The sequence below is a fragment of the Triticum urartu genome, chromosome 3 (genome assembly GCF_003073215.2).
Source record: "Triticum urartu cultivar G1812 chromosome 3, Tu2.1, whole genome shotgun sequence".
Classification (NCBI taxonomy): Eukaryota; Viridiplantae; Streptophyta; class Magnoliopsida; order Poales; family Poaceae; genus Triticum; species Triticum urartu.
In genome coordinates this window covers 304,238,721-304,310,809 of record NC_053024.1, presented here as the reverse complement: position 1 = coordinate 304,310,809, position 72,089 = coordinate 304,238,721, and the positions used below count along the sequence as shown (strand labels likewise).

Sequence of the window (72,089 nt, the reverse complement as noted above, 5' to 3'; positions counted from 1 at the left end):
CTCAAACAAAAACTCAATATCTCTATCCGGTGGCATGCCTGGCAACTCTTCTGGAAATACATCAGGGTAATCCTTCACTACTGGTACTTCCTTCTGCACAACTCCTGTTAAGCAATTTACTTGAGTCCTTTTCGGCACATGCCGGGATACATACTTGATCCTTATCCCTTCTGGGGTGGTAAGCAAAATTGACTTACTGGCGCAATCAATGTTTCCTCCATACATCGACAGCCAATCCATACCTAGAATTACATCCAATCCTTGTGATTCCAAAATTATCAAATCCGAGGGAAACACATGCCTACCTATACTCAATGGCACTTGAAAACATCCCTTGCTAGCCATATACTCCGCTCCTGGTGAGCTTACTAACATAGGTGTTCTAAGAACTTTGGTGGGTAGGTTATACTTATCCACAAATCCTCTTGATATGTATGAATGCGATGCACCAGTATAAAAAAGAACGAGTGCAGTAAATGACTTAACCAAAAACTTACCGATTACTGCATCCGGCTGCTCTTCAACCTCCTCCACGTTAACGTAGTTCACCTGTCCCCTGTTGAAAGGGTTCGACTTCTTCCCAGAGCTTCCATTGCCATTTCCATTCTGGGATTCAGGACATTCATTGGCATAATGTCCGGTCTTTTGGCACTTAAAGCAAGTGACTTGGCTCAGGTCTCTCTTGGCTGGGGTTGATGGGTTGGTGCGGTTCTGGCCGTTGCTTCCTCCATTCCCATTACCATTCTTGGTGTCATTGTGATTGTGCGAGCTACCTCCTCCATGGGTATGCTGAAAATGTCCTCCCGGTCTAGGGGTAAAACATGGCTTCTACTGAGCTCCTGAATTATACTTCCCTTGTCCATACTTCCTCTTGCGGTTCTCAATCTGCTGCTGCTTCCCTTCAATCATGAGAGCACGATCTACCAACTCCTGGTAGTTGTTGAAAGTTGCTACCATCAACTGCATGCTCAACTCATCATTCAGTCCTTCCAGAAAATTCTCATGCTTAGCTGCATCCGTAGCTACGTCATCTGGGGCATAACGTGCTAACTTACTAAAGTCTTCCACATACTGGCCAATTGTCCGTCCCCCTTGGCGCAAATTGCGAAACTCTCACTTCTTCATGGCCATAGCTCCTGCTGAACCATGGGCAGTACGGAAAGCCTGCTAGAACTGGTCCCATGTGACAATGTCGACAGGGAAAGTGGCTGTGAAATTCTCCCACCATGATGTTGCGGGTCCTTCAAGCTGATGTGCGGAAAACTTCACCTTTTCTGCATCTGTGCATCCTGCCGTGGTTAACTCCCTTGCTGTCTTGCGGAGCCAATCATCTGCTACTATTGGCTCGGTGCTACTGAAAAACACCGGCGGATTCAGCCTAAGAAAATGGGCTAAGTGATCAACAGGTGGTGGTGGTGGTGGGTTGTTGTTGTTGTTCCCCTGATTCTGATTCTGAACTAGCAACTGCATCAATGTGTTCTACTGCTGGATCAACTGAGTGAGCTCGGGTGAGAAGGTAAATCCGGGGTCACGTCTTGGAGGCATCTGAGGGTTTAGAAAAGATGAGATTTAAGAATAGAGAGGGGTCTAGAGAGAAAACACTACCCATATGCACATGAGGCAAAAGCAAACAATTCACTTCATTCAATCAAACAAGGGCATACAATCGATCTAACTATCGCAAAAGTGCTCGGACTACTATATTTACATGGTGGACTACTACTATTGATGGGGTGGTCTACTAGAAATATTCTTCGGTTGCAGACTCCATGATATCTTCTACAGCTTCATCAACATAGTCATCATCGCTATCATCTGGATTCGAGTCGGTGTCGTCGATGATGATGTAGTCTTCCGGGCGAATCTCCTTGGGTTCTTCGTCTTCTTCTACTAGTGTAGGGCCTCCCATAAATATTTTGATCTTCATTGTTAGGTCGGCATTCTTGTCCACGAGTACTTCGATTTCCTCTTCATAATCTTCACGTGTGGCCTTGAGTTCTTCCTCCAGTTCCTTGATTCTAGTCCTTTCCTTCTTCAGATCTATCATGTCGGCGCACATCTGGTTCTCCTGACGTCGAATGTGCTGGTTTAACTCCTGGATAAAAGCTGCAATTGATCTATCCTTCCTGGTGGTGATCATCTCCCAGTGTTCATCTCGGCGCCCATAAATCTAGTAGATAGTATCCTTGAGATCATTGTGGTAAACTTCTCCAATGCGTCCCATGGCGATGTGAGCTGCCATGCTCTTTCCAAGATTCCAAGTTGGTGTATAAAAAGAAAACTCTATGGGCTCAGTGGCTGGCATGAACGTCCTTCCTGGAACTTGAACTTGAATCATCCAGCACTCTTCTTCAGGTAAAGTGGCGTTGTAGGTTCCGGTGAAGCTTGGTACTCCTATGTTCAGGTATCTAGTGACTTCCTTCAAGTGACGTCCAAAGGGTGTATCTTCATCCGGTTGCGTGAACTTGTTCCTTGCATCCGCCATCCTAAAAGAGTAGAAAATATGAAAGGTCAGAATGGGAAGAGAGTGAGTAGTGATCTAGGTCTTTAGCTTAGTGGTCATGTCCTACAGTCAGCGTGTGCTGTGATACCATCTTATAGTGACCAGACCTCAAACGGTCCAATCTCTATGCTCAGGTGTCATCCCTGGATCAGTAATGCTGACACCACACAGTACTTGAAGGATTTATAACAGAGTAGCAATCACACACTTATTACATCGAGTGTCTCAAAAGAGAACTTATTACAATAAATATGGCTTAAGGCCATCTAATAACGATAACAGGGGAAGGCTTGGAAGATAAGTGAGTCCATCAACTCCAATGGCATCACTAAGTATAGAACCACGACCTAAAGGCACATTAATCATCGTCTGAAAAGTCTGTAACATGAACGTTGTAGCCCGAAACGGGTCAGCACATGGAATATGCTGGCAATGTAACACATAGAGAGCAATGAAAGATATAGGCTATACTATATGCATATTTGGCTGGTGGAAAGCTCTATGGTTACAGTTTTGCGTAAAGCCAATTTTTCCCTACTGCAAAGGAATAAATTTTATTTAACTATCATGGTAGTTGTTAAACATTGAGAATGGTTGACAACATTCTCAATCCCAATTAAGCATCAACATTAAACAAAACCCAACAAAATTAATTAGAGTAACATGATGAGATTCACATGATAATCCAGGCACTAGATACTCAAGATGTCCATAATCGGGGACACGGCTAACCATGATTAGTTTATACACTCTGCAGAGGTTTTTGCACTTTTTCCCACAAGACTCGATCTCCTCCGTCGGAATTCTCGCACTACATGGTGTTTGATAAACGGATGACCGAGACATAGTCTTTCAGAAGCGCTAGCACCTTACAATCGGGTAGACGGTTACACCTACTTTCCCCTACATCTGCTAGTCTACCACTGTAAGAGTTCGCATGACTTACTCAACTATGCTAGAGCCCATAGTAGCTTGTGGCTGCACACGGAAGTTTCTAGCATGAATAATCTCATGATCCCTTTGAGCCTGGGTGGCGGTCCAAAAGAAAACAGGCAATCGCTGGAATACCCAGGTGCCTCAATCCACCCAGATGTGTATTTAAGTTGCCACCTTAGATAAACCATTAATTTAACAATCTCACATCTGTCATGGATACACTCACCCAATCCACGTCTACTAGCATAGCATGGCATAATAAGCAAACGTAGAAGTAACTCCCAAAGGTAGGAGGCGGCGACGCGAGGCGACGGCGGCGGCAGAGGCGGCGGGACGGAGTCGCTAGGGTTTGGGGTCTCAGCTGGGCCTCCCCCCGGCTTATAAGGCCGGCCAGGCCAAGTGTCCAGGTCGAACACGGCCCGATAGGTCGGTTCACGTTTTTTTAAATAGTTACACTCAGAAAAAAACAAAAGGAATACTAAACCGACTCCAAAAATCCCGAAATAAATTTTCCCCGGCCTCTAAAATCAAGCCGCACAGGATGAACATTTATTTGGGGCCTAAATGAAATTTTGAAAAATGCGCACTTTTCCTAAATTCAAATAAAATAGCAAATAAACCAAAATAAAATCTTATTTGATTTTATTATTAAATCCTCAATATTTCTTTATTTTGGGGAAGTCATTTTATTCCCTCTCTCATATTTTTGTAATAGAAATAATTGAAGATAAAATAAATAAAATCAAATGATCCTATTTTCAAAATTTGAGAAAACTCAAATATGAAAATAACGAAATCCCCAACTCTCTCCGAGGGTCCTTGAGTTGCGTGGAATTTCTAGGATCAACCAAAATGTAATAAAATATGATATGCAATGATGATCTATTGTATAACATTCCAAATTGAAAATTTGGGATGTTACATACTCACACTTCATCGGAGAGGCTATGGTGTTGATGTAGAAGCCCTCCGTGATCGATACCCCCTCCGGCGGAGCTCCGGAAAGGCCCCAAGATGGGATCTCATGGATACAAAAAGTTAGGGCGGTGGATTTAGGGTTTTGGCTCCGTATCTGGTAGTTTGGGGCTACGTAGGTATATATAGGAGGAAGGAGTACGTCGATGGAGCAACGTGGGCCCCATGAGGGTGGAGGGCGCGCCTGGGGGGTAGGCGCGCCCCCTACCTCGTGCCTTCCTTCTTGATTGCTTGCCATAGGTTCCAAGTCCTCTGGATCATGTTCGTTCCAAAAATCACGTTCCCGAAGGTTCCATTCCGTTTGGACTCCGTTTGATATTCTTTTTCTGCAAAACCCTAAAATAGGCAAAAAAAACAACAATTCTAGGCTGGGCCTCCGGTTAATAGGTTAGTCCCAAAAATAATATAAAAGTGTATAATAAAGCCCAATAATGTCCAAAACATGATATACTATAGCATGGAACAATAAAAAATTATAGATACGTTGGAGACATATCACTCAACTAGTATGACTCTAATATCAGCATCTCCATATCTCAAAACAATTATCAAGTATCAAACTTCTCATAGTATTCAACACACTCATTAGAAAACTTTATTATTAATCTTGTCGGCGTTCTGGGAACGGGGGTCCCCAGACTTGCCTGCCTGTGGCCTGCGGCGTGGCTCAAAGGGGGGCCTAGCACGGCCCATCTTCATCAACACAGACCCAAGACCCTCGCGAGGGGCCAAGCCTCGCGGGGCGGACGACACGGAGCTTCCTCAGGCACGGCCTCATCAGGCTAGCTCACGAGGAGGCGGAGAGATCAAGGCGGGGTACCTCACGAGGTGCCCGTGACGCAAGCCATGACGACCAAAGGCGCCAGGCGGGCGCCAGCCTGCGCAGTCCTCCTTTCCTCTTTGGTGCAAAGGGAGCAAGCGCAGCCACGGAGTACCGAGGCATCAGGCAAAGGTTGCCATTTCGGTGTAACAAGACCAAGACCAGGAGGACTGCAAGACGGAGGTCATCGTGGAGCCCAAGACGGCGTCACCACCAGAGCTTTGTGCAGGCGAAGACTACTTTTGTCAGGATAGCTGGTACTAGCTGTCCCCCTTCAAATTAGCCCGCCATTGTTGGCTCCCTTCCCGCTCGATATTTGGGAAGAGGACCAGGGCCTCTATAAATAGGACCAGCCACCCACAGGGTAGGAGGGAGAGGCGAAGGACGAAGAAGAGAAGATCGAAATTAGAGAGAGAGAAGGGTGACTGAACTCCTCCTAGCAGTTCGTCCCCCCCCCCAGCCAAGAACAGACCCTCGCGAGGCTGTTCTTCCTTGTATTGTTCATCATCATCAGCCCAAGAGGCCATCCACCACACCACACACTGGAGTAGGGTATTACACCACAATGATGGCCCGAACCAGTATAAACCCTGTGTCTCTTGTGTTGTTCTTTCCATAGCTTAGATCTTAGCGAGGCGGAGGGGTGCAGGTAGGTAGAGGCGAAATCTCCGCGCACCCCAGTGTTCGAACCTCAAGGGTCTGCCGGAACCCGAAATCCGACATTTGGCGCGCCAGGTAGGGGTGCGCCGGAATCCACCTTCTACCGCTTCATGCCCCGTCGCGTTGTCATCACCATGTCCGGCGACCAGGCGGGCAACCCAGATCCATGGGCGGCGTGGCCCGCCCGCGTAGAGCCGCTTGCCTCGGGCGACCCCAGTGCCCCAGGCAGCTCGCGGTCCGCAGGGCGCTGCGGGCCGCGGGCGACGCGGACAGGCTTCGACAGCTCTCACACCGCGGCAGGCGCGGTCGGCAGCAAGGGCCTCCAATCACGCCGCGACCACGACACCGTACACCCGCCGGGAGCAGGCGAACTCGAGGGCCGCGCTCACGGTGGCCCGAGAGCTGCTGCAGTGCAGGCTGCTGGAGGGCGGCCGTGACGTGCTGCTGGAGCGGGTGGCAGAGCTCCTGGGCTTCGCCACCTCGGGGGCTCACCCCTTCTGCACCCAGCTCCCATCTCAAGCCCAGGGCGGCCCGCGCGGGGGCCGCGCGCGCCCGCGGGCTCCAAGGCTACTCCAACGCCAGCGAAGCTGTCAGTACCGGACCGGCGGCGGCGCTGCCCCCGCTCCCGGTCCACGAAGAAGGAGGCGCGACGCGACCCACGGCCCCAGTGGACAGCCGCGCTACCACCCCACGGTGGGCGCGTCAAGCAGAGCTGCGTGGCACGCGGAGCACTACGGCGTGGCCTTCGGGATGACGGCGCCAGAAGAATACGTGCCCCTCATGATGGACCAAGGACACCCTTCACGAGGGCGAACAAGGCTCGCCCCTCAGCCCAAGCTGGGGAGACGAGGCGCCAGAAGCTGAGCCCTTCCAGGAGTCCCGGGACGGTCCCACTGGGCACGCTAGAGGCAACGATTATCGGGTACCGCTAATTCTTCAGGAGCAGGCATACGCTAACCATGGATCGCAGGAGGTGCAGGTCGCCACAGCGAGCAGCTGCCCCGCTCCCACAGTCTCCTACCCCTCGGGAGGAGGGCGCAGGGGGCTGCAAGAGAGGGGCCGAGATCCGACATCACCACCGCGGCGTTCGGAGCAAGGTGTTCTCAGGAGGTAAGCCCTCCGCTGGGGAGGTGCCTCAGGGCCTGCCCCTGGCGGAGGACCCATGGTCGTCGGGGGAACCGCTGGCGACCGCTCTACCCCATCGGCGGCGTCCTGGTTTCCGGTCGTCGTTGATGGCACTAGAGTGTGGCGCAAGGCGGGGCCCTCGTCTGGCGATATGAAGCAAGGCCGGTACCTGTGAGGAAGGCCCAGTGCCTGTGAAGCTCGCCGCCCCGTGACACTCTCACGTAATATTGAGTGGGGCTGTACACGCCCCGGAGTCTCAGGGGTGCCGGCCTCAGGCCCTGGGGCTCCCTCCCATGCCCAGTGGCAGCACTTAGCTCCGCGCTGGTGAGAAGACGTCCAAGACTAGATTAGGTGCCGGACGCGGCCTTTTGTCTGCTTTCATTGCTTTTCCCTTTGGTTGTCGCTTTCCCCCGCTGGATTCAAGTTGGATTCGAATTTGAGATTTGCGTGTGTTCGGGGAAGGGGTGCTTAGTCTCGTTCGAGCAATTTCTCGCGTTTTGGATACCACTTCGCCTCAGCTGCCTCCCCTCATGAGCCCCTCGCGAGCCGGGTCAGGCCTAGCTTGCGCGCAGCCCAAACTGCCGCCGCCGCGTCCTCTCAGGAGGGTGTTTTACTGCAGATCCTACGGATTCAATCAGGGAACACTCAGGACACCACAGCCTCCCACGGGCTACCTTAGGGCCAGCACGGGACAAAGGTAAACCAGTCGACCAGCGCGTCGCTTAAGCCAACCACTTGGCACGGGCGCAAGGGCAATGTAGCGTCTACTAATTCAATGAACACAAGTTTTACATAAGGGGCTCCCCTCCAAAATGCTCTCACCGCCATCAGGCCAAAACCTGAGTTCTATTCATGCAGGGTAAGGAAGTAGGAACGATGCACAATCAGTCGGATAAATCCCCCAATGCGTCCTCAGGAGCACCACCCGAGCCATTGCTGGCGTCGCTGAACTCGCCATCGCTGTCCGCGTCGCCACCAGCAGCGTCAGGGCCGTTCACCACACCGCCCTCGTCGGCAGCCACGATCATGCCGTCGTTGTCTGAAGCAAAGGCCCTGATAAGAGCATCCACATTGTCTTCCACCCAGTGCGCCAGATCGTCTCGGACGGCCTGGGCACTGGGGCGATGGCGGCGTCGAAATCGAAGTGGGGATCCATGTTCTGGAGATGGCTGAAGATGCGAGAAAAGGCGTGCCCGAGCAGGGCGCGGCTCCTCTCCTCCACCAACCTGTCAGCCCTGACCGACCGCGCCTCCAGCTGCGTCACCACGTCAGTGAAGAACTGAAGATTGCCGGCGTAGTTGACTGCGTGCGGCTCGCCAATAGCCGCCTCGCAGATGTTGCCCAAGGCTGCGTTGGCTCTCTCCCAGAGCGTGGTGAGCATGGGGTCGTGCTCATGCTCCAGGGTCCACCGCTGACGTATCTTGTCCGCATTCTGGCGCGCAACGACCTCAGCCTCCTCCACCCGCTGGCGGAGAAGGAGCACCTCGGCCTGGGAGGTGGTTAACTCACCTTGCGCCACCTCAAGGGCGGCCCAGAAAGCATCGGCCCGCCGCGTCTCCTCCTCCAGCTTGGCCCACAAGGCAGCAGTCCTGCCTTCAGCCTCGGCCCGGATCAACCCCAGCTTCTCTTCGAACTCGTGCTCGAGGTTCAAATGCGCCATCACCACCTGACGTCCGACCTCCTCCAGGACACGGGCTTCCTGTGCAGCGACATCATCCTCCGCCTGCGTCACCAAGCGCTCCCTCGTATCCAGACGCTCGTACTCGCGGGTACGTTCGGTGGCTTCCAGCGTCAGCGCCTCCTCACGCTTCTGGAGCTCTGCTGAGTCGCCAGAGGCCACCTTCATCGACGCGAGGGTTGCCTCGCGCAGCTCCACCTGCTCCTCCAGTGAGTGGCACCAGGCCAGGAGCTCCCGAGCCCGCTCCTCCGCCGCAGTTCGCCGCCAGTTAGCTTCCCGGGCCTCCTCGGTGGCCCAAGATCGGGCCTCCCAAGAGGCCACCAGCGACACATTGGCCTCTGCGTCGTCAAGATCGCGTTGACGACGCGCAAGGGCGATGGCACCCTCCAGCTCGCGCCTCTCTGCAGCCAGGCGCAGGCCCTCGGCCTCAAGGCGCGCGTCTTCATCAGCAAGCTCCTCACCAAGCAGGCTTACCGCGTCACCCGCCCTTCGAAGGAATCCTTGGTGGAGAGCGCGACGCTCCCGAGCGCGCTCGAGCACGTCTTCCACACCATCATCTGCCCCAAGCAAGCGTCGGGGGCCACGAATCAGCACTCCCCCTTCGGGCAGGGGACTGGGGGCTGGCACCCTCGCGACGGCCAGGCACGCCATGCCAGAAGCCCGACCTGGAGCCAGCCCATCCCCAGGTGAAGAGCGCAGGAAGCACCTCAGCCAATCGCAGTCCACGACCAGGCGAGAAGCCCACGGCAGGCTGGCTATGCCACGAGAAGGCCCGCGAAGGAGGATCGCGAGGTGCGCAGGGCCACGATGCGCCTCGGGATGGTTCGCCTCTCCGATCGCCCTCACCACAAGGGCTCTGCTGCTAGGAGCGCTTGAGGACGGTGGAGGGGGCGAAGCCAAGGGGGACGGCACCTCAGCCGTCTCCGCGAGCTCGGCTGGAAGGGGCCTGTGGAGCAAGGGTCAGTAAAAGCAACAGAAGGATCGGGAGCTGGGAAAGGAGAAGGCTTACTCATCAGTGGCGAAGTACTTCCTACGCTTCAGCAGGCGACAAGGGTAATCGTCGCCCAGGGCCTCCCTTCTCTTCCGGAGGGCCTTAAAGTCCATGCGGAAGCGGCCCAAGAGTTGGGCGCAGGGATCAACCTGCAACGAAGACGGAGCGTCAAGGCGATCTGCGTCAGAGGCGCCCGCCTGATGCGCGCTGCCAATCGCCTCGCCAAGAGAAGCAGCTGGAGCCTTAGGGGCCTCATTCACAGGCGCTGAGGGCAGCTTCTTGCCACCCTCAGCCTCAGCGGCACGGGCCCCAAGAGCTGCTCCCTCATGAGCATCGCCCTGCGCTGTCACCCCGCCGGGAGCCCCCTCGGCCTCTGGTGCCTCATGCCTCCCTGCTCCGCCGCTTGAGGAAGAGTCACCGTGGCCGACTAGAAGGGCAGTCGTCATCACTGGGTTCTCGCGAGGTCCCTGGAGGCCGGCGGGGCGCGACCCCCACTCATGAAAGATAGGCATCTGCTTCACAAAATCGCCCCTGCTCTGGCAGAGGTACAGCAAGGCCCCTCCCTGCTGGATGTTGCCAGGGTTGGGGTCCCTAGTCAGGGTCAAGAGCGCTGTCCTCAGCACTTCAGGCGTCAGGTCCTCTTCCTGGAGCCTCATACGATCATCGCGCCCGCTGAAGGCTCACATCCGGCGGGAGTGGCGTTGGAGAGGAGCAACGCGGCGTAGCAGGAACTCCTTCACCACCTTGGGCGCTGTCATGCCAAGCGACCTCAAGAACGCGAAGCGGTGCCAGACGAAGACGAGCCGGGGGCTCTCAAGCGTCTCCTGGCCCCAGCCCGAATTGGGGACAGCAGGCGAAGTTGGCTCCGATAGCAGGGGGCTGGGCACCCCTGCATCCACATCAGCCACCGCTCGCGGAACCCAGCCGCGGGCAGAGGGAGCTTGAAGTTAATCCCAGAGGTCGCTGTCTCAGACGCGGCAAGGAAGCTCACGCACGCCCAGCATTGGGTAGGGTCGACAAGGCGCAGCGAGAAGAAGTGGCGCAGCAAGGCAACCGAAGGAAGGATGCCCATCATAGCCTCGCAAACAAAGGCGAAGACCGAAAGGAGGGTGATGGATTCAGGACCCAGATGCATCATGTGGATCTGATAGTGGGAAAGCACGGCATTGAAGAAATCAGAAAAGGGAGGAACCAGACCCGCCCACAGGGCGTCATCGAAACACGGGACCTCGGTGACTATCCTGTCGATGGAGAAGTGGGACGCGGGCCAGGCCATCGTCCTCCCGCATTCGTTGAAGATAGTGGCCAGAGCCGAGCTGACCTTGCCCAAGCCCTCGGCGGGGGCCGCCAACGGCGGCGGGCAAGGCGGAGGCATGGGTTTCTTCCCTCTTCCCTTCTTCGTCGGAGCCATGGCGATGGGAAGGGGGGAGTTCGAGATTGGGTTGGGCGCCAGGCGGGCGCCAGCCCGCGCAGTGTACTCCTTTCCTCTTTGGTGCAAAGGGAGCAAGCGCAGCCGCGGAGTACCGAGGCATCAGGCAAAGGTTACCATTTCGGTGCAACAAGACCAAGACCAGGAGGACTGCAAGACGGAGGTCATCGTGGAGCCCAAGACGGCGTCACCACCAGAGCTTTGTGCAGGTGAAGACTACTTTTGTCAGGATAGCTGGTACTAGCTGTCCCCCTTCAAATTAGCCCGCCATTGTTGGCTCCCTTCCCGCTCGATATTTGGGAAGAGGACCAGGGCCTCTATAAATAGGACCAGCCACCCACAGGGTAGGAGGGAGAGGCGAAGGACGAAGAAGAGAAGATCGAAATCAGAGAGAGAGAAGGGTGACTGAACTCCTCCTAGCAGTTCGTCCCCCCCAGCCAAGAACAGACCCTCGCGTGGTTGTTCTTCCTTGTATTGTTCATCATCATCAGCCCAAGAGGCAATCCACCACACCACACACTGGAGTAGGGTATTACACCACAATGGTGGCCCGAACTAGTATAAACCCTGTGTCTCTTGTGTCGTTCTTCCCATAGCTTAGATCTTGGCGAGGCGGAGGGGTGCAGGTAGGTAGGAGGCGAAATCTTCGTGCGCACCCCAGTGTTCGAACCTCAAGGGTCTGCCGGAACCCGAAATCCGACAAATCTTGAATGCCTAACATAATTAAAGCAATTTACCATGCTGTTTTGTAGGACTCTCAAAATAATCTAAGTGAAGCATGAGAGAACAATGGTTTCTATAAAACAAATCCACCAACATGCTCTAAAAGATATAAGTGAAGCACTAGAGCAAAAACTATATAACTCAAAAGATATAAGTGAAGCACATAGAGTATTCTAACAATTTCCGAATCATGTGTGTCTCTCTCAAAAGGTGTGTACAGTAAGGATGATTGTGGAAAACTAACAAATAAAAAATCAAATAATACAAGATGCTCCAAGCAAAACATATATCATGTGGTAAATAAAAATATAGCTCCAAGTAAAGTTACCGATGGAAGTAAACGAAAGAGGGGATGCCTTCCGGGGCATCCCCAAGCTTTGGCTTTTAGGTGTCCTTAGATTATCTTCGGGGTGCCATGGGCATCCCCAAGCTTAGGCTCTTGCCACTCCTTGTTCCATAATTCATCAAATCTTTACCCAAAACTTGAAAACTTCACAACACAAAACTTAAAGTAGAAAATCTCGTGAGCTCCGTTAGCGAAAGAAAACAAAACACCACTTCAAGGTACTGTAATGAACTCATTATTTATTTATATTTGTGTTAAACCTACTGTATTCCAACTTCTCTATGGTTCATAAACTATTTTACTATCCATTGATTCATTAAAATAAGCAAACAACACACGAAAAACAGAATCTGTCAAAAAACAGAACAGTCTGTAGTAATCTGTATCTAACGCAAGATCTGTAACCCCAAAAATTCTAAAATAAATTTCTGGACGTGAGGAATTTATATATTAATCATCTGCAAAAAGAATTAACTAAATATCAATTTCCAAATAAAAATTACAGCAATTATCGTGAGCGCTAAAGTTTCTGTTTTTCACAGCAAGATTAAAAAGACTTTCCCCAAGCCTTCCCAACGGTTCTACTTGGCACAAACACTAATTAAACACAAAAACACAACCAAAACAGAGGATATATAAATTATTTATTACTAAACAGGAGCAAAAAGCAAGGAATAAAAATAAAATTGGGTTGCCTCCCAACAAGCGCTATCGTTTAACGCCCCTAGCTAGGCATAAAAGCGAAGATAGATCTAGGTATTGCCATCTATGGTAGGCAATCCATAAGTGGCTCTCATAATAGATTCATATGGTAATTTAATTTTATTTCTAGGGAAGTGTTCCATGCCTTTCCTTAACAGAAATTGGAATCTAATATTCCTTTCCTTCATATCAATAATTGCACCAATCGTTCTAAGGAGAGGTCTACCAAGAATAATAGGACATGAAGGATTGCAATCTATGTCAAGAACAATAAAATCTAGGGGCACATAATTCCTATTTGCAACAATAAGAACATCATTAATTCTTCCCATATGTTTCTTGATAGTGGAATCCGCAAGGTGCAAGTTTAAAGAGCAATCATCAAAATCACGGAAACCTAGCAAATCACACAAAGTCTTAGGAATCGTGGAAACACTAGCACCCAAATCACACAAAGCATATCACTCATGATATTTAATTTTAATTTTAATAGTATGTTCCCACTCATCATAAAGTTTTCCTGGGATAGAAACTTCCAACTCAAGTTTTTCTTCATAAGATTGCATCAAAGCATCAACGATATGTTTGGTAAAGGCTTTATTTTGACTATAAGCATGAGGAGAATTTAGCACGGATTGCAACAAGTAAATACAATCTATCCAAGAGCAATTATCATAATTAAATTCCTTGAAATCGAAAATAGTGGGTTCATCAATATTTAAAGTTTTGACTTCTTCAATCCCACTTTTAACAATTTTAGCATCAAGATCTAAAGACTCCGAATTTTTGGAACGCCTTCTAGGTAAAGGTGGATCATATTCAGTCCCATCATTATCAAGATTCATATTACAAAACAAAGATTTAATAGGGGATACATCAATAACTTTTAGATCTTCATCTTTGCTATCATGGAAACTAGAAGAACACGCTTTTATAAAGCAATCTTTCTTAGCACGCATCCTAGCGGTTCTTTCTTTGCACTCATCAATGGAAATTCTCATAGTTTTGAGAGAATAATTGATATCATGCTTAGGTGTAATAGATCTAAGTTTCAAAGAATCAACATCAAGAGAAATTCTATCAACGTTCCTGGCCAACTCATCAATCTTAAGCAATTTTTCTTCAATCAAAGCATTGAAATTCTTTTGCGAAGTAATAAATTCTTTAATATTTGATTCAAAATCAGAGGGCATCTTATTAAAATTTCCATAAGAATTGTTGTAGGAGTTACCATAATTATTAGAGGAATTACTAGGATACGGCCTAGGATTAAAGTTTCCTTTACACGCGTTGTTACCAAAATTATTCCTACCAACAAAATTCACATCCAAAGATTCATTACTATTCTCAATCAAAGTAGACAAAGGCATATCATTAGGATCAGAAGAAACACTTTTATTAGCAAATAATTTCATAAGTTCATCCATCTTTCCACTCAAAACATTAATTTCTTCTATCGCACACACTTTCTTATTAGTAGATCTTTCGGTGTGCCATTGAGAATAATTAACCATAATATTATCTAGGAGTTTAGTAGCTTCTCCTAAAGTGATTTCCATAAAAGTGCCTCCCACGGCCGAATCTAAAAGGTTTCTAGAAGAAAATTTCAATCCGACATAATTTTTTGTATAATCATCCATAAATTCAAACCATGTGTAGGGCAATTACGTATCATTAATTTCATCCTCTCCCAAGCTTGTGCAACATGTTCATGATCAAGTTGCTTAAAATTCATAATATCGTTTCTAAGAGAGATGATCTTAGCAGGAGGAAAATACTTAGAGATAAAAGCATCATTGCACTTATTCCATGAATCAATACTATTTTTAGGCAAAGACGAAAACCAAGCTTTAGCATGATCTCTAAGCGAAAAAAGAAATAGCTTCAATTTAACAATACCATTGTCCACATCTTTCTTCTTTTGCATATCACACAAATCAACAAAGTTGTTTAGATGGGTAGCGGCATCTTCACTAGGAAGGCCGGAAAACGGATCTTTCGTGACAAGATTCAACAAAGCAGCATTAATTTCACAAGATTCAACATCGGTAAGAGGAGCAATCGGAGTGCTAATAAAATCATTGTTGTTGGTATTAGTAAAGTCACACAATTTGGTATTATCTTGAGCCATCATGACAAGCAAGCAATCCAACACACAAGCAAACAAGAGACGGGCAAAAAAAGGCGAATAGAGAAAGAGGAGGAGGAGGGAGAGAGAGAGGGCGAATAAAATGGCAAGGGTGAAGTGGGGGGAGAGGAAAACGAGAGGCAAATGGCAAATAATGTAATGCGGGAGATAAGGGTTTGTGATGGGTACTTGGTATGTTGACTTTTGCGTAGACTCCCCAGCAATGACGCCAGAAATCGCTCGTTGTCGGGATTCCAAATCTTGACTTGACCTTGCGTAAGCCTCCCCGGCAACGGCGCCAGAAATCCTTCTTGCTACCTCTTGAGCACTACGTTGGTTTCCCCTTGAATAGGAAAGGGTGATGCAGCAGAGCAGCGTAAGTATTTCCCTTAGTTTTTTAGAACCAAGGTATCAATCCAGTAGGAGGCCACGCACGAGCCCCTCGCACCTACACAAACAAATAAACTCCTCGCAACCAACACAATAAAGGGGTTGTCAATCCCTTCACGGTCACTTACGAGAGTGAGATCTGATAGATATGATAAGATAATATTTTTGGTATTTTATGATAAAGAGAAATAAAGATGCAAGTAAAATAAATGGCAAAGGAAGTAACTAAGTATTTGAAGATTAATATGATGGAAAATAGACCCGGGGGGCATAGGTTTCACTAGTGGCTTCTCTCGAGAGCATAAGTATTACGGTGGGTGAACAAATTACTGTTGAGCAATTGACAGAATTGAGCATAGTTATGAGAATATCTAGGTGTAGGATCGAAAGTATGTCTAGAGGGGGGTGATTAGACTACTTGACCAAATAAAAATCTAGCCTTTTCCCAATTTTAGTTCTTGGCAGATTTTAGCAACTTAGCACAAACAAGTAATCAACCTACACATGCAATTCTAAGAGTATAGCAGCAGAATGTAAAATAATTGCATATGAGGGTAATGGGAGGAGTTTGAGGGAGCAAACGTAATGTTGGCACGGAGATTTTTGGCGTGGTTCCGATAGGTGGTGCTATCGTACATCCACGTTGATGGAGACTTCAACCCACGAAGGGTAACGGTTGCGCGAGTCCACGGAGGGCTCCACCCACGAAGGTTCCACGAAGAAGCAACCTTGTCTATCCCACCATGGTCGTCGCCCATGAAGGACTTGCCCTTACAAATTCCTTGGTTCAACTCCACAATATTGTCGGAGGCTCCCAAGTGACACCTAGCCAATATAGGAGACACCACTCTCCAAGAAGTAACAAATGGTGTGTTGATGGTGAACTCCTTACTCTTGTGCTTCAAATGATAGTTTCCCTAACACTCAACTCTCTCTAATAGCATTGGATTTGGTAGAAAGAAGATTTGAGCGGAAAGCAACTTGGGGAAGGCTAGAGATAAAGATTTAAGTGGTTGGACTGGAATATCTTGACCTCAACACAAGTGTAGGTGGTTCTCTCTCAGAAAATATGTATTGGAAGTGTAGGCATGTTCTGATGGCTCTCTCCACAAATGAAGAGTGGGTGGAGGGGTATTTATAGCCTCCACACAAAATCTAACCGTTACACACAAATCACCAAACTCGGTGGGACCGAATCATGAAACTTGGTCAGACCGATTTAGTTCAAAATGTGAACATTAGTATTCTCGGTGGGACCGACATGTCAACTCGGTGGGACCGATTTCGTTAGGGTTAGGGCATAACATAATCTCGGTGAGACCGATTACACAAACTCGGTGAGACCAATTTTGGTAATGGACTAACAGAGAGTTGGTCAGGCAAACTCGGTGGGACCCATTCGCTCATCTCGGTTGGGCCAAAGTGTTACGAAAGGGAAACAGAGAGTTTACATTGCAATCTCGGTGGGACCGATCGCTCATCTCGGTTTGACCGAAACGTTACGAAGGGAAACAGAGAGATTACAATCCCTATCGGTGAGACCGAAAAGATTAGGGTTTCTGGCAGTGGCTATGTCAACTGAACTCGGTGGCGCCAGATAGAAAGAATCGGTGGGGCCGAGTTTGACTTTTGGTGTGGGACATATGTGGATATGAGAAAGTAGTGGAAGGTTTTGGAGCATATCACTAAGCATTTTGAGCAAGCACCTCATTAGGCAACACCTCATCCCTTCTTAATAGTATTGGCTTTTCCTATAGACTCAATGTGATCTTGGATCACTAAAATAGAAAATGTAGAGTCTTGTGCTTTGAGCTTGAGCCAATCTTTTATCCTTAGCATTTTGAAGGGTCCACTTTCTAATCCATGCCATGTCAACCATTGAGCTTTCCTGAAACTTGGAATAGCATTAGCTCAATGAGCTATATGTTGTTAGGAATTACCAAAACCACCCAGGGATAGTTGCACTTTCAATCTCCCCCTTTTTGGTAATTGATGACAACATATAGATCAAAGCTTCGACAAATGATAAATAGTATTTGAAAACATCGTCGCTTTGAGAAGTATGTGATAAGCAAGAGCTCCCCCTAAATTTGTGAATTATTTAAAATTTGCTTTTGAATGCAAATGCACAATCGATTGGGATCATGGGTTACTCTTCCATGTCACATACATCTTGGTGGAGCGCTCAAAATGATAGAGATTAAAAGCATGCACTCATCACCAAGCAAGTGAATGATCATATAAGAGATATAAAAGATAGCATCATTCAACCAAACATTAAGGGTAGCAAATGATCAAACACATGATCAACAAGTAGCTCACAAGTAGCTCACACAAGCACACAATAAAGTTTCAAACAAAATAGCAAGATAGATAAAAACCAACACTCTCTCTCGAAGCCTATGATCTATACATTTTTCTCCCCTTTGGAAACAAGTTACCAAAAAGTTCAAAAATGCATAGTGCTAAACAACTCTCAGGCTTGATCTTCGGGAGGTGGTGTAGAGAGAACTCCAAGGACGAAGGCTTCCGATGAAGTAGTTGGAGCTGATGGAGTGGGTGCTGGAGGTGGAACTGGAGCTGTGGCTGCTGGTGCTGACACTGAAGCTCGAGTATCTGTCACAGGCACTGCAGCAGACCTTGGACCTCGTGGCACTCGTTTGAAAGCATCAGTAGTATACTTGCCCTTCCTCTCCTCTGCTTCCTCTTGTAGTTGCTCAACTACAGTTTGGATCTCAGTTACCTTGACATCCAGATCATAGAACTTTTGCTCAACAATCCTCTCCAAAATCTCCTCGTTCTTAGTCAGGGTGGCCAAGCCCTTCTTAATCCTCATGGTGGATTGGATCAAATATCCAAGTTGATCTTGTTTGTATTTCAAGAACACTTGAGATGCCTCTTCAACAGTTGGCATCTTTGCAGCTTTCTCTGCCTTTGCCTTCTCTCTCTTTCTCATGTGCTTGAGCTGAAGATGGTTCATTTTCATCCATCACCAAAGTGTTGTCTTCAAATTCAGGATAGATGGGCAGGTGCTCCTTGTCCAAAAGATATGTGCCGGTGCCCATCTTTGAGTTAATGAGCTCCTGAATTTGTGGAGCATACCCACAACTCCTCTTATGATCAGCATCAGTCATATTGATTGTCTCAATAATCAGGCTCATGACTTTGAACTTCTGTGGGACATCAAATATGTGCAGCAAGTTTATAGCATGTCCTCTGATGATCTTGTGATCACCTGACTTGGGTAGCAGTGTGTGCCTTAATATCTAGTTTATGGTAGGCAAACCAGACAATAGGTAGTGGATAGATCCAAACTTGTGTGTATCCAAGGCAGCATCTGGGATCTCCTTGTACATATTGGCCATAGTGTTGTGGTCTTTCTTTTTCTCTGCATAAACATCCAGGTCATCCTCACTTTCTTTTGGGGCATTGATCAACTGAGCCCATTCATCAACAGACGACTGGTACCTAGTACCCTCAGACATCCAAACAATCTTCCCATCTGGATAAAAGTGGGCAGTCGAGTAGAACTGCATGATCAGCTCATCATTCCACTTGGTGAGCTTTTGTGCAACGAATTCATCAACTCCGCATGCCTTAAAGCTGTCATACACTCCAAGATAGTGATCTTCATTCTTCTGGATGTACTCCTAGTCTACCCATTTCATGTCACACACAATGGGCTTCTTGTCAAGCAACACTGTCTCATAGAAGTCCTGTTGTTCCTTAGTGTGAAACCTGTAGTCCGCAGCAGTTATTCTCCTTATAGCATATGGATCAGACTCTCTCCATAATCTCAATCCTGCATCCTTCCTGATTTTCAGGTTTTCTACGACTGGATGTGCATCATTGTGGTCAGGGATCTTGGGTTTCAGCTTCCTTAGCACTTGAGTTTCATCTTCTTCAGCAGCTTCAGGCACTGGGGCCTTGTTCTTTTCCTCAGTAGAAATGTTTCTAGTGCTTCTCTTGGGCTTCTGAGCTGGAGCAGCTGCCTTGGGAGCAGCTTTGGGCTTAGATGGAGCAGCCCCTGATCTGATTGCATCTCCCATGAGCTTTTGAGATTTGGGTGCTGGTGCAACATCCTCTTCCTCTTCATCATCATCTCTCATAATTGATGATCTGCCAAGCACTCTGGCAGTGGTCTTCTTGACCCTTTACTTCCTTTTCTTGCCTTCTCCAACTGCCTCTTCAGATGGCTTGGAGATTTTAGTAGTGGATGCTCTGGCCTTAGACATGGGGACTCTCTTTGCTGGTGCCTTCTTATGCATCCCTGGCTTGACTATAGCAGCTGAGCCATACTCCTTTTTTAGCACCTTTGTATGTCTAACAGATGGACAGGACTTGGATAATTTCTGCTCGAAGATTCTCAACTGCATATGTCAAGGGGGTTGAAAACTTCATGAACTTTATCAGAGTTGAGTACAGTGGTCCAAAATCAGATGTGCTCTGCCCATGTAGCAGTTGTATGAATTCAATTACAAGACCCCAGTGAACTATGCAAAATCATCTACACTTGTATGGGATGTCGGTCACATATACTAGGTGGATTCATCATGGTGAAGCTGTGAACGTCAATGTTACTGACTATGTGGAAACAGCAGGTCACCATCTTGATCTGTCTGATGCTCAGGTGGAAGAGGAGGAGGAGGTGGCGGTGGCGGAGCCAGTGAGTTTGACCAACATTTAAACCATGCTACGAAATGCTCATGCATTTCATGAACTTTCACCTACAGAAGAAAAATGGTGGGCCCGCATGTTGGAACAATGCAATGTGGCTGTCACCCCTGGTAATAAGCTTTCAGTATTCTCAGCTATGGTCACCTTTCTTTAGGTGAAGACATCTGAGCGGATGACCAACAAATCATTCAATGCAATGTTGGCTGCTTTCCGCAAAGCTTTCTCAGATGCATCTGAGCTGCCACACACCTACAGTAAAATGAAGAATTTCCTTCGCGCAGTTGGAATTGGATATGATATGATTCATGTTTGTAAGAATAATTGTGTTCTGTTACGGAAGGATTATGCCAACTTAAGTGAATGCCCGAAATGCAAATCATCAATATGGAAAGATGGCGATGCTGTGAATAGGATTCCTCATAATGTTTTGAGACATTTTCCAATTACACCAAGATTGCAGAGGTTGTTTCAAGATGCTGAAACAAGAGAGGATGTACTGTGAAATTCTAGGAACCAGGAGTACAGAGATCAGAATGTAATGAGCCATCCATCTCATGGTAGTGAATGGAAAAGCTTCAATTAGGAACAAAAAAAGTTTGCTGCTGACCCGAGAAACATTAGACTTGGCTTAGCTTCAGATGGATTTAACCCATTTGGCCACCAGAGCGCCACATATAGCATGTGGCAAGTGCTTGTTATCCCTTACAACATGCCTCCAAATTTCTGCACCAAAGAATCAAACTACATGATGGCCTTGCTCATCCCAGGTCCAAAAAGTCCTGGAAAGGATTTTGATTTATTCATGGAGCCTCTTGTGGAGGAACTTCAACAGCTATGGAGGGGTGTTCTCAATCGAGACCTATATAGCAGCCACCAGCGGATTTCTTTCTGCGTGCTGTTATAATTTGGTGCATCCATGATTATCCGGCTTTGGGCTCTATGTCAGGGTGAATGACACATGGTTACAATGCATGTGTTCGTTGTGACAGGAATCCGCTGTCATACACAATACTTACCAAGATCTGTTACATTGGACACCGACGTTTCCTTGCCAAGGACAGGTCGCGTCCTACAAAATACCGAAGACATGTGTTCAATGCAAAGCATGAAAACCATGATGCGCCAAAGAGGCTCACCGCCGATGAGTTGCAAGTGGAATTAGAGAAGGTCAGGCATATTACACCAGGAAACCATCCTGGTAATGGTAGCGGGAAGAGGAAGCATGGCAGGACAGAAGAGCGATTATTGTTTACCCATAGGTCCACTTTGTGGGACTTGGAGTATTGGAAAATTTTGGATCTGTGGCATAATCTTGATGTGATGCACATCGAGAAAAAATATATGTGACAGCATTATCGGCACACTTCTTAATATTGAACGCAAGACGAAAGATACCTTAACTAGGATTGATTTGATACACCTGGGTATTAGACAGGATTTGCAGGTGCAAGATGAAGGTAAAACACGGGATATGGCACCAGCTGTGTACGTCTTTGACCAAGTAAAAAGAAAAGAATTCTGCAAGATCCTGTCACGTGTGAGATTCCCACATGGATTTGCTTCCAACCCTGAAAGGAGAGTCAGTGCAGATGGAAACAAGGTACAAGGGTTGAAAACTCATGACTGCCACGTCCTACTTCAAAGGGTTTTACCTGTTATCCTTAGATGATTGGGCCGCCCTGACTTATACAGAGCAGTTGCAGAGTTGGGACAATTCTTCAGGGAACTCTGCGGTAGAAATATCAGGGTAGATGCTTTGGAGCATCTTAGAGACAAGATACAAACTATCATATGCGACCTTGAGAACATATAGCCTCCAACCTTCTTTGATGTGATGGTGCATTTGGCTGTTCATCTACCTGATGAGGCACTACTTAGAGGTCCAGTAGAGTATGGTTGGATGTACCCTATTGAAAGGCGGCTAGGCACTTTCAAGGGCTATGTTAGGAACAGAGCTATACCCGAGGTTTCCATTGGAGAGGCCTACATTTCTACAGAAGCGTTGACATTCTGCTCAAAATACATTGAAACAGCTGATCAGCTTAGCAAAGAGGTGGGTGAAGACAATCCCGGGCTCAATGTTTTCGATTATTCTGTTCGAGTTACAGGGAAGAGTCGACAAGAGGACAAACCTAAAGATTTGGACAAAATGGTTTGGTATGTGTTGAATAACTATCCTGAGATACTACCTTATATCAAGTAAGTGCTAAGTACTATAGCTTATACATCATAATCTACTAAACTTGCAGCACATTCTTATATATTTAGATGTTTGACACAATCACTATGTTGTGCATCATCTACAAAAAGGAGTTATTGCCGCAAAATCCAAGAAACATTGACAAACTGGTTATGGCAGGATTTGCGAAATGGTTCAAGAGCCATGTAAGCTTTTGAATTGCACTATTAGTTTTTTTAATATATTGAGTACATAAGATGATCACCTTGTCTATTTTCTAACCATAGGTTAAGAAGATGCGGGAGGATGGGCAGGCAGTTGATGATGCCCTTTACGCACTAGCAATGGGTCCTGATACTCGGGTAAGACATTGTGAATTTTGCATTGTTGGAGATGTGTGCTACAACACCCTTGCACGTGACAAAGGCAGGAAGACACAAAACAGTGCCTTCATGAGCACGGATACGTATGACAGAGAGACAACTGAAATGTATGCTAACATAACAGACATTGTTTAGTTGCAGTATATCTCCAGTTTCGAGGACCATCGATGTGTGGTTCTGTTGTGTTGTCGTTGGTATAACCTGTTTTCCAGGATCGCAAAACCCAAAGCTGATGATTATTTCCAATCCATCAATGTCAAGGCGGCATACCAGACCAATGAGCCTTTTATTTTCGCAAATCAAGAAACACAGATATTTTTCTTGGAAGGCACATTTGCACGTAGCGATGACTGGAGAGTATTGCAAATGTTTGAGCATAGGAATTCGTTTAATGAAGTTGCACAACAAGATGATGCTTACACTGCTCCTGATGTACAAGATTCCACAGATGTTCATAATATCTTTGAGAACCATCACATCAATGACGTTGGTGAAAAGATTGCATGTCGTGTTGTGGACATACAAGAGTTGATCAAGAAGAAGCCAATGTTCGAGGACATTGAGGATGAATAAGAAGATGACACTCTGGGGAATTATGATTCAGACCGATACACATGGCAAAGATGTTAACGCTGCTACTGCGGATGATTAGATTGCTTTTGTCGTATTTGCCTGTCAGAAGACGTTTTTTATCTACTATGTGAAATTGTGTTTGCTATGACAACTGAAACCTGATGAACGTGTTGTTTAGTATTTTGCTGTGAGAACATCACTTGTTATGTATGTTCATTTGTGTTTGGTGATTGTATGACGACTAAAACATGATGACATTGTTGTTTAGTTGTACTCATATTTGGCTGTGAAACTTCAATTTGATGACATAGTTTGCTGTTGGACTGCAATTTGCTTGACGTCTTTGAATGGGAACAAAGCTGACCCGACAGGGCCTCTACTAATTTATTTATTTATTACCAAAATGGCCTCTACTATTTATTTATTTATGAGCAAAAGGGGGATACCCCCGATTTCCGTTAATAGAAATCATTACATTTTCACAACACTACGCCCACCCCACTACACATGTTTCATTCATTACTAGTTTCAGCAAAGTGCTCATGTCATAGCCACTGAATACATCACGAGTGCTACATACACTACAAATAAAGAGACAATAATCCTACAGAGCATGTCGATTTTGCCCATTATCTTCACAAGCTCTTTCATCTCCTCATTGTTGTCAAGGCCGTTTGGCAGCTATTGCTTGGCCATGATCACAGGAACTGCATCTTTAACCTTGTGCTCTGCATCTTCCTCTTCTACCATTCCTTCAGTTACTTGTCCAACACCCCAACCTGCTGGTATTGGGATTCCTCAGCTAACCAAATAATCAACGTAGTTGCGTTCCCCCACATCAGTAACTTCCCAGAAATACAAATCACACAAATCTTCCCTTTTCTGCATGGATCAAATTGGAAGATCATCAACCAAACTATTAAAAAAATCAGCAACTGAAAGATCACTCGCGCTTATTCACACTTTCATTTTGTTGTCAGAGTAATCGGAAGTCATCATGTCAATCTCATACATGACTTCTCAGTGGCTGGCCCCTTTGCAAAAATTATGAGGTTTCGAAACCAGACTTTGAAGTGGCAATATTAGTTTGAACCTCTCTGATATCCATGTTCAGCGGATCAGCGCGAGCGTTTGCAGCTGATGAGCTGAATTTCATTTATAATATTAGTTTGAACCTTGTAATCTTCTAATTTGAGCCATATAACTCTGGAATTTGAACCTTGAAATATTTCGAGCTTTTGTGGTACAATCATTGAAATGACATCATATGAGACTCGTATATTGGTAGCACTATTTTGACCTTAATATGCAATGGACTTAGATTTATTAACCATTCTCGAATCTATTTACCTTGTCGATCTCATAGCACACGATCTGTATAGCTAACTCGACTGTGATCTTCGACATTATTGCACACAGTTGGTTTCTTCAACCATGTGCCCTGTAGAGCACATAATTAATTATCGCACTCGAGTGTCCATAATGACCCTTCTGTGTAACTTTGACCTCATCACCCACGGGTAAAATTATGACCAAAGTCATTGCACACACTTCGTTTTTACAAAGCCTTTTGCCAATAAATGCCCATGATTTGTTCCTCTTCTAGCCGATGCGTGGCCAAACTAGCCGGGCGGGAAGCTTCGCGGTAAACTGCGCGGTAGCATGGGAACAGGCTCATCGATGATACATTTGGCGCCTCTTCGACGTGTGGTCAAATGAAACACGTGTGGTGCGGTGTTGTCAAGAGTGCATTGGAATCCTCCGCTATGAACGCGGTGACAAGACGTGACGATTACAGGTCGGCCGTCCCCCATTTATTACAGCGACCATTTAACCCTTGTGTCTCTTCAACCTTTCGATTGCGCCCCACCATTGCAAGAAGCACACCCACCACGACAAATTCTTAGAGGGTATCCTGTGCGGCTCCAATGGCGCTCCGAGCGGCTGCCGATGACGAGCAGTTCACCATGCATGCCGTGGTGGACACCCACAGAAGGTTCATGTAGCTCTCGGTGGTGTACACCAACAACCCGGTCTGGGTGGAGCACTCCATCCACATCATGGAGTTGTTGCTTGCCGAGGAGAAGTACAAGGTGGTCGGGTTCGACCTCGAGTACACCCGCGCTCGTGCTGGGTCTCGTCCCAAGGTTGCCGTCACCCAGATGTGTGTGCACAACCACTTCCTTGTCTACCACTACTGCCTGGGCACAAGGCCTTACGAGCATTTCGCCAGGATTGTCAACAGCCCCCACTACATGTTTTCTACGGTGGACATCACTAATGATGTAAAGTTTCTCAAGAATTCGGGCATCGCCTGCCAGAATCTTGTCGGCATCCAAGGCCAATACAAGATCTGTGGCAGTAAGGAGCATGAGAAGGACTCACTAGTTCACCTCGCCGAGGCCATCATCGACCCCTACTACAGAGACATGAAGGATTCCTGCAACAAGGACAAGTGTGCCTGGCACTCGGCCTAGATGGAGAAACTTGACAAAGCTCACGTTGTGTACACGGCAAAGGAGGCGTACACGAGCTACGTCATGTACAGGCGGATCATTGACATGAGGAAGTGCCTCCTTCCCCAAAACGGCCAGGGATCCAGCCGGAAGTAGAGTAATGGCAAGCGTCGTCGCAACAATAAGTAGATGATTAGATCCTCGTTTCTCCTAGTTTGGTATGCATGTAATTGCTTACTTTGGTGTTTGGAAATGTTATGTGTGTAGTCACTTGTGTAATTTTATGCTTAATTTGGTTTTGCAATGCTGTCTTTTTAAGTATATATGTTGATGCTTTGTAGACAGAGCAAATCACATTGCACACAAACTAAACAATGGAATCCGTCGGTGATGATTTCATCAATCACTGGCAATTGTATACCAGCAATCATTTGCTCACAACACACATGGCTTGTTAACAGGAATCGTCTGTGTTGTTATCGGTCTTCCCACACATTTCCGATACAGACATGTTCGCCGCGTATCACACACATCTTGTTAAGCTGAACCGTTTCTGTTCTCTTGGCTCAACACAAACAATTCATCCGAGTGAACTATATGCCATATATCGCACACACCTTCATCTGGCTGCCCATTTCTGTTGTTCCGCCTCATCACAAACAGTTTATCCAAGTGAACTGTATGTCGTATATCGTACACGCCTTCATCTGGCTGCCCATTTCTTTTGTTCCGCCTCATCGTAAATAGTTCATTGAACTGAACCGTATGCCCCTCATTGCACACGCAATTAAAATCTGAACCGTGTTTGATGTATCCTTCATCGCAAACATTTTGCATCTTTTTTGAAGGTTATTTTACATCAACATTTGCGATTAATGCATCGCACACAGTTTCGTCAAAGGGTCTCTGATCGTAGTGTCACGTTAGCAACATCCTGTAGTAGTGTATTTCTCAAATGAATTTGATTCCTTTTGTGCAGAACATGGTATAATCCATGAGAGGACGCCTCCCTATTCTCCTCAGTCAAATGGGGTAGCCGAAAGAAAGAACCGTACTCTAACTGATTTGGTTAACGCCATGTTAGACACATCGGGTCTCTCCAAGGCATGGTGGGGGAGGCAATATTGACTACATGTCATGTCCTAAACCGAGTCCCACAGAGAACAAAGAGATAACTCCATTTGAGGAATGGGAGAAGAAAAGGTTAAAGCTCTCTTATCTACAAACCTGGGGTTGTTTGGCGAAAGTCAATGTGCCAATTCCAAAGAAGCGCAAGCTGGGACCGAAAACTGTGGATTGTGTTTTCCTGGGATATGCTTTTCATAGCATTGGTTATAGATTCTTGGTTGTAAAATCTAAGGTATCTGACATGCATGTCGGTACAATCATGGAGTCTAATGATGCGACTTTCTCTGAAGATATCTTTTCCATGAAGGATATGGCTACCTCATCAAATCAAGAGATGTCTAGTTCATCGAATGAGGAATTAGTTACAATTACTGAACCTACCATTTCAATGGAACACTTTAATTCCGTGGAGGAGAACAATGAAGTTCCTACTAGGAGCAAGAGACAGAGGATTGTAAAGTCCTTTGGTGATGATTTTCTTGTGTATCTCATATATGACACTCCCAGTTCTATTTCAGAGGCCTATGCATCTGAGAATGCTGACTACTGGAAGGAAACGGTCCGTAGTGAGATGAGTTCCATCTTGGCAAATGAAACTTGGGAGATAACTGATTGTCCTTATGGGTGCAAAAACCTATAGGGTGCAAATGGGTATTCAAGAAGAAGCTTAGGCCTGATGGTACTATTGAGAAGTTGCTGAAGTCTTTGTATGGACTCAAGCAAGTACCCAAACAGTGGCATGAGAAGTTTGAAAGAACTTTAACTGATGCAGGCTTTGTTGTAAACGAAGCTGATAAATGTGTGTACTATCGCCATGGTGGGGGCGAGGGATTTATCCTTTGCTTGTATGTTGATGACATACTGATTTTTGGAACAAATCTGAATGGTATTAAGGAGGTCAAGGATTTCCTATCTCATTGTTTTGAGATGAAGGATTTAAAAGTGGCTGATGTCATTCTGAACATCAAGTTGTCGAGAGACGATGATGGTGGGATTACATTGCTTCAATCTCACTATGTGGAAAAGATCTTGAGTCGCTTTGGCTACAACGGCTGCAAGCCCTCTCCAACACCATACGACGCTAGCCTGTTGCTTCGAAAGAACTAAAGAATTGCTAGAGATCAATTGAAATATTCTCAGATTATTGGCTCGCTTATGTATTTAGCCAGTGCTACAAGACCCGACTTCTCTTTTTTTGTTAGCAAACTGAGCCGGTTTGTCTCAAAACCAGGAGATGTGCATTGGAAAGCTCTAGAAAGAGTTGTGCATTACTTAAAAGGCACTGCGAGTTATGGAATTCACTACACCGGGTACCCAAAGGTACTAGAAGGGTATAGTGACTCAATCTGTATCTCAGATGCTGATGAGATAAAGGCCATGAGCGGATATGTATTCACTCATGAAGGTGGCACTGTTTCTTGGAAGTCGTGCAAGCAAACCATCTTAACGAGGTCAACAATGGAAGCATAACTCATAGCACTAGATACAACTATGGTCAAAGCAGATTGGCTTTGTCGGCTCTTGAATGACTTGCCGGTAGTTGAGAAACCTGTACCGGGTATCCTTATGAACTGCAACAACCAAACTGTTATTGCAAAAGTGAGCAGCTCAAAGGATAACATGAAGTCATCAAGACATGTTTAGAGAAGGTTAAAGTCTGTCAGGAAAATGAGAAACTCCGGAGTTATTGCGTTGGATTATATCTAAACGTCTAAAAATCCGGCAGATCCTTTTACTAAGGGTCTATCACGTAATGTGATAGATAATGCATCGAAGGAGATGGGTATGAGACCCACAATGTGAGTTGTTCATAGTGGTAACCTAGTCTATGTGATCGGAGATCCTGTGAATTAGATGTGGAAGATAAGCTATTGGTCAACTGAGAGGAGAGTATCCTTACCATTAACAATACCACTCCATGAAGATGCAATACTCTCCTAATCTGCAAGGCAGGTTGATGTATATCTTAATGTGTTCCAAGTGGCTCATTGAAGCAGAGATGTTGTCCTGCAGAACATCTTTTGAAGAACACACCTATATGAGTCTAATTGTTAAACGTCGCAATCTACGAGAGTAGGGTGCTCTCTAGTAAACTCATGAAAGGTCTCGGAGTATGACGCATAAGCTCCACCCGCGGGGAAGACCCACAGTAGCCTAGTATCGGTCAATGCTTTGTGTGAAGCTAGATTCGCAGAAAACTTGCAGTTCAAGGCTCAATCCACTGTTCAAGTTGCTTACTAGTGTAGCATAGAGCTCTAGGTGGAAGTTCAACTTAACAGCCTCCATTGCAGTACCAGTATATAAAACAGTGTTTTGGAACCAAAGGCAATTTTTGTGTGCCTCTGGGATCTGGTGGGGGATTGCTGGAATTTTGTCTATTTTGGGCTAGCCCAATAGTAGTTTCAGAAATTCCTAATAAATCCTAGAGGCCCACACAGCCCATTCGTGCAAGGCAAGAGGTGGAACTAAAGTTTAGTCCCACATTGCTAGTTTGGTGGGAGTTGGACCTCCTTATAAGGGAGGATGTTTCCCCACATGTATGAGCATGAGAACAAGAGGGACATTCACGCGCGCCCCTCCTCTGCCGCCCGCCTCGCCATGCCACGACGTGCCGCGGGTTGCGGGAATGAGCCGATGTCTAAATTTTTGCCACGCACGATTGATATATGAAAGGTCACTCGGAAGTTAAATGTTTTTTCTGTAGTGGATACTGAATACGAACGCTGCACCCTTCGGTTGCTGCCTGTTCATTTCGTCTCCCTCTTTCTCTTCAACTCCCGACGCAGCCTATTCGCCCCCTTCTCTTGTGCCTATAAAATAGAGGTCGCTCCTCTCTAGAGAGACACATCAGAACATCATCTTCCTCTCGCCACCGTTCTTGAGCACTGAGCTACTGCTACGATCTTCCCCATCCCGGCTTGTGGCGTGCAACGCGGGTCGGGACAGTAGGCCTCCGAAACCCTACCGCTTTGAGTCCTGTACAGGAGAAGGGTGATAAGGTTTTTAGGGAGCGCTCCGTGCGACTACTGACTTCTTCATTACAGACGCCCCAGACTCCGACGACTACTTCCCCGACGACAACTTCTTCCCGACAACCTCTTCAATGACATGGCTGGCGAGGACACCGACCCTAAGACCAGTGCTTCTGCCACCGTTCCGTATGTCTTCATGTTCTCTCTGTTTAATATCTCGCCTTAGTTTCTTGCTCTACCATTTCTGGTTGTAGCCTCTATTCTACATATGTTCTCTTCTAATTCATATATGCACATGCCATTTGCTGTCTCATCTTTAGATTACATGACTTGTTTCATCTCAACTATTATAGTCATGTTTTATCTATTATTTCTGTTAATAAAATCATATGGTGGAATGTTCATATTTCCAACATGGGGTCGCTGCTCGGGGGAGTTGGAGGTGCTCAGGGTGGCCCCCGTGTGATTCCTTCTGAGCCAAAATCATCGAATTTTGGGGTGACGTCCTGCCCAAACTGGTCTAGGGAATCATGCTCGGGGAGTCCCGAGAACGGTCATTGGTGCTTTTTCTTCTTAGCCCAAATCTTTGGTCTTGATGTTGTCAATGATGTGACTTGACAAAGATGTACCTTTAGATCTCGTGGTGCCAGTTTGACCCATTATTGCTAGGGATGGCACCCGCAGAGTTTGGGTACGGGTGGAGCCACCCCATACCCTTACTCGTCATCCAAAAACCTTACACATCACCCGTACCCATACCCGTTGGTGGGTACAATTTTTTCCCATACCCGTTGATAGAGGCAAAGGTGTCCCGATGTTTCGATGAGATGGTGGCTATCGTTTCTGTGGGAGTCGACCTTGACGATCCGACAACGAACGTGCGAGACGTTGCACCTTAGCAATCGCTAAACCAACTTCCGAGGGGTTATTGACCACGCCGGAGCACGATCAACCTGACCACGAGGGTCTGTTTCCTGCGAGCAAACGAAGAACAAGCAAGAAACTGATATTGCAATCTGGATATTGCGAATATAAGATGAAAGCTTTATTGATCAAGGTGGGGTTCTATGACGTCTTGGTCTGGTCGTTGGACACAAACGAAGTACGCGAAGTTGCAGCTATGGCGAACTTTTAATCTAAACAAAACCCAAAGTCAAAACGATGCCCTAAGGTCTGTATATATGGAGGAGAGAGGGGGAATTTCGTGGCCCTTTGGTGGAGGGGTCCGAAACCAACCCTAACTCTTGTTTCCCCACACATACGGACTCTAAAAACAACCTATACTTAAGTACTTCAAAAATACATGGGCCTGGCCCAATAATAAGGTGACGCAGCACCTAAAATAGCCTCTGGATGAAATTTATGAAGCGGCATCTTGTATATTTTGTCCAAGGCTTCATTCACTCATTATGGTGGCTTCAAAGTCCTGGAATCATCACTTGTAACTCCATTCTTGTTCCCCTTGCGCATGCCATCATCTCGATGCTTGAACTTGATCCAAGGTTCATCTTTCTTGTCCAAGCTAGGCCCTTCATTTGTAAGCAAAACAAATGTATCCAATTTTGGCAGCATCATATTCTTATGAACATTAGAATCGTTACCAAGAAACGAAAGTACCTGATAATTCAATTGGCGTGCGCGAGCTCTAGTAATTGGCCCAGTATGTATAACAACAGGGGCTATGGGTGTAAGAATGGTATTGATGTCCTCATCATCCTCCCCTTCTTGAAATGAAGTCGTCCTCGATGAAAGCTCATCTTCCTCACCCAAATAAGGCTTCAAATCTGCAATGTTAAAAGTTGGACTAACCCCAAAATCTGCAGGCAGCTCAAGTTTATATGCATTATCATTCATTTTCTCTAACACCTTAAAAGGACCATCAGCATATGGCATTAGCTTTGATTTGCACAAATTAGGAAATCTATCCTTACGCAAATGTAACCAAACAAGATCTCCAGGTGCAAACACAACATGTTTTCTACCCTTATCTCTAGCAAGTTTATATTTAGCATTCATACGCTCAATGTTTTCCTTAGTTAACTCATGCATTTTTAAAATCAATTCAGCACATTCTTTAGCATCAAAATTAACTTTCTCCGAAGATGGAAGAGGCAACAAATCAATGGGTGCACGAGGTAGGAAACCACACACAATTTCAAAAGGGCACATCTTAGTAGTAGAATGCAATGAACGATTATAAGCAAATTCAATATGAGGCAAGCATTCTTCCCACATTTTCTTATTGTTCTTCAAAACAGCCCTAAGCATAGTAGATAATGTTCTATTGACTACTTCAGTTTGTCCATCAGTTTGGGGGTGACAAGTAGTACTAAAAAGCAGTTTAGTCCCCAACTTAGCCCATAAACATCTCCAAAAGTGGCTAAGAAATTTAGTATCATGATCTGAAACAATAGTATTTGGCACACCATGCAAGCGAATAATTTCATGAAAGAACAAATCAGCAACATTAACAGCATCATCGCTTTTATGACATGGTATAAAGTGTGCCATTTTCGAGAACCTATCCACGACAACAAATATGCTATCCCTCCCCTTCTTTGTTCGAGGTAAACCTAAAACAAAGTCCATAGATATATCCTCCCAAGGAACACTAGGTACAGGCAAAGGCATATATAAACCATGAGGATTGAGTCGTGACTTAGCTTTTTGACATGTAGTACAGCGAGCAACAAAACATTCAACATCCCGTCTCATCTTTGGCCAAAAGAAATGTGTAGCCAGTATATCCTCCGTCTTCTTGACGCCAAAGTGTCCCATTAATCCTCCTCCATGCGCCTCCTGCAACAACAAAAGACGAACGGAGCTAGCTGGAATGCATAGCTTGTTAGCACGAAACACAAATCCATCGTTAAGAACGAACTTGTTCCAAGTTCTCCCTTCCTTACAATTCTGCAATACATCTTTAAATTCAGCATCATGAACATATTGATCTTTGGTGGTCTCCAAACCAAATATTTTAAAGTCAAGTTGTGAAAGCATAGTATAACGACGAGACAATGCATCAACAATAACATTTTCTTTACCCTTCTTGTGTTTAATGGCATAAGGGAAAGTCTCAATGAATTCAACCCATTTAGCATGTCTACGGTTCAGTTTTGCTTGACTTTTAATGTGTTTCAAAGATTCATGATCAGAATGTATAACAAATTCCTTGGGCCATAAATAATGTTGCCATGTTTCTAAGGTTCGAACAAGAGCATATAATTCTTTATCATAAGTAGAATAGTTCAGACTAGGCCCACTCAATTTTTCAGAAAAGTATGCAACAGGTTTGCCATCTTGTAATAACACACCTCCTAATCCAATTCCACTAGCATCACATTCAAGCTCAAAAATCTTATTAAAATCAAGAAGTTGGAGTAAAGGAGCATGTGTCAACTTATCTTTCAATACCATGAAGGCTTCTTTCTGTGCGGTACCCCAAACGAAAGGCACATCCTTCTTTGTAAGCTCATTGAGAGGTGCAGCAATGGTGATGAAATCTCTCACAAAACGCCTATAGAAACCAGTGAGGCCAAGGAAATTCCTCACTTGTGTGACCGTTTTGGGCTGCGGCCAACTCTCAATAGCTTCAATCTTGGTTTTATCAACTTCAATTCCCTGTGGAGTAACAACATAGCCAAGAAAAGATACTCGGTCGGTGCAAAAGGTGCACTTTCCAAGGTTACCAGACAAACGTGCATCACGTAGAGCAATAAAAACAGCACGTAAATGTACCAAATGTTCCTCCAAAGATTTGCTATAAATCAATATGTCATCAAAATATACTACCACAAATTGTCCAATGAAAGCACGTAAAACTTCGTTCATTAATCTCATGAAAGTACTAGGTGCATTAGTTAACCCAAAAGGCATAACAAACCACTCATATAACCCAAACTTAGTTTTAAATGTTGTTTTCCATTCATCTCCTAATTTCATACGAATTTGATGGTATCCACTACGCAAATCAACTTTGGAGAATATTGTAGAGCCACTCAATTCATCAAGCATATCATCTAGCCTAGGAATAGGATGACGATAACGAATAGTAATATTATTAATGCCTCTACAATCAACGCACATACGCGACGTACCATCCTTTTTCGGCACTAACATGATAGGAATAGCACAAGGACTAAGGGATTCGCGTATATAACCTTTGTTGAGCAGTTCTTGTACTTGACGCATAATCTCCTTCGTCTCCTTTGGATTGGTACGGTATGGCGCACGGTTGGGTAATGATGCACCGGAATTAAGTCAATTTGATGCTCAATCCCTCGAACTGGTGGTAATCCCGGTGGCACGTCTTGTGGAAAGACGTCAGCGAACTCCTGCAAAATGTTAGTGACAGCAGGAGGCAAAGAGGAAGGCACGTCCTCGAATGAAAATAATGCCTCTTTGCACACAAAAGCATAGCAAACAGATTTGCTAAAATCTAGATCATCAATATCAGATTTGGTGGCAAGTAAACATGCACTTCTCAATTTAATTTCAGAAGCAACACTAGATGGTTTATTATTAGGCTTCATTTTTTGCTCAAATTCTTTTGCCACAATCTGATTTTCACTCTTATTGTTCTCCTGTTTTGCTTTATTAGCTCTATTAATACCATCTTTCAAAATAGAATCAGGAGTCATAGGAAGCAAAGTAATATTTTTATCCTTATGAACAAGAGTATACTGATTGTTTCTACCATGGTGTACAGAATTTTTATCCTTATGAAATATTCAATTTTAGTTTACGAAGATGGTCATGTACCTCAGGTGGTGGTGCAGCCCTACCGTTGCGATGATATGCATGAGGACGACCTGGTGGTGGTGGTGCTGGTGGTTACACGTAGTTCTGATTTTGGTCAACCTCATCCTCGTAATGGTCCTCCACCTCTGCAGTAGCAGCAGGAGCGGCAGAAGCATCAACAGCGGCACCAAAATTTTGCCTAGGGTCAATGGGAATGTGTTGTGCTTGTCCCACTTGATTTGAAAAGCGACGTTGTTGTTGTTGTTGTTGTAGAGGTGTGTTAGGGGCAGCCGGTGGTGGTAGTGGAAGACGCACGAGCAATTCATTAAACCTGTTATCGAGTTTTGTTTCGAATGTCTTCTCCATGCCATCTATCTTCTCCATGGCCTCTTCAAATCTGTTTAGCACATCTTGCACCTGTCCACTCATCATTTGCTGAAATTTATCATGCAACTCCTTATTTGTCAGGTTCTCCCAGTCAGTCTCGTCGGCTTGTGATCCTGCCATGGTTAGCAGCAATAGAAACACACAAGAATATGATCCTACGGACTGCTAACAAGAGGTGGTGGTGGATGTCATAAATCCGTCAAGCAAATCTCAAATTCTTACTAGTTCTTACCCAGCAGCAGGCGGTGATCGGCAACCGTCGTAGTCAAAACTCTCAAAACTTTGATAGAGCGATTACCAGGGAGAGTCAAACGCACGAGTAGATGTATGTGGAGCTGGGAAGACTTATAATATGGTAGCAAAAAGGGTCAGCAATAATCAATTCAGAGATGCAAAGTTGAATAAACGCTCAACGACGGGACTGTGCTGGTCCTAGGCTAGACCGTGCTAGAGACGCGAGCCTAGAACACTAACAAAATCACGGCGCTGCACGTTAACAAGGGAAAATCACACTCTGGAACTTTTTTTTCGCTCTTTTTTTGCGCTCCTCTTTTTTTTGCAAAAATCACTATAATGGCGAGTGTCTCAAAACTCTTCCCTCGTCAAACTGACAGGATGGGCACGAAAAAAAAATTGACTTTTTTTTGGAAATCAAGGCAGCGACGACGAAAAAGTGCGACAAAAAATCACTATGATGGCACGTGGCTCAAAAGACTCAGAAAAGCCTAAAAAGGATAGGAAAAAATATTTTTGCCTGCGAAAATTTTGGCCTAAAAACTGCCCGGGGTCTCCAGACTTTTTTTCCCGAGACCTACTCAGGCAAGGAGACACGAATCGGAAATTAGACGGACCTCGAAAACAAACCTAATATGAAAGGAACTCGAATTGGTAGTGGATATATGATGGTAGGATATGGCAGCGGTGGTGGTATATGGATATAGATTGATGATGATATATGGAGACAGATTGGTGGTGGTATATGGATACGGATCGATGATGATGGTGCAGCGGTGGCGTGACAACTTATAACCAGAACTCGAAACTCTAAAAGACTAGACTCTAAGACCAGCAACTAGACACGACGATGCAACCGCAAATTCAACAAAGCAAAATACTGAAAAGACTATGCAAAGGCTCAGATTGGTTCGGATATGATGAACTAACCCTAATTTTTTTTGGCTTTTTTCGTGGATTATAGGTATGAAGAATAGACTCGATCTAAACTACGAAAAACTGTAAAATCTCACCGATCAACCTGGAAATCTGATACCACTTGATAGAGGCAAAGGTGTCCCGATGTTTCGATGAGATGATGGCTATCGTTTCTGTGAGAGTCGACCTTGACGATCCGACTACGAACGGGCGAGACGTCGCGCCTTAGCAATCGCTAAACCAACTTCTGAGGGGTCATTGACCACGTCGGAGCACGATCAACCTGACCATGAGGGTCTGTTTCCTGCGAGCAAATGAAGAACAAGCAAGAAACTGAGATTGCAATCTGGATATTGCGAATATAAAATGAAAGCTTTATTGATCAAGGTGGGGTTCTGTGGCGTCTTGGTCTGGTCGTTGGACACAAACGAAGTACGCGAAGTTGCAGCTATGGCGAACTTTTAATCTAAACAAAACCCAAAGTCTAAACGATGCCCTAAGGGCTGTATATACGGAGGAGAGAGGGGGAATTTCGCGGCCCTTTGGTGGAGGGGTCCGAAACCAACACTAACTCTTGTTTCCCCACACATACGGACTCTAAAAACAGCCTATACTTAAGTACTTCGAAAATACATGGGCCTGGCCTAATAATAAGGTGATGCATCACCTAAAATAGTCTCTGGACAAAATTTATGAAGTGGCATCTTGTATATTTTATCCAAGGCTTCATGCACTCATTATGGTGGCTTCAAAGTCCTGGAATCATCACTTGTAACTCCGTTCTTGTTCCCCTTGCGCATGCCATCATCTCCATGCTTGAACTTGCTTCAAGGTTCATCTTTCTTGTCCAAGCTAGGCCCTTCATTTGTAAGCAAAACAAATGTATCTAATTTAGGCAGCATCATATTCTTATGAACATTAGAATCGTTACCAAGAAACGAAAGTACCTGATAATTCAATTGGCGTACGCGAACTCTAGTAATTGGTCCAGTATGTATACCAACAGGGGCTGTGGGTGTAACAATGGTATTGATGTCCTCATCACCCATCACCCATCAAGATAAATGGGTACCCGCGGGTAAAATTGCCCAGATTTACAAGACATCAATTTGAACATTACATAGTCATAAACAACAACTTATAATAATAATAATAATTTATAAACAACAACACATCATGACAGCAATGCATACTCGTTCGTGGGCTAACTATTGTGGTGAGGTGGCCTAACATGAATGCATGATCGGGGCTTTTTAGGGCTGCGGGATTTATGTACATATAATATATTTAATATGTAAATAAATAATATGTAAGGTCTATTTGTCAGAATATATGCGGGTACATTGATACATGAGTATGGGTTATACTAAACCATACCCGTACCCACTATACCCAATAGGTGTGAAATTTTCCTATTTAAGTATTCATGGGTATTTTTTTTATCCATACCCTTGCCCTAATAGGGTTTTTACCCGCAGAGTACACGCGTAATAGGTACCCATTGCCATCCCTAGTTATTGCAGGCTCGGGGCACGCTATTCATGTGATACTACATGTTTGAGACAATTACTGTTAAAGAAAATAATATTTTATGCTCTGTTGCAACACATGGATAATTTTCTAGTCATTTTTTGCGGGATAATTTTCTAGTCATTATAAATGTTATTATGTTTATTATTGTTTTATCTCATTGCACGGGAACTTTTTTTAAGACGGCAATTTTTCTAACAGCAACATTGCACGGGCATACCATCTTACATTTACGAAGCCACCGTAAACTTCTCGTTGTCAATGAAAACGTCTCTCGAAGATGCTCACACGGGTAGTACGTGTGTGTGCCTCCACAGGGAATATGCGTATACGCATATATACTAGCAGTTGGGGCGCCACCCCGTGGCGCCTCCTCAGAGGGAGCTTGTGCGGCGCCAGGTTGTAGGCACCCTTTTCATTGCTTTTGGATATGATTCGTAGCACATGTGTCCTGATGCCACTCATGTCTTAGTAGAGATGACCAATTATAGTCAATGTGTGTCTAACTACCTTAGATCCACTAATTAATGCAGAAACAAACAAAAAGTGGCGATTACAAGTAGGGGAACATGTATTTAGAGCACAACTACAAACTGCTAGCATAGTATTCAAAGCTTTGTTTAATGATGCTGAAAGAAAGCCAGTTCTGGGGCACACCAGAAGGCTCAACAACTTCAATTGGAAGAACACTACTCAGACCCTTCACTTTTCCCTCAGTACCAAATGCTCTGATCACTGCCATGTTTTTTTCTTGGATGTTCAGAAAAACCAACAAGACTTTAGGGATAGGCTCCAAGCCAACATTTTTAACCTAAAATAATAGGTCTATATAAGTAACAGCAGCAATTCGACATAACAAATACGCATGTACAAAGCATATCCAATATAGGATACCACTTGCAGGAAACATGTGCACTTCACAACAGAATGGTTAGGATTTTAGAACTATAGAGACCCTATTACAGATAGTCTGATACAGTGACACCTATTTTACATATTTGCAAAAACTGGCACAATTTTGCAAGGCGCGGGACTATACATCCTGACAAAAAGATTTTGGATACAGGTGATCATTGAAGCAGTGACCACTAGCATGAACTAACGAAGTTCTCAGATAATCTTCTAAAAAAACAAAGTTCCCAGATTCATGAAATGCTAACCGCATGAACACATCACAGCATGTCAATTAAGCAAAACATATAACATACAAAAGCATTACGGCTTGTGCAGGTTAACAGGTGGGACAGTAAGCGGCACGATTTAAACATAATTTCCACTACAGGAGGAAAGAGCAAAAAAAACATACCTTGAGCGAGGTGAGGACGCAGACGCTGTGCGGAGTCAAATCAACCTGCCACGCGAGAGAAAGAGAAGCCTCAATGACAGACCCAGGTGCTGCCCAGACCCCCAATTCTCATCCGATTTTCTCACATCTGACCTCGAGAAACCACTCGATTTGGGCCTAATTTAATATATGAAACTGACCAGACCGACAGATGGTCCTATCCGAATAAGAGAGGCATTGATCGGCAGTGGATGGTGTGGTGCACCTGTTCAAAAAACGCCAAACCCCAGATGGAGCAACCAGACACCACAACCACGAGCTGGTCGCTCCCCTCAGCAGTGTAAAATTTATTGGCCACGCATGGGACAATGGCCATGGTCGATGGGTCATCTGATGTTGGAGTGAGGAAGGACAGGTGCACGGACGGTGGTGTGCTCGCAGCCACTTCCACTTTGTACCGTTGATTATAGGAATTAAAACATTCTCCTTCAGTTGTTGATCTTCTAAGAGAACCTGCTCATCAAATAGAAGCCAAACTTTTGATTTTAGTAACTCGTGAGATCATGAAATTATAACTCTGCAATTCATCAAGTTCTATATGAACCATACGTTAGTAACTATGCAGCGATGTATACTTCAAAACCATAAGCATTAGACTGTAGATGCAAATTGAAATGGTAAGTACGTTTCATTCTAATACCAACACATCAAAAGTGAGTCTACTAATGCCGAAAACACATTTTAGAAAATCAACAATTGTTTAAATATTATGGCAGCAAGCAAGTAGCGACCCTTGCAAGAAATTTGACAAACACTTCATCTCCATGGCTCCATCACACCAGTCCAGTCAAGGGACGAGCACCTATGCCAGTAGACCGAACGTCCATCCCATACGACACCAATGATCCTCCACCAGAGACCTTTATCACTCTGAATCCATACTCAACTCGATGTCATCTCTTTGGAACTTTGTTTCAGCAAACACATCTATCCTTTATAGAAATAGATATATCATCTCATAGTAAACATGGAGAAAAGAGAAGATCTACTGACGCTACAACGAAAGGCATGGATACTGAAACAGTAGGAAAAATTTCTTTGTCAAATCAACAAAATGTCGTATTCCCAATAAAATTGCAATGTCTACAGTAAGCGTGATAATTTCATAGAAGTCAGGAACATCCACATAAAAAGAAAAGCAAAATGGATGAAGATCAGGGAGGAATCTCCCACAATCCAGAAACTACTAATAATATTTGGTAAGAATTAATCCTACGCTAGCATTGTTTGGAGCATGGAGGTAAGGTGGTTTTGTTCAATGTATCCTAGTAAGAAATCAATGATCAGGATATATGTTCCACTTTTAATGACTAAACTGTTTTCCTAATAATAATAAATGTTCAAATTGTTCATTTTCTATGACACTATTTGAGTATTATCCCAGGAGATGATTAGCTGGGAGCACACTACCTGCAGCATGCATGTTCTAGTCTCCTATATGTGAACCAGCAGTACAAACTCATTATCTGCGCATGGAAGCTGACTTTCAAGTACATTAATTTCCCTGGAGGATTGTTATTCATACCAAAACATATTCTTAGTGATGAGCGGATGTCATATAATAGTTTTTTAGCTATTACTGCAGGATTGATGAATGCTCATTATCTGGTAAGTTAATAGTGACCTACATATTCAATATATGTTCTCCTTGCTGAATAATTCTTATCTTCAAAAATTCTTCAATTGCAGGATATAGCTTCACCATATCTTCGATAAGAAAAACATGCAGCTCTGCACCAAATTCAACCCCAGTGGGTCCACCACCAATAATCACAAAGTGAAGGATCTTCCTTTTCTCCTCTTCGCTTATGTTAGGAAGTGATGCTTTTTCAAAGCAGTCATCACACCCTTTTGAATCTGTTGGGCATCCTTCACTTACTTGCATAAGTTGCATTACCTGCCTCGTTTTGGAGCTAGAAGAAGTTTGTAGCTCTTGATTATAAGAATTGAAATAGTCACCTTCAGCTGTCGATTTTCTAAGACAACCTGCTCGTCAAATAGAGGCCAAACTTTTGAATTAAGTATGTTATGAAATCATGAAACTATAACTCTGCAATTCATCAAGTTTTGTATGAGTCATATGTTAATAACTGTGCAGTGATACATACTTCAAGACCATAAGCATTAGATGTACTTCAAAACCATAAGCATCAGAGTGTAGATGCAAACTGAAATTGCAAGTCTGTTTCATTCTAATACCAAATCATCAAAGTGGTAGGTTCCCTTGTCAAAAACACATTAAAAATAACCACTTCATAGCTGAAAGGAATACCAAATAACATTCTAGAACATCATCAGTAGTTTAAATATTATGACAATAAGCAAATATAATCCTATAAAATCCTAATCACCCTTGCATTCAATTTGATAAACAGTTGAACTTCATGAATCGATCACCTGTAAATTCAATTTTAGATGTAAAGGAAGAGAGGTGTTCTCCAGGTTCTTCTTCCGCAGAGCCTCCAATCTATAAAATTGGAAGTTTGAAAGACATCAGAAAATCACCACATGAGTTGAAAACAAAAGAGAGCACATGCATAGCTTGAACGAAGGTGACCGGACAGACTATTCGTTCATCAGACGCCTCATCGCCGCATTGGGTAGACCAAATCTTCCTCGCGTTCTCCATGGTCCACATTGCCAACGGCAGGATATGGGAGATGACAGTGGGGTTCTGCCGACAGCTGGCCGCTCATCATCCCCATTCCCCAAGGCCTCCTCCAACCTCCAGGGGTCTGGTCGGCCAGCTCCAGCGCCATTCACAAGCAATCAGTAGCAAGCATTTAGAACAGAACATGGCCCAAACAAATATTAATTAATGAGAAAAGAAAAGAGGGTTAACAAAAGGAGGATTAAACAAAAGGAGGGCTATACCTGCAGATCCGTAGCTATTGTAGGAAGGCGACGACGAGCACAAATTGGACGCGGGCATGTATGGGATTTCAAGGAACAGAGACAGCAACAATCCTGCGATAAAGTCCCACACAAATCAATGGGAACATGAAAACCTAGCACTAAAGGAGAACAATATAGGGAGGGGAATGGATCACCTGGCCGTCGTCGGAGTGGTTGCGCGAAGGAGTACGAGCGTCACCGCCGGCCTGTCTCCCTGGGCCTCCTCGCCGCCGAAGGACACTCCGACAGCAGTGGCCGTTTCGTCGCGTGCGCGTAGCAGGGGCTGGCGCGCGCGGGATCGGGAACTGGCGACGGGCCCCATGTCTACCTGGGCCTCCTTGCTACCGAGGGCCGCTCCGGCAGCGGCGACTGTTTCGCCCCGTGCACGAAGTAGGGCTGGACGCACGGGATAGGAGCCGGCGGCGGCGCGAGAACTCCAACCGTCGCGGGTCTGCAAGCGCCGCGTTGCCTGCTCGATCTGGGGCCTAGGTGAGGGGAGGACGATGGTGGTGTGCAGCGGCGGTGGGGGTCTCTCTCCGTGTAGCCGCTCTGTGCGATAGGGGAAGGACGAGAGAAGGGCGCCTCGGGAAAGGGATTTGCTGGCTTCTATGCGAAGGCAACTTTTTCTCACCCAATCGCTAGGTTAGGACGTGGCATCAGCGAGAGGGTTCCCAGGGGTCGCGGCGGCTGCGGGGAGGTCGCAGGCGGTGGCGGCGGTCGTGGCGGCTGCGGGGAGGTCGCAGGTGGTGGCGGCGGTGGTAGGAAGGAAAGGGAGAGGGAGAGGAATCGGTGGATGTGGAACGAATCTGGGGCTGGTGGGGGCGTGGGGTTGGCGCTCTTTCCCCTTTTTTTTCTCTCTCGACGGCTCAACGCTGATAGCGCGAGACCTCCGCTCCTTCCGTTGGCTGCGCCGCACAGTACGCCCCCGCTCACGTGGCACGCGCGAACAACCCTCCTTCCTTAATGCACATCTTATTGTTTTGAATGAGGGCCTGTATTGTGTCAAAGAAACATTGCACATGCATCTTACAACGAACTACTCCCTCCGTCTCATTATATGAGACGTTTTTGCAAACATCTTATGGGACCGAGGGGGCAGTAGACTGAAGCTTGCCCATTTTATCGTTTCAAACTTGCCTCACCAGCACCAACAACGTCACAACTCAGAACGTCTCTCTCGACGAAAACTATTTGAGAACCAGCTTCAAACTCCTCCTGCAATCCACCCCCAAAATCCCCTCCCCTCCCCTGCAATCCCAGTATCCCACAACAAATTCGATCAGCATCGATCCCGATTCGTCCCAAACCCTGCCTGCCCCCCACCCCGCGCCAATCCCACCCACATTGCTCGTCTCACCCCCAGATCTGGGCTCCAGTTGCAGAAGCTCCAGATCCCACGCTGCTCTCTCGTAGCCGCCCCGCGATTTGCGCGACGCCAAGCTGGCTCCGCAGAAGCGGCCACAGCGCGTCGGCGGGGGCGGTGGCGCGGCCGCCGCCACAGCTGCCGCGGCGTCGTCCGCCGCGACTGACTCGGGGGACGCGGTGATGGCCCGGTGGCTGCAGTCCGCGGGGCTGCAGCACCTCGCGGTGTCCTCCTCCGCTCCTGGGCCCGGGCTGGCGATGGGGATGGCCGGAGACCTCCGCGGCGGCGGTATCCTCCCGAACCTTCTCATGCAGGTTCGTGCGTCTCTTCTGATCGCCTCCAGCTATTCGTCGTTTCCAGTAGGCGTGGTCCTTCCGCACGTTTTGATACCACGCTGTATATGTTCGGGTTGTCACCTGCAATTGCACGATCGCTAGCTTAGCCACGCGGATCTTGTGCGTGTCCATACCAGCGCGCGTGTATTTCGTTCAAGTCACTCCTATTTCTGTGGGTCGGTGAAGAAATGGACGGAAGCCAGTGAGTTTATTCGTCGCCCACATTCAGGGATCGATGCAAGTTGAGTGAGAGTTGCCGGTTGTATTGTACAACGACGAATTGCTGGCTTGACTCTTTTTTTTGGTCTGGTGGCTCTGAATCGGCGGCTCCCACGCTCCATCGCTCCATCGCTCCCACGCCGGCGGGGCCACCGCTAGCCATGGCCTCCCCCCCCTCGGACGTTGGTCGCTCGCGCGAGGTCCGCCGGATGGAGTCGAGCCTGTCGTCGGCTGGCTCTCCGCCGACCTCCTACCGGCAGGCGCTCTGCTGGACGGCCGCCCAGGCGCCGCCCGCCTCCCCCCGGGCCCCCAGCCCGCCACTCTCTCCGTCGCCCGCCCGCCCTTCCATCCGGTCCGAAATCTGCCGACCTGCGGAGGACGCGTCGGCGCCGCGGGACGACTGGCAGATGGCGCGGGGCCGGAAGCGGCCGCGCCAGCCCCCCCGCCGCCCGCGTTGTGGCCCTGGTGAGCTCCCGCGCCAGCGCCCCGACGAGTGCCCTCGCTGCTTCAGCACCACGCACCCCCGCTCCGAGTGCCGGTGCGACATTTGCTGCGCGCGCTGCCGGTTCTTTGGCCACAAGGCCAAAGACTGCACCGCCCAACTCTCCTACGCCTCGTCCTCGTCGGGCGGCTCCGTCCCTCCTCCGCAGCGCCGCCGTCTGCAGTCGCACGCCGCCGGCTCAGACCATGCCCTGCCCTCACCCCCCGCTGGTCGCCCCGCGTTCTTCGGGTCGGCGGCGACCACGCGCTCCCCCTCTGGCCTGCCAATGCCCGCGTCCTCCAGGCCGGCAGCCACGATGCCGCTGGCTTCTTCCTTCGACCAGGCGGCCACCACGCGCTCCAGCTCCGACTTGCCTACTCCCGCGTCCTCCGGGCCGGCAGCGCCCCTTCGCTCAAGCTCGACCCTCCCGTCGTCCGTGCCCTCCAGGCCCGTTTCGCCGGCGAGCTCCTCCTCCAGGAACACTCCTCTCTCCGGGCATCTCGCCCGCAGACCGGCGGCGGCCATCTGCTACCTTCCCTGCTCTGGGAAGATGATCGCCGTCGAGCATGCTCTCGGGCGCGCGCTCGTCACAACGGTGGCTGGATGCCGCTCGGGCATCTCCCCAAAAGAGGTCGCCGACACCCTGCGCGCCCAGTTCGGGCTTGCCGATGGTGACTTCTCGGTGCACCGCCATGCCCCGAAAGATTTCCTCATCCGCTTCCGCTCCCTCACCATTCATGGCCGCGTCGCCGCCACTCCCGTCCGCACCCCTCGGTTTCGTCTGCTTCTCCATCCTTGGGCAGGACTACGGGCTCGGAGCCGGTGCGCGCCCTATTCCTCCTCTCCCTGGAGCTATACGGGATCCCTGACCACGCCTGGCATCGCTCCTCCGCCGAGTTCGTCCTCTCCCCGTTTTGCAAGGTCGAGAATCTTGCGCTTGACACTAGGAGCATGTCGGACATGTTGACCTTCAGGCTCACGGCCTGGACGATGAACCCTGACGACATCCCGCGCACCGCCAAGCTCCTCATCCCGGACGACGATGCCGTGGCCCTCGACGCCGATCCTGACCGTGCGGAGCGCCTCGCGTTAGGGCTTGCGCGCTTCCCCGTCCGGATCCACATTGCGGCGTGCACCGACTACCGCCGTCCCTGCCACCTTCGTCCGGTGATGCGGCGAGCCAAGACCAGGACTCCCCTCCCCTACCTTCACGGTGGCCGGTGCGCGACTTCCCGCCTGCGGGTCCTAGCTCGCAGCAACCATCCCGGCGCCGCGGTGGTCGCCGGCGCCACCGCCGCCGCGCCCATGCACCGCCCCCTGCCGTTCATGGAAAGGCATTCTTGGCCCCCACCCTGATGCGGTCGCTGACGTCAATCGGGTCCCTGCCTTGCTGGGATTGGGTGCCCCTTCCCCTTTCGACAGTGCGGGCCCTGACGCTGCTGTCATCCCTCCTGCCGCTGACCGTCAGGCGGAGCCCACGCTGCTGCTTCGGGCTGAAGGTAAACGCGAAGACCTGTCCATTTCAAATTCCGACGACGTGGCCTCCCCCCGTCCACAACCCAGCCCCAGCCCTGTCGACGCGTGCCCCGACCCGCGCGACACTTCTTTGGTCCCACCTTCTGAGGAGACCAACCAGGATTGCTCGGGCTCCCCCGCCCAACGGGCAGATGACAGCCCCTCCCCAGCGGCTTCGGATGACCTCACATCGCAGCAGACAGCCTCGGATCCCGAAGCCTCGAATCCCCCGCCCTTCCTGCAATCTGCTGTCGGCGCTAGCTGCCAAGCACCTGGCCCCGCTCTGCTGGCCACCAACCTGCGCGCTGACATCCGGAATGTCGACATCCACGACCGGGCCATGCAGTCCCCGCTCGGCGCCCGCGGTGGTGGGTCCAGCCCTGCCGGGGACATGCAGGCTGCCCCATTGGCCCCTGCTCAGGACGCCCACCTGGCTGTGGACTGCGACGTCGGCATGCAGCCCAACCAGCGCACATTGGACCATGCAGCCCCTCTGGCTTCGTTTTTGGACGTGATTTCCGTCCACCCCCAGCATGTGCTCCCCACCCCGCCTCCACGCCGACGCAGGAACGTGGTTCTGCCAAATTTCACTCCCAGGCGCAGCTTCAGGATTGCAAAGGCCGACCGCGGGCTGGACTCGGAAATGAAGGCTAAACGAGTGCTACTCAGACGCCTCGGACTCATTGAGAGTGACGCCGCCCCCATCTCCAGCGACATGCTGAGCAGATATGCCCGCATCTTCGAGCGACCACTCGCTTAGGACATGATAGAAGCCTTTGCAGATTTATATGGATGGCAAGTACCGAGCTTCTCCAACGTTGATGCCTGCCCCGAGCGGGCTTAGCCGCGCCTGGTCGAGGCGTAGACACTCGCTGCCTTGTCTGCAACGCCCCCCACCCTTCCCATGGATTGTAACCTCAAGATAGTTTTTTGGAACGTGCAGGGTTTAAACTCCAGTGCTAAACGCTCGGCTGTGCGCAGTGTGATCTCCACTGCATCCCCTTCCATTGTCTGTCTCGAAGAGACGAAATTGGCTCATATCTCGGTCTCCATCGTACTCGACACTCTTGGCCCACAGTTCGAGGACTACTACTTCCTGCCGGCAACCGGCACCCGCGGCGGCATTCTCCTTGCCTGGCGGCGATCGGAGACCTCCCTTTCCAACCCGTTGATAGGCGAGCATCACATTACGGCGTTGGTCACCCCCCCCCCCGAACAGCACCAACCACTGGTGGTTAACCGGTGTGTATGGCCCATAGGACGACCAAGCAAAGCTCGACCTTCTCGTCGATCTACAGGACGTGCGCGCTTCCCGCATCGGTCCTTGGCTCATCGGAGGAGACTTCAACATGATCACCTCCGTGGCGGATAAAAATAACTCGAACCTTAACCATCGTGTCATGAGCAGGTTCAGGCGGTTCATCGTTGATGAGGAGCTACTCCATGGCCGCCGCTACACGTGGTCGAGCGAGCGCGACTCTCCTACCCTTGTGCACAATGACCGTGTTCTTTGCACCTCCGGTTGGGAAATTGAGCACCCAAGCTGTCTGCTGCACTGCCTCACTTCTGCCGCATCCGATCACCGCCCCTTGGTCATTGACTGCGCTGTGCGCCCGCTCGGGGTTAGGCGGTTCCACTTCGAACGCTTCTGGCTGAAAATGGAGGGTTTCCATGGTGCTGTCCAAGAGGGATGGAATGCTGTGCCATCAGAACCCGACCCCTTCCGGCGCCTCGCCTCCCGCCTCAAGAGCACCGCTAGGCACCTCCAACGCTGGAGCGCCCGTACCATTGGAAACGTGTCCCTCCAGCTCATGGTGGCACGTGAGATCATTGCGCGTCTTGACGCAACCCAGGACCTACGACCTCTGTTCGCCGGCGAAACCTGGCTAAGGCGCAGGCTCAAGGCTTCCTACCTCGGACTTGCCTCCCTCGAACGAACGATTGCGCGACAGCGCTTGGCTTGGCTTTGTAGCGACAACGCTTCCATGCCCGCGCTTAAGGTGCATGCCTCGCACCGCAAGCAGCGCAACTACATAGCCTTCGTGCGCGTGGGCGACCAGGTGGTTTCGGACCATGAGGGCATGGCTGAAGCAGCCTACAATCACTTCACCAACATCCTTGGCACCGACGCTCGGCGCGACTTCACCCTGGATCTGACCAACCTGCAGGTCAATTCCTTTGACCTCGTGGATTTGGAGGCCCCATTCTCCGATGACGAAATATGGCGAGCCGTGAAATGCCTACCGTCTGGGAAGGCGCCAGGCCCTGACGGCTTCACCCCTGAGTTCTTACGTGCCTGTTGGGACATCATCAAGCAGGATATTTGCGACGCTTTTGGCAAGTTCTACACCATGAACGGGCGCAACTTCCAAAAGCTCAACGAGGCCCTCTTCACACTGCTACCGAAGAGGCCCGATGCGGCCTCTTTCTCGGACTATCGGCCCATCAGTCTCATCCACCTGATTTCCAAGCTTTTCGCCAAAGTTCTCGCCTTGCGTCTCGCTCCAAGGCTAAGCTCGATGATCTCCATGAACGAAAGCGCGTTCATCGCTGGACTGTGCATCCACGACAACTTTCTCCTTGTTCAGCAAACTGCGTGCCTTCTTCATAACCTCAAGACCCCTCGCATGCTTCTCAAGCTGGACATTGCTCGGGCCTTCGACTGCGTTTCATGGCCTTTCCTGCTGCAGGTCCTGCAACACCTCGGCTTCGGCCACTGTTGGCGAGACTGGATCTCGATCCTTCTCTCCATCGCATCGACACGGGTCATGATCAATGGCCACCCTGGCCCACCTATCGACCATGCTTGCGGCCTCAGATAGGGCGACCCTATCTCCCCCATGCTGTTCACCATTGTCATCGACGTCCTGAACTTGCTCCTCCTCCGTGCGGTCGACATCGGCCTCCTCCAGTGGCTCATGACGCGCCACGCGGCCTCGAGCATTTCACTCTATGCGGACGACGTCGTCATTTTCTGCCACCCCGACAACCATGATATTGCCACCGTGCGTGAGCTTCTTCGGGTGTTTGGGTGGCCTCGGGGCTCCGCACCAACTTCGACAAATGCTCCGCAACGCCAATCCAGTGCAGCAATGACCACATTGACACAATCAAGTCTGAGATGCAATGCCCGATCAAGCACTTCCCTATACAATACCTTGGGCTACCGCTCTCCATCCGCAAGCCACCTACCTCGAGCCTTCTTCCGATGGTCCACAAGCTCGAGAAGAAGCTTTCCACTTGGCGCGCTTCTCTTCTTTCGAAGGGTGATCGGCTTGCCTTGGTCCGCCACGTCCTATGTGCGATCCCAACACACTTCCTCATCGCCATTGCATTCAACAAATCGATCCTCAAGCGGGTCAATCTGATCATCCGGAGCTTCCTTTGGGCCGGAAGCAAAGACGCAAGCGGCGGAAATGCCTCGTCAACTGGCAGAAGGTTTCCAGACCCATCTCCCTCGGTGGGCTGGGCATCCGCGATCTATACCGCGCCGGAATCGCTCTGCGTACGAGATGGCTTTGGCTGCAACGCACGGACCCCTCGAGATCTTGGAGCCACCTTCACATCCCGCACGACACCGACGTCACCGCCATCTTCAGGGCGTCCACCACCTGGCACCTAGGCAACGGAGCCAGCTGCAAATTCTGGAGCGACCACTAGATAGCCGAGAGATCTGTGGCTGAGATCGCCCCCCTCGTGCACTCGCTAGTACCTCGACGCCAACGAAAATCTCGCACCGTCAGCGAGGCCATGCACCTCAGGTCCTGGGTACAAGACATCAGGGGAGCACTGGGCCCCGCGGCCTTGCTTCAGTACGTCGACCTTTGGCGACAAGTCAGGCATGTTGAGCTCTCGGCCACCCCCGACACCCTTAACTGGAGATGGACAGCCTCTGGCCTCTACTCTGCCAGCTCTTGCTATCAGGCCCTTTTCTACGGATCCTGCGGTGAAGGCCACTGGAAACTCACGTGGAAGCCATGGGCACCTCTTCACATCAAGTTCTTCATGTGGCTTGCGATGCAAGAGCGCTGCTGGACGACGGAACGCCTAGCCTGACACGGCCTCTCCGACGACAACATGTGTGCCATATGCGACCAAGAGCCCGAGACCATGCAGCACCTCCTTGCGGGCTGCTCCTTCTCCAGGCAGATATGGCATGAGGTTCTCGGCTGGGTGAGAGCTCCTACTAGCCTTCCTGATGGCAACACCCCCTTCCAGACTTGGTGGGCAACCTCAACAGAACAAGCGTCGACCTCCACTCGCAAAGGACTCGCTTCCATCATCATCCTCACTGCTTGGTGGATTTGGAAACACCGCAATGGGTGTGTCTTCGATCACGATAGGCCATCCTTCTCCCGTCTCACCACAGCCATCAAAGATGAGGCGCGCCTATGGGCCAAGGCCGGCGCCACAGGGATTAGCAACATCATACCCGAGAGTTAGCCTTTTGCGTGTTTGGGGGATGAGCAGCCCCTTGTTCTGTCTGCTCCACCGCCCGCGATCATGCCTCTAGTGTACATGACTTGCGCGTGGTTGTAATCCCTTGCTGTAACTCTTCTCCTATCAATGCAAAGATACGCAGCTTGCGTATTCGCGAAAAAAAAAGAATTGCTGGCTTTGAAGCCCACATTGCTGCATGACTGATGTATAAATATTCGAGTCATATGTGGGAAATTTGCTGTTTCTGAGCCTGGCAAGTTGGGGTTGTGTTCCTGAAGGATCAATCTGTCAAAACTATGCTCATGATTATCACGCCTTGTGAAATTACATGGCTGGCACGCCTGTCTCTAGTCCTGTTAGGAAGGTTGGCACAGCCAGACTTAATGGTTAGGTTGATAGTTCTGCTAGTTAGCTGGAAGGTAGTGTCTTACCGCATACTGTTTTGAAACCACTGCCTGCATTACATGAAGTTCAGTTTAGAACTGCACACTGTTAACTGCCTGCATTACATGAAAGTTTAGTTTATAACTGCACACTGTTAACCTGGATGGTGGAATATCTCTTCAGTTTGAAGAAGTAAGCTGGATGGATTGAATGGACACAAAATAGCACCCACTCTTTTAGGAGATTACTCTATTCGTTTTAAATAGATTCGCGATGTGATTTTTTTATAATCTTGAGCTGGTGCACACATAAATCTGTTGTATCTTGGATGCAAATTAGAGGATGCATTTTTTGCCATATTAAATGGTATTCACATCAGTTTGCTTTGAATGCCAAGTATATTAAGCTGAAACCTCAGCAATTTGATCTATTATGATGCAAACAATTAAATATTACTTAGTGAGAAAATCAGAAAAATATTGTGTCTGCTGTTTTTTTTTGTTGCATCAAATGCCCTTTTGAACTGTCAAATTTCTCGTCTTGAATTTCAAGGAACACCTACTGTACTACATAGGCATGTATGTGGCATTGTCGATATGATTATATCAACTTTTGATTATGGCATCTAGTGCAAAGGTCTGACCTTACTCCTGTGCTTGGGTGACCCATGTACAGTATATGCGTGAGGTCCTCATGTTGAGGCCTTGTTTGTTATTTGTGGTTCGGTTCATATTTCGCACTTAGGGCACTTTGTCTAATATTGCTAATCTGTTAAAGCCTTGTAGGACTTCTGACTTGTTCAACGATAAGCGCTTTATCAATACATGCATGCTGTTGCCAAGTGATTATATACAGTTTTACAACAGTTGTTATTTATTTGATAGGGGTATGGGCCCCAATCGATCGAAGAAAAACAGAAACTTTACATGCTATTAAGGAGCCTGAATTTTAATGGCGAATCAGCATCTGCACCTATATCTGAGCCATACACACCGACAACCCAGAGCTTCAGTGGTGGCCCCCCCATAAATGGATTCTACTCACCCGAACTTAGAGGTGAATACGGAGCTGGCCTTTTGGATCTTCATGCAATGGATGACAGTGAGCTTCTTTCTGAGGTATTACTCTAGTTAGTATAAGCAAAATAACTTTCTATGCCCACATGTTATTATCGGCATCTGCTCATTGTGCATGCCTGCTCCTTTTAGAAACTAGGGTGATGTTGCATGTGACAAAGGGATTCAAACACATGTGATGTCCAAATCTTGATTTCTGCTCTTCAAAATAACTTCTTCGTGGTCTAATCCAGCTATGGTCTCTTTGTTGTCAGAATGTAGCATCAGAACCATTTGAAGCTTCACCCTTTGCGCCAAAGGAAACTGATGACGATGAGGACGATATAATATCAGGAAGCCAGCAAGGTCTATCAGAAAATTATGGTGGTACAATCACAAGCGAAAAAGATAGCAATACTAAAGAAAGTAATGTAGCAAAGATTAAAGTTGTGGTGCGTTGATCACTTCCAAGTACTTCTACTATGTCTACAGTTATGCAATGAAGTCACAATTCAGTCTTTTCTTTGTTTCTTATTGTTAGTGAAACTATTATTCAGTTAATACTAGTAACAATGTCAGGTAAGGAAGAGGCCTCTGAACAGAAAGGAAATATCTCGAAAGGAGGATGACGTAATAGATGTACATAATTCTCAATTCTTGACTGTTCATGAACCTAAATTAAAGGTACCATCTTTCATCCATTCATTGGTATTCTTCATTATGTCTGCAATAGTTCAATAGATAAAATTATTTGGTTCTTGTGTTTCATCTTTCTATGGGACTTGTAGATGTCTTGCGATGCAGTAGAGGCAAATGTAGTAAGAGAGACAGTAGAGGCAAATGTAGTAAGAGAGACAATCCATTTACTCCTTCCATGTTTTCCATCATGCCTATTGTAGTCTTGTTTGCAGTATGACATTTATTGCAATACATAAACACTATATATTATTTTAACGCCAATATGATTTAGGCCATGAATTATGATGTGCATCAACAAGTACGTTTACAGCCTATAGATAATCCAACCTATCTTTTTCATGCAACATTTATACGAAGAGTTTAAATCATTTAATGCAAAAGAATCTTTCTTCTGGGCATTTGAATTCCTTTATGTGCTTATCAGCGTCTATCTACATCCTGCAATGGTGCACTATCTTTCCTTTCACGGTTTCACCCCGTCAGTAGTATCTTAGACATAAAAGGGCGTACCCAGTGCTTAAAGCTCCCACACAAGGTGGGGTCTGGAATATTCTATGGGTTTATAAAACATTATATGTACGTAAAATTGTTGCTATGTACAACTGTATGACTGGCAAAAACTACATTCTCACCTATGGGGGTTAATTATACTCCCTCTGTTCCAGAATATAAGGTATATTAGTTTCTTCAAAAGTCACATGTTTCTATGTTTGACCAAGTTTATAGCAACATATATCAACATCTACAATGCTACATAAATAAATATGAAAATGTATTTCACGGCATATCTAATGATTTCTGTATAAACTTAGAGCCTGTTTGGCAGGCCTCCACTCGAAAAAATGGCCTACGCTCCGCTCCGCTCTGGGAGAGCATGGAGCCAACGCGTTCAGTGCCACTCTGCAGCTACTCCAGCCGCTCCAGGAGCTGAGCTGCGGAGCGGAGGCCTGTTGAACAGGTACTTAAACAAAGTTAGAGAAGTTTGACTTTTTGAAAGAAAAAAAAATACACCTTATATTTTGGAGCAGTGGAGTATTACATAACAGAATTGCTGGAGATAAACTATTCCATGTATTGCTATTTTCTTGGCAGTGTGTCCTCATTTTGCTGACAAAAAGAAGCATGTCCGTATAAGATGCAACACTCAACTGTCATGCATACTTATCAATAATAAAACTGTCAATCACAAGCCTTTTTAGCTTATCATGTGATTTGGGCTAACACGAAGTCTCCACTGGAAGGTGGATTTGACGGCTTATGTGGACAAACATGAATTCTGCTTTGATGCTGTCCTGGATGAGGCTGTAACTAATGACGAGGTACTACTTTCCTAACCATCATCAATGGCTGTCTCCTTTTCTCTTTTTCAACATGTTATTCTTAGCATATAAGTTGATGGGTTGTTTGAGCAGGTGTACCGGGAGACTGTGGAGCCCATTATACCAATAATTTTCCAAAGGACCAAAGCAACATGCTTTGCATATGGCCAAACAGGTTAGATAATGCTGGTTCCAGATATTTTAATTGATCCCTAGCATGATGGCTACGCTCCGCTCCCACCCCCTCCCCTCGCCTCCCGCGCCTCTAGCCTAGCCCCTCCACCAACCTTGCTGCCGTAGAGCCCTCGCCGGCGGCCCTCCTCCCCTGCTGTCGCCCTCCCGCGCCTCCGGCCGCCATGTCCTCCGACGGCGCCTGCTCCGAGGATTCCAGCCCCGACGGTCGCCATCGCTGGCACGGGCACGCGGGTGAGTCCTTCGGCTCACGGTCCTTCCGCGACGTCGTGAGAACCCCGCCGACCCCGCGCAGCCCTGCGCCGGCGCCGGCGCCGCCGAGCCCAGCCCCTGCTCCGACGGCCCTTGTGCCCTGCGGCTCGCCCGCGCCGGCCGCTCGCGTCCCTGCTTCTGCCCGCCTCGGCCCCCGCTCGGAGGTTCACCGCGCCACTGGCGGACCAGTGCTGGACGCCGACGGATTCCAGCAGCCGCGTCGCAGGAACCGCCGCCAGGGCGCGCGGCACCCAGCCGCCCCAACCCCTCCGCGCCGCAGACGCATCCCCTCGCCGGAAGAAGTCGCCGGGCTCTGCTTCGCTGCCTTGACCTGGGACACCAGGTGCGTGGCTGCACCAACCCTGTGCGTTGCCGTCGCTGTCTCATCTCCGGCCACGAGTCCAGTGGCTGCACGACGCTGCTGCCTGGCGACTGCCGCGCTCTGCCCCCGGCCGCCCAGGCCCCGGCACCCGCCGCCCCGCCTCGCTGCACCCCGCCTTCGTCCACGCCCCGGCCGCCCCCCGCCGCGCCGGTACGGGTCACCATCCCCCACTCCATTGAGATGGAGGAGGCGGAAGAGGTGCTGTCGCGCGGCATGGTGGCCACCGTTACCGGCACCAGGCCCTCCGTCTCCCCGGCCGAGGTGGAGACAACCCTGCACGCCTTGTTCGACCTGCAACCCGACGACTTCATCGTCCACCGCCATGCCCCGGAAGATTTCCTCATCATCTTCTCTTCGCGTCGAACCATGGACTGCATGGCCGGCGACCATATCATCAACGCCGACAACTTCTCCCTGCTCCTTCGCCCATGGTGCAAGCTTGCCCACGCCACTGCCGGCAGCTTCGCGTACTCTGTAGAGCTTGAGCTCCGCGGCATCCCTGCACAGGCATGGCACCTGTCCACCGCCGAGCACATCCTGGGGGCTGGCTGCTGGATTGAGCGGCTTCATCCGGACACGCGCTCCCGCGCTGACCTTGCCACGTTCCGGCTTGATGGGTGCGTGCATGACCCGGCCACCATTCGCCGGGCGGCCATCCTAGAGACCGTGGAGCAAGTCCCCGCCGCCCGCCCTGGCCTGCCTCCAGTCACCCTCACCCTCGAGTACCCCATCTCGGTCCAACTCATCAGGTCTGCCCCCTCCCCTGCCTAGCTGACGGCATCGCCAACGGCGGCGGCCGCGCCAACGGCCATGCCAACGATGATGCAAGCCACGGCCCTGGGCGTGGCCACCAGCGAAGGCGTGGCTGGAAGCGCCGCCGCACGGCCAACGCACCTGACGGACGCGCGGATGGCATGGCTGTCGACTCGGCCGGCTGGACGCGCCCGAATGGTCGCTCGCGCGCCGACGGCTTGGCGGTTGCCCACGGCTGGCCTGCATCCCGCGCCGCCACCGCTTCGCTTGCGCCGCCGTCCGTACACGGGTCTGCGAGATGCATGGCTGCATGGCCCAAAGTGGCTGGGCCCCACCCCCCTCGTCGCAGAGCCAAAAGAGGAAAGCAAAAGCGTGCAAGGGTTCTGGCTGCGCTCGCAAAAGCTGCGGCTGCGGTGGATCCGAGGCCGGCCGCGCCACCTGCCCAAGCGCTGGCGGATGCAAGCGGCCTTGGGGACTACAGACCCATAAGTTTGATTCATCTTGTCGCCAAGGTCCTCGCCAAGCTGCTGTCACTCCGCCTCGCGCCCAAGCTCAATAGCCTCGTCAGCAAAGTCCAGAATGCCTTCATCCCTGGCCGAAGCCTTCACGACAACTTCACCCTGGTGCGTCAATCCGCGCGGCTTCTGCACCAGCTTGGCGCCCCACGCGTGCTTCTGAAGCTTGACCTGGCGCGCGCCTTCGACTCCATCTCCTGGCCGTTCCTGTTCGATGTTCTGCGATGCCACGGCTTCGGCAATCGCTTCCTCGACTGGATCGCCCTCCTTCTGTCGTCGGCCAGCACTAAAGTCCTCCTCAACGGCCCCCCTGGACCTCCGATCTGGCATAGGTGTGGGCTGCGTCAATGCGACCCCGTGTCCCCACAGCTCTTCGTCTTGGCTGTTGACACGTTGGGGAGGCTCTTCCACCACGCCATCGAGCTCCGAGTCATGCAACCACTCCATCCCCGCCGCGCCATACCGCCATCTCCCTGTACGCGGATGATGTGATCCTCTTTTGCCACCCCACGCCAGGCGACATCACGGCGGTAAAGGAGATCTTGCGCCTTTTTGGGCGTGCATCGGGGCTCCAGATCAACTATCAGAAGAGTGCCGCGGCCCTCATCCGAGGCGGCACGGATGACGCTGCCCTTGTCACCGAGCGCCTGGGTGCCCCATTGTCGACTTCCCGATCACGTACTTGGGCATCCCTCTCACGCTGCGTCGCCCCACCGCCGCCCAGCTGCAGCCCGTCGTCGACAAGGTGGCCGGGCGGCTTCCCTCCTGGAAAGCCTGGCTCATGAACAAGGCTGGCCGGCTGGCCCTTGTCAAGGCCGTCCTGAGCGCTATCCCCATCCACCAGCTCCTCGTGCTTGCGCCGCCAAAAAAGACCCTCAAGCTACTCGAGAAGATCGAGCGAGGTTTCCTTTGGGCTGGCCGCGCCGATGCCAATGGTGGCAACTGCCATGTCAACTGGCGGCGCGTATGTCGCCCTATCCAGCTCGGTGGCCTTGGCGTGCACGACCTCGAGCGCACCGGTCTCGCCCTGCGCACCCGCTGGCTTTGGCTCAACCGCGATGTCGATGAGAGGGCTTGGCACGGCCTCGACCTGCAGTTCTCGCACGAGGAGCGGGCTTTCTTCTTCGCGTCCACCACCATGACGATCGGGAACGGGCTGCGCGCCCTCTTTTGGGAGGACCGTTGGATCAATGGCCGCGCCGTTAGCGAGATCGCGCCTCTCCTCTACGCTTGCATCCCCAAACGACGCCGCAAGTCCAGAACCGTCACCGACGGCCTCCACGCAAACCAATGGGCTACCGACATACAGGGCACGGTTGGCATCCCGGAGATTGGTGAATACCTCTGCCTCTGGCGCCTGATTGCCCAAACCAATCTCCACGACGCGCCGCACCGCCTCCGCTGGAAGTGGACCGAGGATGGCGCATACTCAGCCAAGTCGGCCTACCTCGCCACCTTTCACGGTTCCGCCCACTGCCAGGCCTGGAGGCTTACCTGGAAGTGCTGGGCGCCACCACGGGTGCGCTTCTTCCACTGGCTTGCGAGCCTCGACCGCTGCTGGACTGCCGACCGCCTAGCGCACCGTAACCTGCCTCACCCACCCTGCTGTCCGCTCTGCGATCAGGCCCCAGAGACACTGCACCACCTTCTCCTGGGATGCCCCTTCGCTCGTCAGGTGTGGCATGAGATCCTCTCGTGGCTGCGCCTCCCGTGTCCGCCACCCAACAACGACGCCTCGCTTCACGACTGGTGGCGCTTGGCTAAACGGAATGCGCCCAAGCCGATGCACAAAGGCCTCGCCTCCGCCACTCTGCTCGTGCCATGGATGATCTGGAAACATTGCAATGGCTGCGTTTTCGAGGGAGACCGCCCTTTGGTCACCTCCCTGATTGCCACGATCAAGGCTGAGGCTGCCCTTTGGGCCAGAGCTGGGGCCCTTGGCCTCCGCGTCATCCTGCCCCAAACCTGGGATGTTCACTAATGCCCTTGTATTTGCCCTACAACTCGCCTCCTAGGAGGATTGTTACAAACCCCCTCTTTTCAATACAATGAAACGCAAATCTTCTGCGTTTTCTCGAAAAAAAAATGCTGGTTCCAAGCTAAAACACTTAAGTTGTAATTTATGTAGACGTTCTGGTAAATCATGTCCTCAGTGTGCTTATGATTTGTTATGTTTTGGTATTTGTTACATGGGGCAAGACCTATAGCCATAGTACCCACACCAATGTACCAAAGGAACCACCATAGGAGGCATGAGTAGCAGGGGAGACTGTTTCTGTAGCCTCGAGTTGAGTCAGAATCCAATTAGTGAAAAGCTTGCAGAGTCAGTTTAGATAAAGAGAGAAAGTGTTCAGATTGTAATCAGTTTAGTTTTGCCTTGTTGGCCAAGTTAGTTTACCTATATAAGAAGGGACTTAAACCTGATGAATAAAGGAAGCCAATTCAAAGCACTTTTTTTACCTTAGCAGCCTAGAGTACTTAGAATTTGAGTTCTTCCAATTTTGGTATCAGAAACATCTACAAGAGGTCATCGACAGCAGTGATAAGGTAAAATGACTGAGTCAAAGACAATACCAAGCTAGATAGAGAAAAAAAAGGGCAGCCCGCTGCATGTAGCTCCCGCTTGCGTAGGGTCCGGGGAAGGGTCACTACCAAGCTAGATAGAAGACTTACTAATTAGCAGTACAAGTAAACATGCCTGACAAATAGACATATAGTCTTCAGTACAATGAACAAACAGAGAACAAAGCTAAACGTTTAGCATGCAACAGAATAAGATAGTTCTCAGCACAGTGTTCACAGCAATCATAAAGAAAGGAAACATGGGAAGTTCTTCGAAACACGTAGGAATTACTGAAAGTAACACAGTGCGAAGAAATAGAGCCCGTTTGTTTGCTCGGATAAGACAATGCGATGTGTTACCCCAGTTCAAGTTGCTGGCACAACTCTACGTCTGGGATGGAGAGACTGAGCCACAACTCTGAGAACACGAAAGTCCTCGTCTTAGTCTACTTGAGCTAATTTCACTTAGAACCCGCCCAACTTGAGGTAATCGCCAGAGACTAGTTCTTCGGCAGTCCACACTCTGGATGCTCTTGAACAGACACCTAAGCGTCTAGACGATGCTCAATCCTCAAGAGTAACAAGTCCAAGTTAGGCTTATTAGATCAAATTCTTCAGTCAGAATTCAGTTAGTTAAAATCTTGTAGGCAGGTTAGATTAAGAGAGAAAGAGTCCAGATTGTAATCAGTTTAGTTTTGCCTTGATGGCCAAGTTAGTTCACCTATAAGAAGGGACTTGATCCCGATGAATAAAGGAAGCCAATCAAAGTATTTTCTTTGTCTTAGCCGCCTAGAGTAATTAGAAATTCGAGCTGTTCCAGTCTTAGCCGCATAGATTCTTCCTACAATTCTGTTTATATTGCACTTAAAATTCTCTGGATGTCCCGACTCTCAAGTGTTTGGCTCTACATGGCCTATAGACACTTATCATGATTTCATACTTCATGGAAGGAAAAAAGCCGGAAAGTTTAGTATTTAAAATTGATTGTAACATGGCAGCTTGATAGTTCAATATGTGATCCTTGATCTTAGAAGCATTATTAAAAAGGTGCTTAAAATTAATACAGCCTGAACTTTCTATCTTTATGGTATCTGAAGGTGCTATATATGCTTGATGCTGTCCTTCATTCATCTTTTTGATCTGTATGCTATGTTGTAGATGGCACTGGGCTCATGAATTACGAATCATTCCTGTACACCTACTCCTAGTTTGATTTTCCAGTCTCGCTTTGCAGCATTGCTAATCCTCCATGTGCAGGTAGTGGTAAGACATATACAATGCAACCCCTACCTCTAAGGGCTGCACAGGATATGGTTCATCTTTTGCATCAACCTGTGTACCTGAGTCAAAATTTCAAGTTGTGGCTTAGCTACTTTGAGATATATGGCGGGAAGCTTTATGACCTTTTGAGCGAAAGGAGGTTGATCGCTGCACTCCATTTTTATACTATCTAATTTGGCATAGTAAACTTATTGCCTTTGTGTGTTGTCAACGTGATGTTGAAATTAGTTGTATGTATATTATCTGTGGATAGTATGCAGCTATAATGCATTTAATTTGCCCATTTTTCTGTGCATGTATATATGTGCACCCATGTTCCTGTTGTCACATTGCTAAGACTATCTTAGGAGTGCTGGAAAAACTTCTGTTCTTGCATACAAGCATGGGCATACACACATATATGTATGAACTGATGGTTACCTATTGGCCACTGGTTAACAATGATCATGCAAGTAGTTTTGGGCTTAATGGAACGAGGTTTTTGCTGATCATAGGAAATACTGCCACTTTTTATTAGGGGGAACTTAATGCAGGTGATGACTCTTACTAAATGCTACCTCCAATCCAAAACGCAAGTCTTTTTAGGAATTTACCAGTGAAATATTTTCAAGTTTGATCTTTTATATTGATATTACTAGATTTACCATGAAATATAAGTTTGTAATGTACAGGGAACAGGTTTGCACAGAAACTTGTGCCATGTCAAACTTGATATTACCATCTTGAAAATTGTGCCGTGTCCTAAAAGACTTGCATTTTGGATTGGAGGAAGTACGGTGATTAGCTATAGCTGTTTAAATTCAGCATTGAAATGAAACTTTGCTTTTGACATACACTTCAGTAACTTGCCTTTTGTGACTTGTTTTTGTATGCTTAATGGGACTTCTTCTTCTACCTTTTACTTGGTTCTGTGGTTGAATTTGAGCTGCATTTTTTCTATGTTTTTCTAGGCCACTCTGCATTAGGGAAGACGGAAAGAAACAGGTCTGCATTGTCGGCTTACAGGAATTTGAGGTTTCTGATGTCCGGATTGTCAAAGAATACATTGAGAGAGGAAATGCCTCGAGAAGCACAGGATCAACTGGGGCCAACGAAGAGTCATCACGATCTCATGCCATTCTGCAATTAGCTGTGAAGAAGCATATCCCAGTGACAGAGACCAGAAGACAGAGAGATCGTGAGGCTAATGAAGCTAAAAATACAAAGCTTGTGGGAAAATTGTCATTTATAGACCTTGCTGGAAGCGAGCGTGGTGCTGATACAACAGATAATGACAAGCAGACAAGGTACTTATTTTCATCCGATAGATACTGACTTCTGTCTTTCTGGCATGCTCCAGCTGTATCTTTTTCCATTTACTTGCAATGTTTCCATAAATACCAACATATTACAGTCCTCTGCCTTCTAACTTTCTACTTGTGCCAGAATTGAGGGTGCAGAAATAAACAAGAGCCTTTTGGCTCTCAAGGAATGCATTCGGGCACTGGATAATGATCAGATACATATTCCTTTCAGAGGAAGCAAGCTAACCGAGGTGCTTCGTGATTCGTTTGTTGGTAACTCTCGAACAGTAATGATTTCTTGCATCTCACCGGGTTCAGGTTCATGTGAACACACGCTAAATACCTTAAGATATGCTGACAGGTGATATTCCCTTTAAATGACATTAAATTTACATGTTGTGTTTGATAATTTGGATGTACATTGAGTTATCAGGTTTTAACGATATAGCTGCTCAACAAGCAGGGTTAAGAGCCTCTCGAAAAGTGGCAACTCAAAAAAAGAGCAGTTCAGTGGGCAGTTTGTGTCCTCCAGCAAGGAATCTACCCATACATCATATCCATTATCAGGTGAAGCTGAAGAAACTGTGGACCAGATTGAAGAGAACAGACATATTGATGCTTCAAGGAGTGTTGTTGAAATCTATATGAGTTCTTCAGTGGATCCTGATAGGAACTCATTTAGTATGATTCCAAGTTATCCTCATAGAGGAAGGGAAGAAACTAGTTCAACATCTAGTTTGAATGATAGGGGGAGAATTGATTTCAAATCTAACCCGACTGGTTATAGTAGTAAAGCACAGTCACTTCAGAATTCAGTTAATTCACAAGAAGAAGATAAAGTTACAAAAGGCTCACCTCCTCGGAGAAAAGCTAATAGGGAGGACAAATCTGAAAGGCAGAACAACTACGTGAAAAAGGAAAATGGGGCAGATGTAAATCGGATTGTTCACAAACAGCAACTGAAACAGCAGCAGCAAAGACCACTGTCTACTTCGGCATCACAGGTTTCATCGAGACAATCTGCAAAGGAAAGTTCGTGTGATGAGGAAATAAATGCAATACTTGAGGTAAAATAATACCTTCTTAGTCAAAATTGTTTAATTTTACGGAAGTGGAGCTGATACCAACGTTTATTTTTGTTAGGAAGAGGAGGCATTGATAGCAGCTCACAGAAAGGAAATTGAAAATACTATGGAAATAGTGCGGGAAGTAAGCTACATTTACTCAATTTACATCATAAATGTCTTTGTGTTTTCTGATATTCTTGCTATCTGATCTTGCGTGCATGATGTGTCTTCTTACCTGTTGTTGAGCGTTGCGTTGCTTGTGGTGTAAACATGCCATTATGGTGGCTTCAAAGTCCTGGAATCTCTGCTGAAGCTCCATTTCCTTCCTTGCGCACCCGCCTTCATCTCCATGCTTGATCATGCTCCAATGCTCATCACTCTTGTCCATGAATAACAAGCAATACAAACATATCTAATTTAGGCAGCATCTTATTCACCTGATAATTTAATTAGTGTGCGGGAGCTCTAGCGATTGGTCCTTGTTTCTCTAGAACCTAACATGTGTAGTGTGGTAGGGGTTGTGGGTGTAACAATGGTAAGGATGTCCTCGTCAATTTAACTGAGTTCTTGTAAAAGCAAACCTAATATTTGCAGCTTACTTCCCATCTCTTTGTTATGCAACAGTTGTGAAACCGTCCGACTATAATTGTTCCATTTGGTACACGCTGTTACACTCTTATCATACCATTACTTACTATATATCTAGTCTTATTTAACCAAACACCAACTTGTAATGCAACCACTGAAGTTACAAATTATGTACCTTCAAACATTTTTTTTTACTGATTTCAGATGACCACTGCTTAACAGTTAACACTAGTCACAGTTTTGCAGTTATTTCAGCACTACATGATTGCTTAACACCACTTGCCGTTGTGTTGCAGGAGATGAACCTATTAGCAGATGTTGACCAACCAGGTAGCCTTATTGACAATTATGTGGCACAACTGAATTTTCTCCTGTCACGGAAGGCGTCCGGCTTGGTCAGTCTCCAGGCACGCTTAGCAAGGTTTCAACAGCGCCTCAAAGAAGAGGAGATCCTTAGCCGTAAGAAACCATCAAGATAGTTTAACCGATTTTTTTTAAAACCATTTGGCTTGTCATGAATTGCAAGGAGCCGTGAGCGGGAGGTATGTTTTATTCTGATCTCCCATGTGATCACATTTCACTTAAGAGCTTGAAGAACTGAGTCTAAAAACCTGGGAAAATGAGAACCTGGGAATGAGTAACAAATGGAGTCGTGCAGGCGCTTGGTTTTGAGGTTTTCCCTGCAGTTTGCTCATTTTTTCTCTTTTCTTCAAAGGGTTGTTTCATTCTTTTTTTTTTCCCGGTGGTGGCATGATTTGTCATTCTTGCCACATTCTTTTTGTATGAATATAGTGTAACTGGTGTTTGAAGATGAGGAAATTATACTTGTACCTTGGCAACATAGAAACTGTTGTTGTATTGTGTGTATCAAGAAAGGCAACATTGCAGTAAGATCTTCAGGAATATTTAAGTGGCAAGAATCTGGGACATGGTTCGTCATTTGGACGGTGTATTTAGCTTGAGCATTCAACTGGCTAGTATGATTTTCTAGCTGAGTAGATTTAATTACACTGCATGTAGATTCTCAAAACCGATTCAGTACTATAGATTTAAAGTTTTGTTACGGAAGAAATGTTTGTTAAGGAATTTGTCGAGTGTTACTCCCTCTGTAACTTAATGTCAGACGTTTTTGTGTTTTCCGGTAGCTGTCAAAACAGTGTGAATAGTCATTTCTAACCTCGCCCGTTTGAATTTCAAATTTGACGCGACCTGCCCCTTGTCCGGCATTTGCACCTCGGTACAACTGCACCTCGTCCTGTCCTGCACCAGTGTGTCCTCGCTCCATCTCCCATGCTGTGCCCTGCACTTAGCACGCCGCCTTGCAGCAGCGTGTTGCCCACTGCCTTGGCGTGCCCAGCACTAGCACACCCGCGCCTAGGCGCCCAGGTGGAGGCCACCGCGCCCAGGCTCTTCATTGTCGTGCCATGCTTGCCCCAGGTTCATCTCCTTGCCCTATTTGCAGGTGATGACGCGCAATTTCACATGCAGTACTGCATTTAAACTGGAATATCCATAGTTTTCTTTGAGTAATCATATGGTAGGAGTAGTAAATTTAAAACTGCAATATGGAGATACTCCTGATTTACATACGGGATAGGATATGAGTAAATTACTCCTATTGGACGCAATATGAATCCCTCCTTAGTAAATCCAACATGTAAACTACAATAGGAGTAAAACAGTATCTGCAACATGATATGCACAGTATGGAGTAATCATAATTTTTATAGTAAATTTACAATATGATTCCCTCCTTAGTAAATTTTCAATGTGGGATATTTTGATTTACATGTGGGATATGACAAATTACAATAAATTGAGTACTACTTATTTACATGTGGAATATTGTGAGTAATTCTCTAATGTCAAGTTTTCCAATGTAAAAATAGAAACTGCAATTGTCAGATTAGTGAAACATAAATTGAGTACTCCTACTGATATGCACAACATGACCAATATTCACATATGTTTGCCAACAAACAAAACAGTTTGCAGAAATCAATGTTCACATATGCAGATACGATACCGGGTCAGTGAATTGGTAGGATGTGCCATATGCAAAAGTACAAGGAAAAATGGAAAACGAAATAGGGCAAAATAAAATTTCAATACAATAAAACCAACGTGAAAAGAAATAGAAGCTTCCTAAAACTAGTTAAGTCATAAAAAATTGGGCGCCCCTATGTCTCGCTGTAAGCGAGACAGAGGGCAAGCCTCGCGGGGAAGGTCCAGATAGGTCGGCCCAGCTGCGCGGGAGGCTACAACCTCCTTTTTCTGTTTTCTGTTTTGCTTTATTTTGGTAATTTCATTTATACTTTAAAGTATTCTAAATATATACTGCAAAAAGGATCTATAAATAAATTTGAAATTTTTTGACCAAGCATTTGAAAAATGTTAAATGTGTATAGAAAAATGTTTATCACGCATGCGAAAAATGTATTAAAAAATTGATCATGTATTTGAAAAATGTTAATCAAGCATTTGAAAAACACCTGAAGTATTTGAAAAATGTCAATCAAGCATTTGAAAGACACCTGAACAAATATTTGAAAATATTAATCAAGCATTTGAAAAATGTTAAATATGCAGAGAAAAAATGTTGACAATGTATTAAAAAATATGATGAATTTTTTTGATCATGTATATAAAAAATGTTAGTATTTGAAAAATGTTAATCAAGCATTTGGGAATGTTAATTAAGCATTTTTTTGATCATGTATATAAAGAGTGTTAATCAAGCATTTGAAAAAAATGTTGAACAAGTATTTGAAAAATGTTAATCAAGCATTTGAAAAATGTTAAATGTGCATAGACAAAAATGTTGACCATGTATTAAAAACTGTTAAACTTGTATTTGAAAAATGTTAATCAAGCATTAAAAATCTTAAAATTATATATAAAGTATGTTGACCATGTATCAAAAAAATGTTAATCTTGTATCTGAAAAACATTAAAAAGTGTATAGAAAAAATGTTGACCATGTATTACAAAAGTGTTTAGTTCCTATTGGAAAAATGTTAGACGTGTATTAGAAAATTGTTGATGACGTATACACAAATGTAGAATAAAAACCAAAAGAACAAAGAGAACCAAAAAAAGAAACAAAATGAACAAAATAAAAAGGAAATAAAAATGCAAAAAAAAGAATGAAAAAGGAGAAGAAAAAATAAAAGAAACAAAAAGAAAACCAAAGAAAAACAACGAAAAAGGAAATAAAATCTATACCTACTAATAAAGGGGTTATGCTTCTGCCTGTACATCGTTATATATGTTTCTGCCCGTAACACACACACTAAACATTACATTAACACTGCGTTTGGATGTTCCCATTGAAGCCCAAGAAATCGAATTGGTAATCATCTGACATCAATACAGATGTTTGGTTGCACACCGAATTCGTATTAGAAACGCCAGATGTCGGAGTAAACGACCACGGGTAGCCTCACCTGCTTCCCGTGGCGATTCAAGACATCGGGGCCGGCTGCGCCCCTCAAACCTCAAGGACAAAGTACCACCTTTCTTGGGCCGGCTGGTGGCATCGGCCGGCTGACCAGAGGGCGGCGCCCTTCAGAAGAAAGCCATGAGATGCACTAGTAGAAAAAGGGTCAAATGTGAAGCACATTAGTGCCGGTTTGAATTTGAGCCGGCACTAATGTGTGCATTAGTGCCGGTTCCAACGGCTAGCCGGTCGCTCTCATTAGTACCGGTTCGTGGCGAACCTTTAGCACCGGTTCGTGCCACGAACCGGTACTAAAGTGAGTGGTGGTAGGATGTTGTCAGTCCGGGGCCCCTCCAGCACCTTTAGTACCGGGTCGTATCATGAACCAGTACTAAAGGTCGTCCTACATAGACCCTTCGTTCACCCGAGCTCGCTCTGTTCTTCCCCTTTCCCCTCTTCTCTCTGTTCTTTTCCCTCTTCCTCTCAAGCTCATCACACATTTTGCCCAAAATTTGTCAAGATTTGAAGGCCCCCATCCATTCAAATGATCACAAAGGTTAGCAACTTTGTCCTTTCATCTCTCATTGCTAGATTAGCTCGTGCAATGCTTTATATAGTGATTGATTTTTGAGTTTAGTAATTTGGGAGGAATTATATATATGTGCTAGTATTTGATTTATATGCAATTTGAGGTAAAAAATAACACTTAGTTTGCATATGTAGGTGTGGTTTACTTAGTACCTTCTAAATCTCTGTCGTAACCACCGTCGATCGCTCACAACGTCCCGTCGCCGGCACCATCTTGTGGTGAGCCTCTTGCTCATGAAGTTTTATATTAAAAATTGATGTTTGTGTGATTTGGATATATAGTTACTCGTATAATTATCTTACCCATATGTTGTTTGTTATACATAGTGCCATGGTTTTGATATCCGTCCCCGTCGGCCCTCGTCCGGGTTATGATTCGGATGTGGTATATTCTTTTTTAAAACTATTCATTGCATTTCATGTTTATGACAAATTATGCCCATTAAGTTGACATATATATTTGTATGTAGGAGGTAGTTGAACCGGAAATTCCAACTGACCCTATTGTCGAGAGGTTAAATTTAGTTGAAAGAGAAAACGAGGATTTGAAGGAAAAATTGAAAAGAATTGAGGGGGAGAAGATGGAATTGGAGTTGCATGTTGCCGATGTCGTCGATGATCACAAGATTAAGATGGAGAAAATGCGCTTGAAGATTAAAAAGATTAGAGAATATGCCATTCATAGTGAGGCTTGGTATCATTATGCTGTTGGATCAATTGTTACCTTAGTTGCGATCTTGATCGCATTTGTTGTTGCATTTAAATTCTTTAGCTAGAGAGTTATCTGTTTGTTGCATTTAAGTGTTGTATGATCTTTATGTATGAACTTTATGTATTGTATTAATTTGGTGTTTTCGGTGCTGTGTATTGAAGATGAGCCGGCAATGGATGTACGATGACCGATGCTCTCCCGAGTTCATTAATGTCGTGCGTACTTTTCTGCTTGCGGCTGAGGCAAACAAGCGGGCGGATGGTTTTATGCCTTGTCCATGTGCTGGCTGTAAGAATGGTCACAATTACTCTACGTCAAGAACCATTCACGTCCACCTGTTTGAGTCGGTTTCATGCCCCACTATAATGTTTGGACCAAGCATGGAGAAAGAGGGGTTATGATGGAAGACAATGAAGAAGAAGAGGACGACGACAGCTATCCTGGCCATGGGTTCCCTGAATACGATGATACAACAATGAGGGAAGAAGCTAAGCCGGTAATGCGGGAAGAAGCTGAGCCGGCAATGCGGGAAGAAGCTGAAGAAGAGGCATCGGATGAGCCCGTTGATGATCTAGGTCGGGCCATTGCTGATGCAAAGAGAAACTGCGCAAGTGATTTGGAGAAGAAGAAGTTGCAGCGCATGTTAGAGGATCACAAAAAATTGTTGTACTCGAATTGCGTAGGTGACAAGAAAAAGCTGGGCACCACACTGGAATTGCTACAATGGAAGGCAGAGAATGGTGTATCTGACAAGGGATTTGGAAAGTTGCTGGTAATGATAAAGAATATGCTTCCAAAGGACAATGAATTGCCCGAGAGTACGTACGAAGTAAAGAAGGCTGTCTGCCCTCTAGGGTTAGAGGTGCAGAAGATACATGCATGCCCTAATGATTGCATCCTCTACCGCGGTGAGTACGAGGATTTGAACGCTTGCCTAGTATGCGGTGCATTGCGCTATAAGATCAGCCGCGATGACCCTGGTGATGTCGAGGGCGAGCGCCCCAAGAAGAAGATTCCTGCCAAGGTAATGTGGTATGCTCCTATAATACCACGGTTGAAACGTTTGTTCCAAAACAAAGAGCATGCCAAGGCGATGCGATGGCACAGAAAGACCGTAAGAAAGACGGAAAGTTGAGAGTACCCGCTGACGGGTCGCAGTGGAGAAAAATCGAAAGAAAGTACGGGAAGGAGTTTGCAGATGACGCAAGGAACGTATGGTTTGGTCTAAGCGCAGATGACATTAATCCTTTTGGGGAGCAGAGCAGCAACCATAGCACCTGGCCAGTAACTCTATGTTTGTATAACCTTCCTCCTTGGTTGTGCATGAAGCGGAAGTTCATTATGATGCTAGTGCTCATCCAAGGCCCTAAGCAACTGAGAGACGAAAGCTAGGGGAGCAAATGGGATTAGAGACCCCAGTCTTCTCTATAAGAAGAGCTGGTCTAGAGTGTGATTCTGATCAAAACAAATGGATGGCTTAAACCTGCTTATTATACTAGAAACAATGGAATACCTCAAGTTGGATATAGGTGAGGTGGGACTTAAGAATGCCCGACAACGACATTGATGTGTACTAAGGCCATTAGTTGAAGATCTCTTACAACTATGGAATGGAACAGGTGTACGTGCGTGGGATGAGCACATGTGGGAAGAATTTGACCTAAAGGCGTTGCTGTTCGTGACCATCAATGATTGGCCTGCTCTTAGTAACCTTTCAGGACAGACAAACAAGGGATACCGCGCATGCATGCACCGTTTCGACGATACCGACAGTATATATTTGGCTAATTGTAAGAAGAATGTGTACCTGGGACATCGTCGATTTCTTCCGAGCAGGCATACCGTAAGAAAGAAAGGCAAGAATTTCAAAGGTGAGGCGGATCACCGGACGAAGCCTCGCCACCGTAATGGTGCTGATGTACATGATATGGTCAAGGATTTGAAGGTGGTCTTTGGAAAGGGTCCTGGTGGACAACCTGTTCCGAATGATGCTGACGGACGCGCACCCATGTGGAAGAAGAAATCTATATTTTGGGACCTGCCCTATTGGAAAGACCTAGAGGTCCGCTCCGTAATCGACGTGATGCACGTGACGAAGAATATTTGTGTGAACCTACTTGGCTTCTTGGGCGTGTATGGGAAGACAAAAGATACACCTGAGGCACGGGAGGACCAGCAACGTATGCACGGAAAAGACGACATACATCAAGGTCATGCAAGCTACGCTCTTACCAAAGAAGAGAAGAAAATCTTCTTTGAATGCCTGCTCAGTATTAAGGTACCGTCTGGCTTCTCGTCGAATATAAAGGGAATAATAAACATGGCAGAGAAAAAGTTCCAGAACCTAAAGTCTCATGACTGCCACGTGATTACGACGCAACTGCTTCCGGTTACATTGAGGGGGCTTCTACCAGAAAACGTTCGATTAGCCATTGTGAAGCTATGTGCATTCCTCAATGCAATCTGTCAGAAGGTAATCGATCCAGAAATCATACCATGGTTAGAGAATGATTTGGTGCAATGTCTTGTCAGTTTCGAGTTGGTGTTCCCACCGTCCTTCTTCAACATCATGACGCACGTCCTAGTTCACCTATGTGAAGAGATTAATGTTTTGGGTCCTGTATTTCTACACAATATGTTCCCCTTTGAGAGGTTCATGGGAGTCTTAAAGAAATATGTTCATAACCGTGCTAGGCCAAAAGGAAGCATCTCCAAGGGCCATGAAAATGAGGAGGTCATTGAGTTTTGTATTGACTTTATTCCTGACCTTAAGCCGATTGGTGTTCCTGAATCGCGGCATAAGGGCAGACTGGATGGAAAAGGCACGCTAGGAGGGGAACAAATAATATGTATGGATGGACATTCTCTCACTGAAGCACACTACACAGTTCTACAGAATTCTGCCTTGGTGGCTCCGTATATGGATGAACACAAGAATTTGCTATGCTCCAAACACCCGGAGTAGTCTGATCACTGGATTACACGTGAACAAACCAGGAGTTTCGCCAGCTGGTTGCAGACACGTACCATGCATGACGCCTCTATTGAATATGACCTGTACTTGCTGTCCCAGTTACCATCTTCGAATATAATGACTTTCAAAGGGTACGAGATAAATGGTAATACATTTTACACGATCGCCCAAGATAAGAAGAGCACCAACCAAAACAGTGGTGTCCGCTTTGATGCAGAAACCAAGACGGGAAAGGAAACATATTATGGTTATATACATGACATATGGGAACTTGACTATCAACGTGGTTTGAAGGTCCCTTTGTTTCGGTGCAAATGGGTCAATATGACACGAGGCGGGGTAACGGAAGACCCGCAGTACGGAATGACAACAGTGGATCTCAACAATCTTGCGTATGCAGACGAACCATTCGTCCTAGCCAATGATGTGGCACAGGTTTTCTATGTGAAGGACATGTCTACCAAGCCGAGAAAAAGAAAAGATAAGGAAGCGAATGCATCGTACGATGAGCCAAAGCGACACATAGTTCTTTCTGGGAAGAGAAACATCATGGGAGTGGATGACAAGACAGACATGACAGGAGATTATGAAAAGTTTGATGAAATTGCTCCATTCACAGTGAATATTGACCCGAGCATCCAGTTAAATGATGAAGATTTTCCATGGCTACGGCGCAAAGGGACACACGCGAAGAAAACGTTTCACACCCAAAGATCTAGGATGTGATCGGCTTCACTATCATCACTTTCTTCTGTGTTTCACACCCAGGAGGGAATCTCTGTAATAGTTAGGATAGCTATTTATGTGTTTTGGCATTTGAAACGCGAATAAATTTTATGTGCAAGCAAATTCTTTCATGCATTTACTGATTTTTTCAGCTAAATGACCCTGAAATTGAAAAGCATTTCAAATGAACTCAGAAAAGGTTGAAAGTTGGCATGGTATCATAATTTCACCCACATAGCATGTGCAAAAAAGTAGAGAGGGTTGCCGCAAAAACTGGATGCACTTCGTATACAAAATGGACAATCTCTTTCGAAGTATCAGGGTTTCGGACGAAAACTCATCCGTTACAAAGGAATTTCATTTTTTAAATAACCTAAGCATTACCAAATTGAATATAATGATAAAACACACTAATATTAAACATAAAAAAAAGAATCACTAAAAAATCTATTTTCAAAGTTAAGTTATTCACAAACTAGTGATTCACACAAATTTCAAATAATTCAAAATTTAAACTATTCAAATTTGTAAACTACCGGTACTAATAGAAAGTTTGTAATTTTTTGTACCTAAAGCAAAAATATTCACAAAGAAACTCTAAATACAGCAAAAAACAACTCAAAAATAAATAAAACAAAAATAAATAAAGCAAAAAAATAAGAAAAAAGCCCACCTACTGCGCCACAGCGGCCTGCATACGACTAGAAACCCAACCTGTTGTTGGGCCAGGATGCAGGCCCGCAAAGGCCCAGTAGGCCCACAGGGCAGCACAAAACATTTAGGCCTAGTAGGCCTGCTTTGGGGAAGAGCTCGAGGGAGCTACCGCACTGGGGCTTATAAACCAGTGCGGATGCCCCTCGGCTAGCGAGGTGGGACTAAACATTTCGCACCGCACCTGCGCCAGCGCACCCCCTTTAGTACCAGGTGGTGGCTCAAACCGGTACTAAAGGGGGGGGGTCTTTAGTACCGGTTGGAGCCACCACTCGGTACTAAAGGGGTGCCGTTCCCGCCGCTTGGCCTGGCCAAAATAGACCTTTAGTACCGGTTGGTGGCTCCAACCGGTACTAAAGGTTGTTCTATATAAGAAAGAAAAAAGTCCATTTTACTACCCTGAATAAAGTGGGTGGTTCACTTTACCCCCT

General features: G+C 47.0%; 2 protein-coding genes across 8 annotated transcripts; one reads left to right on the top strand and one right to left on the bottom strand.

The window, feature by feature from the left end:
- Positions 1–38,082: 38,082 nt before the first annotated feature.
- On the bottom strand, positions 38,083–42,653 carry LOC125543878. 7 transcript variants are annotated; one of them, XM_048707373.1, is made up of 8 exons: positions 41,979–42,643; positions 41,803–41,895; positions 41,486–41,663; positions 40,557–41,395; positions 40,339–40,432; positions 39,134–39,381; positions 38,890–38,934; positions 38,083–38,394 (listed from the first exon to the last, which is right to left on the bottom strand). In XM_048707373.1, exons 5-8 carry the CDS (start codon positions 40,349–40,351, stop codon positions 38,170–38,172), a joined length of 531 nt encoding a protein of 176 aa, XP_048563330.1. In that variant the 5' UTR covers positions 40,352–40,432; positions 40,557–41,395; positions 41,486–41,663; positions 41,803–41,895; positions 41,979–42,643; the 3' UTR covers positions 38,083–38,169. The 7 variants fall into 7 exon arrangements, 3 of the variants coding, with proteins under 3 accessions (XP_048563330.1, XP_048563329.1, XP_048563328.1); XM_048707372.1 differs by having other exon boundaries at positions 41,495–41,663; XR_007298976.1 differs by lacking the exon at positions 38,083–38,394 and having other exon boundaries at positions 38,888–39,381; positions 39,478–40,432; positions 41,495–41,663; positions 41,979–42,653.
- Positions 42,654–43,017: 364 nt separating this feature from the next.
- Positions 43,018–63,460, top strand: LOC125543877 (kinesin-like protein KIN-13A). Its single transcript, XM_048707370.1, has 12 exons — positions 43,018–43,500; positions 51,445–51,678; positions 51,891–52,067; positions 52,195–52,299; positions 53,556–53,633; positions 53,727–53,808; positions 59,547–59,709; positions 60,521–60,856; positions 60,996–61,214; positions 61,317–61,920; positions 61,997–62,062; positions 62,805–63,460. Exons 1-12 carry the CDS (start codon positions 43,369–43,371, stop codon positions 62,985–62,987), a joined length of 2,379 nt encoding a protein of 792 aa, XP_048563327.1. The 5' UTR covers positions 43,018–43,368; the 3' UTR covers positions 62,988–63,460.
- Positions 63,461–72,089: the final 8,629 nt, after the last annotated feature.

Coding starts and splice junctions, on each gene's coding strand:
- LOC125543877 (XM_048707370.1), top strand. CDS start 43,369: ATGGCCCGGTGGCTGCAGTCCGCGGGGCTGCAGCACCTCGCGGTGTCC. Junction 53,634..53,726: donor AGGCTGTAACTAATGACGAG/GTACTACTTTCC, acceptor TTGTTTGAGCAG/GTGTACCGGGAGACTGTGGA. Junction 53,809..59,546: donor CTTTGCATATGGCCAAACAG/GTTAGATAATGC, acceptor CTCCATGTGCAG/GTAGTGGTAAGACATATACA.
- LOC125543878 (XM_048707371.1), bottom strand. CDS start 41,566: ATGTGGACCATGGAGAACGCGAGGAAGATTTGGTCTACCCAATGCGGC. Junction 40,915..41,325: donor ATCTAAAATTGAATTTACAG/GTGATCGATTCA, acceptor TTTGACGAGCAG/GTTGTCTTAGAAAATCGACA. Junction 40,433..40,556: donor GGAGAACATATATTGAATAT/GTAGGTCACTAT, acceptor ACAATCCTCCAG/GGAAATTAATGTACTTGAAA.